Below are 69976 nucleotides of genomic sequence, written 5' to 3' on the forward strand. Positions count from 1 at the left end.
GTGCTTCCTAGCAGTAGCTTCTAAAAATCAGCACAGAATGAACATCAACAAAGAGCAATAAGAAGAATGAAGCTGGATTCATACAAACAGTCCTTCAGATATGTGGGTCTCCAGTTCAACAAGGACACACATATTTCTACGAAGTACAAATGTTTTGTACCAAGTCTAGGAAAGGTGATAAGCAACTTGCAAAAACTATTTTTCATTTTAGGGATAATACAGACTACTGGGTTGGATCCTACAACTCCCTTCCACTAAGTAAAAAATCTTGATCTGATAAAGAAAATGTCAAAGTAAGACTCTTTCCTCTAGAGTAAGATTCCTCATTTGGCAGAAAGGAGTCATTGAATCCAACCCAATCTTACTATTCTGAGGAAGATTTTGCAAACTTGGTATCATCCCCCGCGCCCCCCCCCAAAAACCTCTGATGAGATTACTCACTAATACCATTTTCCATATATATATTATTTTAATTCACAGAACCTCCATCAATACCAGGGTTTTCTGTTTAATGCTGTCCTACACCCAATTAAAAACATGCTTTTAAAAGCACAGGATTGGAGGTAGGCACGAGCTGGGAAAATACTGAACCATGTGGTTCGTTGTATTTCACAAACCATGAACTTTTACGAACTTGCCCTGGTTCACGAACTGATTTGTTTGGTTTGTGAAAACATCACTTCCGGGGCTGCAGAAAGCCCATCCCCCCCTTGTCTAGGAAACTGATTGATCAGCGCCAGGCTGTCTGCAGTGACGAACCAAAAAACAAACCAAATGAACTAGCCTAAAATTCAAGGCAGTTTGTCAGAAATGGGCTCTGACGAACCATTGGTTCACGAATCATGAATTGGCCTGGTTCGTGACAAATTTGGGTTCATGTTTTGGTTCGTGCCCACCTCTACACAGGATAATTCATAATGATTGCAGAATATATTCAACCTTTATAATAGTGCCATACTATCTATTACAATGTCTTCAGTGTACCCAGGGTAAAAATATCTGCAATGAAATTATTATTTCAACCAATCCATTTATTTCATGTTACAGTTCAAAGGGGAAGCAAAATAGTATATTGCCTGGGTTAACACAGTGCAATGGAGGATGGAGCTTCTGCACCTTTTATAACTGCAAGCAAGGGAAATTTCAGCAGGTGTAGCTTGTCATATTATAGTGTTGTGAATGAGAAAAACTACACCTGCCAAATATCACTACAATATATTATTTGTTTACTACTGACTGTGTTTTGTCAAGGAATGGGACTGGGAAAGGCTCCGTAGCTGCGTAGCTTAGAGTCTATGTTACAGCTTTACTTTCACTCTGATAAACCACTCACACTTGTGTTTTCTAGGGAAAATATTTTATTTTTTGCTTTTTAATCCCATGAGTCTCAGCTGCAATTTCAAACGTGAAAAGCACCTTTATCACATAATCCAATGATGACTGGAACACCTTCTGGTGTCCATCTAAAGAAAGTTACCATACAAACTGCAGAGATGGGCATTGATCGTCACTTTTTAAACACCTTTTCTCCATCCATCCCTCCTCCTTCCAATTTAGTCCTTGTGTTTAGTAATCCAGTTTGACTAAGTGTTCTAGTGACCGCAAAACATTCTGTGATATTTTGGTTTGTGCCAACAAAAAGTAGAGGTTGGGGGGGGGCATGAACCAAGACAGCTACCTCTCCATCTCACAGTGACACTGCATGTGCACCGCTTTAAAACTGTATCAACTCTAAATATTCTGGGGGAAAGGAAGCATGAGGTCATGGAGCAAGGGGCATAAATGGGCACCAAAAAATTAGAGGGAGGAACAAGAAACTGTATAAAGCTACTAAGATGCACACAGGTTGGTTTTTGAGGCTTCATCAAGCATTAAGCAACCTTCTCAAACAGAACACATACAATCCTGAAGACATTATTTTCACAACTTGTTTAATTATACCTGTTTACAGATGCCAAAAACAAGGTATCTAACTTGCCTATCGGATGACACTTGTTCAATTTAAAATGTTAACTCAGAGAGAGATTTAAAGCAGTGAGACTAGGGCTGGGGGTGGGGTCTTGTCTGATAGGTTATGGAGTAATCTAATAATCAAATGTTTGCCTTGGCTTAATGTAAAGGTGAAAGACAGCCATTAAAACCCATAGGTAGCCAACACATACAATCCTATAAACTAGTTAAGGCCTCATAACAAGGGTGAAATAAAGATGTTCGACCAAGAAAATGACACATAGCCACACTAGCTATAACAGAAAAGAACAGCCTGTCAGACTTGTGTGAGTGCTGTAGTGACATATAGACAATAAAATGGGATGGCACAGGCCCTTCTTCGTGGGAGGGTTTTCTCCCATTGTCTCCTGAGAGCTCCTAGATGCTCCTTTCATAGGAAACCTTTCTGCTAAACATGGCAGGAAGCCCCTTTGAGGTCTTATTAAAATTCTTCTTTCATGCTGCAATATATGTTGTACAAGGCAGATGACAGCACCCCAACAGTTAATTCTTTACAATGTAGAAATGCAAGCAACAGAGGCAAAGCAACTCTGCAGCTGACATCTCTTGGTAAAACTGCACAGTTGGCATCTTGGAGCAAGAAATTAATCAGGAGGGAAAATCAGCTCATAATCCCACGGCTAGCAGGCTAGCAAGCCTGAGGAGCTACTATGTATTATTTACAGTACACAGCTGTGAATGACCATCACAGACAATGGCTGCAATTCAGTGTCTGGTTATGAGAGGTCAAGACCCACTGACTTTATGAGACCTGTTAGCGTTGCCAGCCTCCAGGTGGGGCCTGTTGTTCTCCTGGAATTAGAACTGATCTCCAGGCTACAGAAGTGAATTCTCTTAGGAAAATGGCTGCTTTGTAATGTGGACTCTATGGCATCACATTCCTGCTGAGCTCCTTTCCTTCCTCCAGCATCCCCAGGCCTCTGCCCCCAAATCTCCAGGCATTTCCCACCCGGGAGCTGGCAATCCTACTGACTACACATACATCAGTAGTCCTAACAAGGACTATGGCAAAATCTTTACAGAGCTGAACAAAAGCAATTTTGCACTTGACTGTATCAAGTTAGGTTCACCCTCTAACCCTTGCAGATTTTTCAAGTTATAATCAGATCCTGCAAGGTGTTAGGGCTTCCAGTACAAGTCTGAACCATCAGTTCATTGCTTATCAAGACGTGTGGGATCTCCTTATATGAATATATTCGACAGGCGATTCTACAGGCAATCGTGTGATATAATAAATAAATAAATAAACAAACATCCATTTTTGTTTCAGTTGGTTGAGTTTGTTTACAAGCTCACAGAAAATAGTTCTTAGATTACTATTTTGAGATCTGAGCTAAAAGTCGGCTATGGGGAAGTGTAAGCTCCTTCTTCTCTCCCCTGAAGGAGCTTCAATTCTGGGAGTAATACTATTGATTTAGTGGAAATACTTGTGTCAGTAAGGAGGAATTTTTGAGTGAGCAGGACTTCAGAACTGAACTATAAGTCAACATCTTTACAATGGGCCCCCCTAACCAACACCAGTTGTGCTCTTTCAGACACCAAGTCTAATGATATTTATTGATATTAACATCAATGCAATGTTGTTAACAAGTTTTGCTAAAAGAAAATCATTCTGATGCTGAACATACAACACCGTGTGCAAGCTACTGTTACTACCTCTTCCTTTCAACCCTCCACAAATACAACTGGAATGCTAACACACACAGCAACATCAATTAGCTTTCATTCTGTAAACAAAGGCTAGAAAAGGCTATAGGAAGTAATGTAGGGTCCCCAGCAGCAACTACAGCAGACTGCAATTGGGATACACCTAATCACTTTATGTATTTTATGAATTATCTTCTGCCTGGAGCCCTTTTCAGAATTCAGTTTTGGCACTTCAGCCATGCATAATAGGAGCATATGCTAAATGAGATCTTCCCAATATGCACAGTTGCCATTTTATGTGCATAGAATGTGTGTATTTTCCAAGTGCTTAAAGCTTTGGAACACACAAATGAAACTCCAGATTTCTGAGGGAATGTGTTCACACATGCTAAAGCTGTACATGCATGTAAAATATTTGCATTACCCATTCACACAAAATGGAGACTATATGTATTAGGAAGATTATGCATAGCATCAGCTCTCATTACATGTGGATGAAGAACCACCCAAACTGAACATCTGACAAATGCTTAGGGAGACTGGAGTTGGAGAGGATGGAGGGCCAGTGGCAGAAATTGTACCACTTTTCTAATCTAATTATGGAAGTGTTCATACTATGCCCAAGACAGGCAATGATATAATATTTTATTTCCTTTGGATAAGAGAACACTGGACATTTATGGTGCCTTTGTCATACCTATTTTACTGCAAAATGTGCAAGCAGAACATAAAGAAGGTAAAAAGGCACCTAGAGCAGGCAACAAAAGTGCTGAGCCTAGACCAGACTTCCAAATCAGTAGCGTATCCATTTGCAGCTCCTTTAATCTGCTCCGAATCAAGCTAAATTCATGGCTAAGCACTTCGCTCTCAATACTGTTTATCAGCAAAACTTTCTACACATTTTCTGTCTGTCCCATGAATTGATGAGTCACATTCCAAAGGCAGGGGAACCCACTGGCATGCACAGATTGCTATGCTTATTAATCTGTAACAGATATTTTAAGAGTGCAAAAATGCAAAAATAAAAAATATGGCAGCCATTAAAGTTGGGGAAGCAGTTGCCACTGTAGCAGAGAATAGTGTAAGTAATGCGGAGAGTCAAAAAGAAGGATCTAGCACACCTGACCTTGACTGTGGCCCTGCCAGTGCACAACAAGGTTTTGTGCCATCCACAAAGTTAGCCTCAAAGTTAATCAAGGAGTAACTCTATGTAGTATTGCGCTGTCAGTGTTTTAGCATGATGTGCTCCACAAAAAAGTCATGACTACATTATCCTGAATGAACATATGTATTACTGAAAAATTACACTAATCAACTTTCTTTGGTCCTTGCAAGACTTGAGCGTCTTCACTTTGCCTTAGTGATGCCCATGAGAAAAGGATACCCTCATTATTTAGAAGAGGGGGGGGGGGACTAAAACCAACAATACTAGACTCAAAGTTGCCTTTTCTCCTTTCCTTTTGTCTCAAGCCAGTTTCCCTCACTTTATGATTGCAATTAATGTTTTCATTCAACTGCAAAAGCTGGTGCTCAATATAAATATTAGCAGAGCGAGCAAAACTGCCATCCTTTCTTCCACCGGCAGGGTGATATCCCTTCCCCCAATTGCTCTATTTTCCGATTATCCCCTTAATGCAGAGCAGGACTGCTGATTACAAAAGAGGCAGTTTGACTCCAGCAATAGGTCTTCTTCACTAATCCTCACTGTCATGGAAATTCCAGCTGCTACATGAATAAGAAGCTCAATCCATATTTGCCAGCTCTAATATGAAATCTGTCAGAGCCCAAATTAATGAGTTCCAAATTCCTTACATCACGATAACAGGTTAAGACTGGTCAATTAATTACATAAATCCTTCCCGATTCATTGTGCATTTTCAGGCGAGATTGTGTCTTACATTACTCCATGACACAAGGCCTTTTGGCTCTTGTTGTTCCGCAGAAAAGCCCCTATTTAAGCACAGCCCGGCTGCCATAGCCAAGTGTTAAATGTCAGGCACTGGATTTGCACTTTTCTGTAATTGCTTTTGTTAAAAAAAAATTAAATTAAAGGCTGTAGCACTGCAGTGCATTCAGGGAGGGAGAGGTTAGTAGAATGAGACCCTAGAAATCTACTCTATTCGCTAATCTGAAAACAAGTTTAACTCTGTTATTGCAAATGGGGGGGACAATGTTGTATATATAAGGTTTTTATATCAATAAACAGCTTTTTATGGCTAAAGCCTCTCTGGAAACATAGGACCCTTAAAGGGGGAAAGATATCATGCCATAAGATCTGTACAGCCTGTGAATACCTGGAGTTTTCTAGAATTCTTGACCAATGAACAAAAACCGTGGTTGTGTCACAGTTCTTGGCAAAGACACTATTATTTCGCCCCAGTGGTTTTTGTAAAGTGAAACTTTCGTCTAAATACACCCCCTTGTGGCAAGATCAAGATTTACCACAACCAAAAACATTTTCTGAAACATGGTAAAGGGATCTTACAACACAACTCATGTAATTAATATCTTTTATCACAACCAACCGAATGATACATTAGAGTGGGGGAACTTTTGAATTCACCAGAGTTCTTCTTCAAGTGGGATGTTATACCTCACCAGCTGGAGAAGCATTCAGAAATAATTTTCTGTGACCTCAAAAGAAAACAAATATGAACATGGTGCATACACTTATCAGGCAGAAAAATAGTTACCCACAGCAGAAACAGAAATAGTGAGCCCACATTAGGTTTTTTTTTTTGTCTCAGGTACTTATTTTCAGCTAATCTTATTCTAAGACTTAAACTATTTTTTCCACTAAGGTGGTGTTAATTCTACCTGCCCCCTCCTGCCATGAACTGCAGGCCATCCCACCATCCATAAGTATGCAAATGACAGAAAATAGAAGACAGAAAAAGTGGGGAAATGTCAAAGACAGTTTTCAACTTCATTTTCTGCTCATCACCTTTTTCCTTATCTGTTTTAGGAAACAACCTAGAACACCCACACAGCACAAAATTTTAACAAAATACACCTTAGCACAATCTCTATATTAAGAGACCATGGCTCAGTGGTAGAGCATCTGCTTCGCATGCAGTAAGTCCCAGATTCAATCTCTGCCATCTCCAGTTTTAAAAAGGAGGAACAGGAAGTAGGTGATGTGAAAGAACACCCACTGAGACCCTGGAGAGCTGCTGCCAGTCTGAGTAGACAATAGAGACCTTGATGGACCAAGGCCCAATTCAGTATAAGGTGGCTTCATGTGTGTTCAAAGGCCTAACATGGCATTTATGAGCTAGGTGGTGGAATAACTGAAAGGAAAAGCAACAGGAAATCTCTAATGCCTGCACACAGCCCTGGATCATGGCCTTAACATCTTTTTAGAAAAAGATTATTTCCAAGGAAAGCAACACAGAACTCTTACAGCAGATGATGTCCACAGTTAGGGTTGCAGGCTCCGGTTTGGGAAATTCTTGGAGGTCTGGTGGGTGAAGCCTGAGGAGGTGTTTGGGGAGGTGAGGGACCTCAGCAGTGTATAATGCCATAGAGTCCACCTTCCAAAGCAGCCTTTTGCTCTAGGGGAACCAGACTGCAGTTTAGATATCAGTTGTAATTCTGGCAGATCTCCAACCACCTGGAGGTTGACAACCTCCTGTCCGCTCCAACCCAGATTTATGTTAGTTTTTATGGTGCCGCAGGACTCTTGCAACTGACAGATAGCCCCAAGGAAAAGCCATGTTTGCTGAACAAAACAGCAATTTAACTTGCAATTCTGCTCCAGAGAATGCCAAGAACTGGCAATGTGGCTTGGAGTTCAGAGGTTACTCCACATTTGTTATTGTTTAGGGTCAGTTCACACAGCCCAAAGTGCCTCCACATAATGCATCTCAAGCTGTTTTGTCAGCCATACATAACTATGATGTCATGGATGACAAAATGCATGACCAAGCAGCTATCCCAGCAACTGTAGAACAATGGATATAACAGATCACATGTCACATTCTTAATGCAATTGCTTTCCTGAGGACACTAGGTGCCACTGCTTTGGAGGTGCTTTGAGACAAGAGAAGTATGAATTATTCTTTTTGGTTGCACTTTTGGCTAAACATCAGCTTCCTATGTCTGAAATCTGCTTTACATGATCATGGGAAGTATTCAGGAATAACCACAGTGACTTCAGGTGTTCCTCATCTGCCATTCTACATTTCCCTCCAAGGCTTTGTTTATGGCAACATACAATAGCGTGCAACCCCTTCCCCTTGACCTGTTTTCATGGCACCCGGAATGGTTCCAGAGCATGTAAAAAAGAGGGTAACTCTAAGTGTGTGTAGGGTGCCTATTGCTAGCAAGTAACTACTATTCTTCCCTCCATACCAAAAATCTCAGTGGGGGCAGTTAATTGGAAGTTTATTGTACTTTGTATTTAAATTTAGAATTATCCCTAATTTTTTATCACAAAATGGAAAGGTGAAATGTAAATATTTTTATAAATGAATGAAAAATTAGATAGTGGGGAAGGCCAGCTTCCATTAAGGATGGCTGTACCCTGATGTGTTTTTAGAAGTGGACTAGCATGTAACACATATTTCAGAATACAACAGCTGTGTAAGCTTTGAATCTATAACCAGAATCCATGATTTCCCCTTTGAAGTCAATTTCCCCCCTCTACTGTCAGTGCAGCTTCAGTAAGGAATACTGGAGGTTACAAACAGGAGCATGGTATGGGCAGTTACACCAATTCTGCTTGGTGAGCAGAGAAAAGTGACTCAAACTGAAACAATGGGACTTCATGAATTAACAAATCCTATTCAGCTGCCATTTAATGGGCTTAGCCTCACATTTTTGGCAGAGTGCAAGGTGAACTCTATGCCCCAACCACACTCTTTCTTGAGGTTTCTCCATTTCCTGTCTACTTACAAAGATGCATTTTTTTCTGTCAGATTCCTGTGCCTTAACTTGCTTGACAATACAAGCTTTTCTCAGCATTAAATACAGGGGTGAGGGGAGGGGGGTTGCGCCTGCTAAACTGTTGCCTCTAATGCAGCCCTTAAAGCTGTAGAAACCCTGACCAGATATGCTGGCAACCTACAGCAGGCCATTACCTCTCAAGTGGCCTTCATTGTGAGGGGCACTCTGTGTTTGGCACAAGCCCACGTGCATTCCAAAGCCATCTGTTGAGAAACGGAGCCAGCTGAGAGACTGAGGGCCAAACTACAAGTGATGCCTGACACTAGTTGGACACTTGTCAGCTTCCCTCAAGTTTTGATGGGGTAGGCATCCTGGTCTTGCAGTTTGGCTTTCCAACTGCTGTCCAATGGACTTTTCAACTGTCACTTGTCCAACATTCCGCCAAGCTGCCTTCATTTCCCATCAAAACTTGAGGGAAGCTGACAAGTGTCCAACTAGTGTCAGGCGTCATTTGTAGTTTGGCTCTGAGTGAGAAAGACTATACTGAAGATGGGTGTTAGGAGAAAATAAAAACATGAAAAGAACTGGCATCATACTATGGATAAAGGTCTGGGGCCTACCTGGGTCACAGGTAGGTTATGCCAAACTGTCATCCTTCAACCCTGAAACATACAATGTCTCTGAGTGAGTGCAGAGTGCATTTTCATTGCCACTGAATAGGCTTAACCAGAGGTCATAGTTTTAAAATATGATTGTCAAGCCTTCTAAATCAGTTGTTTAACCTAGAAAATGGGTCTATCATCTCTTCAGAGATCTGCTCTGGTTTCTGAGCAAATTTGAACCAAATAGTGCCCTCAGCCTCAATTCTCTATCTGTAAAATGGGCAACACACAGTGATCGGATAACACTGTCATGAATCCAGAGGAGTTAGCCGTGTTAGTCTGTAGTAGCAAAATCAAAAAGAGTCTAGTAGCACCTTTAAGACTAACCAATTTTATTGTAGCATAAGCTTTCGAGAATCTGACGAAGAGAACGTGATTCTCGAAAGTTTATGCTACTGTCATAAAGGCATGCAATAAAGTCTACAAGGCATCTTGCAAGTTTAAGGCCATTATGGATCATTTTAAGAACACTGCGTATGCTGTGGGCCATCAGCTGTAGCATTTGGCAAACTGGATACTTGCTCTCATTTTTAAAAGAGCAAGATCCAAGTATAAGTTTTTGAGAGTCCAATTTCCCTTCTGTCTGTCTATTTATCTTATCTGATGAAGAGAGTGTTGACTCTAGAAAGCTCATACTCTGGACATTGGTCTTTAAGGTGCTATTGGGCCCAGATCTTGCTCTTTGACTGCAAACCAACACAGCTACCCACCTGAAACCATTTTTAAAAGACTGTTTGAAAACACACAAAGTCCATTCTGAACCCCGCTTCAGAATAATTCAGTTCCACTAAAGGCTCGAGATATTGTGTATGAGCCAAAACATATGTATTTGTAACTCTTGGCTGTTTTTGCAAACACAGACTAATAGGGCTACCTAACCCTGCCACTGTGTGGCCCTGTCACGGCCCTTGTTCCTCAAATTTCAGTGTGTGTGGAGGTGGGTGGGGGGGTGTCCTTCCTTTTAAAGGCACTCCTCTTAATCCAGAATGGCACAGCTCCATATTCAGCAGTTCCCTTCTTTCAGCTCTCCATCCCCGTACAGCCTATGGAAAACAATAAACCCCACAGCTCCGCTGACCCTTATTTCAGGAGTCATCTGACAAACCTCGGTCTGCACAGATCCGCGACAGCCGGCAGCCTGGCTTTTTGCATAACAAAAGCTCACCATCAAGTCTGCGCCTGGGAATGCCTCTCCCCTCCCCCACCGCGGCCGCTTTGCAACCGCATCTTTGCCTAACATTTTGCAGCCCCTTCTGCGTCTATCATTTCATGCATTCATTTCCAGTGTGCCGCGGGAATGGCACGCGGAGGGAGGGGGGGACGCGAGCTTCTCAGACAAACCAACGCTGCCAATTTTGCCGACTCAACCCAAGCGCTCCTGCTTTTAGAGGAAAGACTGCGGCATCGCCCTCTACCCCGTGATTGAGGGGGGGGGCACATTGGTTTGGTTATTGTTCTCCTTGTTGTCAGCTACTGGGCTGCTAGCTCCGGTGATCTCTTGCTTCTTCCCTCCAGGCTCTGCCCACCTACCCCCCCCCCCATGCCTAGCTGGGCCGTTGCTATGGGTTACGGGATCAAGGGCGGCTGGCTTCTCTACCTGACAAACAGCCCCGGCGGAGTTCGGGCGCATGGAGGGCGCCGGGAACACACCGACTCCCAGGGAGCGGGGGGAGGAGGCGGGAGTGAGCTGCTGAGCAAGCGCCTTGCACACGCCCGCCGTCAGTGTGGACTTGCAGCTGCAGGAAAAAGTCCAGCCTGTGGGGTGGAGTGGGGTGGGGTGGGAAAGGAGTGGATCAAGGCCCTGAGGTAAGAAAGCAGCAAACTGCAACTCCAGGTGGTGCACAGGCTGCCTAGAGGGGCAAAGGGGGAGGAGGGAGGGTTGCTCCTAGTGAGAAGCCAGATGGTGAGTGAGTGGGGTTTGAAGGAAAGTTTAGCTGCAGGGGAGGGGATGTGGACTGAAAACCTTGCAGCGTGCAAGTCTCCAGAATCAGGGTTGTATTGTTGCTGTCAGAGAGAGAGAGAGAGAGAGAGAGAGAGAGAGAGAGAGAGAGAAACGACCTGCAAAAGTTAACCAATGAGGAAGTTTGGGGGGAGTTGGGGTTAAGCCGAGCAATGGGACGTTCTGGGGAGTTTGCCGGTGTGTTTCTAAAGCAGAGAAGGGGGGAAAGGGTTAAAAGCCTTTTGGAAGATAAGAGAGTGCAACCTCGGAAAACTGATCTCCCCCCCTCCCCTAACACTTGGTGTTTCTGATAGTTGCTATTTGAAGTTGAGTTGAAGGTAGAAAGTTTCTGACCAGTGAGCTGTTTTGGCAGATGATTTCTGCTTGGTGTAAATGATACAGAAAAAGGAACTAAATAATGAGGGGTGAAGCAACAAATCCAAGATTTTTCAGAACAAAAATATGTAGATTTCCTCCACTCCTTTTCTAAGGGAGATCAGGCAAGCTGATCTGTTCTCACGGCAATTTTTAACTTGAAATTGATTTTTTAAAAGCCGATTTTATCTTCAGTCTGGACTGTTGAGGCCTTTTGCTAAGTAGAAGTACGAATTGCCACTGGAATTCTTACGATTAAGCAAAATGAGACATAGCACAGCCAAAATAATTTTATAGGCAAAAAGTGTTAGGGACCAAAACTTGAGAATTGGGGTTTTCTGTGTGTCCTGCTTTGGAGGGGGGTGCGAAATTAAGTAAACACAGTAGATACTTATTATAGAAAGTGAGAATTGCTGGTGAAGAAAAGTGCCAAGTTTTGTAAATGTCAGAAAAATTGAGTTGTGTGGTTTTAAAAATTAATAATGCAATAAGGATATTTAATGTTTCTTGCAAAAGGTATATTGTTTAAAGTAACAGGTTATTGCATACCAAGAGAATGTGTACATCTTGCTTTAAAACTGTGTATTTTTGTTTTTCTTTCTGTTCCAACAACCACATGATAATGACTGAAAACAATTATTTGAATGCTGGCGGCAAGTCACTAAAAAATAAATATCTTTTTCTCCTCCAGCAAAATATTTTATATAAAGGCAAAAACGGAACTCATTTTTAAATGCAGAGAAACAGGAAGAGAATAGGAAAACTGATGTTGACATAAAATGAATCCAGAAGTGGGGGACATGATATGAAGGAGCCACTGTATGTCATTAGAAAACTAAATCCTGGAATCAAAATACCAGAAATTAAAATATGAATTAAATCAGCATGTGGTATTTAAAATACAAATTAAAATACATAGCATTTTATTTTGAAATGTGACAAAATACAAACACGTTCCAGACATATTATAACAGTAGAGCGTACAGCATTCTGATATTTCACATATTTGACATTTAAAACATCACTTTTTTTTTAAAAAGCAGCATAAAAGGCTGCCCAAAATTACAAGAAGCAAATACAGTGTACCAATACAAAATGTGATTTGTGCAAAGAGTAATAAACCCAAGAATTTGTAACTGAGTTGCTCTGAGATAAATGCTGATTTCAAAAGTTAGCCCTGGGCCTTCTGTTTGATGTCCTTAGGCTGAAATAACTGGATGTAGTCCTAAATAGTCTTAAGTGGAAGTAAGCTCTATTGGTGTAATTGGGATTTACTTCTGAGTAAACATTCAGGATCACACTATAAATCATTTCTTCCCAGCTTTGCTCTGAGGTAAATGGGTTTTAGATTTTGTGTACTGATTATCAGTAGACTATGAAACTTAAAAGTGCACAACTTCCTTTAAATTAATAGCAGTGAGCACAGATACATACATTTAAAACAAACAATTATATTTTAAATTATTCCAGTTAATTTTTTCTGGCATAGTTTTAGGCAGCTTTCCTGTTGGATGTCTTTTGTTCACCTTATCTTAACAATTACAAACCATTTTATTTGCCCCTTTAATTAAATTTTCTAACAGTTGCCTAAGCATATCTTGCTGCTAGCTGTCTGTTAGAGATCAGATTGTTTTGCCTGCAGACACATTGATGTTTATCTTATGAAATGCTGATCAACAAAAACAATTGGCTCAAAGTAGCTACCTGCTCTCCTCCCCCTCCTGCTCCAAGTCCTTAAAATACATATATTTTATTTGAATGGAATGTTTCCAAGTACATGCATTTTGGATGGAGTACAAGAGGAGTTATACTGCGGCTGTCAAAACATACATGAATGAATTTATGGAGTTACCCAGCTGGAATCTTTAAACATGCCCCTACAAAAACACCATAAACTTCCTATTAAGTCTCTTACAGGTTTATTTCTAATATTCACCAGCTAAAATGTTCCTTCCTATTGCTGATTGCTACATCTTTATAAGAAACTTTCATTTTTAAATTAATTTTAAAATATAACTACAATCATTTTCTAACAATAGGCTGTATTAAAAGACTTTTCTTGGCAACAACAAAGAGACTTTACAATTAGTGACCCCAGTTTAATACAGGTTTAGGTGTGCATAGACTTACTAATTTTAAATGGCCTAAAGCATATCTCAGTCTGCACTGGATTGTGGCCACTAACTATGACTGTAACACTGAATTCTATATCAGGAGTAAAAGTTAAGATATTTTAGCTAGCAAACGAAGAAAAACTCAATCCATCACTTGCTTCTTTGTTAAGGTATTGACTTAAAAGTTACTTTGTTTCTACAGTATATTAATGTAGATCACACCAGACTGGAAGACAGCTGAACTGTCATTTTAAAATTCTGGAAATTCACAAAATCATGCAAAAGTAGATAATCCAGTATAGTTTTCAGGATTTAATTAGAGTTTTATTCCTGCAGTAAGAGTTCAAAAGAAATCATGTCAAAGAATCCCATTTAGTTAGGTATGGGCAGTATTTGTATGATTCAGTATTGGCTGTAAATGCATACAAATGTAAAATGAATGAAAGAATAAAAAAAAGACAAGGCTTGACAACTGGACGGAAGTATAACATGTAACTTTCAACCACAATGGAAGGTATTATCTGTCATTTCAGTGATAGCAGTATACAATAATATTTCAGGATTCTTCAGAAACTGTGCTTGCTTTACATCCGTGTGAAATGCTATCATCACTGTTGTGTCCAAGCCCTGAGGATGAACTGCAGAGAAGGGGGCGGGGGAAGAGAGAGAAAAAGAGAGAGGAAATTGGTTTTCACAACACACTCAAAGCCTGAGTAACAGAGGAGAACTTTAATTATCCCCAGTCACAAAAGAGAGACAGGAAATTTGGACTTTTAATTAGCCATTTGGAATGCAGTTGGATATTTTTTTAGTGAGATAATTTAAACGCGAATAATTCAAGTCTGACTAAATGAAATTCACATAATCAGAATGCAGATAATTGAATTTCTACTGCATTCATTAATTCAGTGTGGAGGTGTATGTGAAGACTTCTATGATGAGCTGTCACAGCTCAATAAAATCTCAGTCAATTAATTTTTTCATTATCTTAGTATTGCATCAACAACAACAAAAAAGTGAAGTGTGTTTATTATGTGTGCATGTTTAGCAGAATGTAAGGAAGTAACCTCTCAGAATCTGAATCCGCATAATTTTCATTTTTCTTTTCTTCGTGTTCTACAGGGAAACGACGTTTCAAAGAGGCAAACTGTTGGATTGCATCGGCCACAGAGTATTTAGTATGTCCAGATACACACGCCTCAATCTCTTCTGGATTCAGCTGGGTTTGTACAAAGAGGTGAAGTCTACTGTCTGAAAGCAGCAGTGGATTCTGGAGTATCCTAAAAATAAAAACTAATCAGAAATCTGAACTGGCTTTTCAAGATCATTTTCTCAATATTGTATTGCTTTTCAATTATCTGTAATTTATGCCCAAATGCAATTTTCGATGCAGTAATATGATTGAATATGTGTTATCTTTATTAATTTTTTGGAATTTTAGGTGAGTAAAAACATGAAGCTAATAGTTAAGAACATCTGTTATAAGAATAATTCCAAGGGCATTTCCCCCCTTTTAACCATCTGTTACTAGCATGTGGATCAATTACTTTTTTTGGCTGGGGTGGGGTAGGGGTGGAAAGGTAACATACTGTTACAGAAACTGGTTCACAATCAGTAACCTTGTAGACTTTTAAACTACTGTGTAAATGAAGAAGGCAATACAAAAAAGTCTAGAACACATTTCAAATACCTGTTTAAAACAGAGCTTATTACATAGGCTAATGCAAATTATGTATTTTTACAATTGGATAGAAGTTGCATGTCATGTACAATTATTATTAATCTTCATTTTCAATAGGTTTGTTAAATCATTTTAGAGAAACAGAAGATCATTCATGTCATTGTTTTGCTCTTTATTTTTAACTGGTTTAAAATACAAAAAATGTTCAATTTAACAAAAATGTTTTCAATACAAAATGTACAATTAGCATAAAGTATTCTCAAGAAATAACTACATTTTCTGTGTAGCTTTAAAAACACAACAGATTTATCAAGTTCACACAATGCTGTGATCGTTCAATCTATTTTTTCCATTATGTTGTTCTATAACAAATTCCAATAGAAAGGAAAAAATTCTCCTCATGGAGTACGGCAACTGCAGAACTGAGACCCTAAGAATTTATATATAAAGACCTCAAAATCAGTTGAAGGCATTTAAGTGATACGTAAATTGCATCCTCTCTCAATTATAATTCTGAAGCTGTACAGGACTTTCCCAAAGCAAGAAGTTTATATTGCCAAAGTTTATACTGCTTACTGGCAAGAAATTACTGATAATGTTCTGCAAAAGATGTCATTAGTGTAATATGAACAGCTAAAGCTATCTCTCCCCAATCAGAGGTAATGTAAAACCCAATCACAGGTAATGTAAAGCACAGTAACCATATTTGGATTAAATATTAAAATCTCTGTTAGAATCCAGTTGATGTGTAATGATATTAGTTACTGAAAGTCTGTAAGATCATAGAGACTTAACATTGGAAATAGCTCATACAGTATTTGTAGGGGAAAAACAAAGCTTTGTGTGATCTGAATTTCAAACTTTGCGCTTGGACTAAGTCGAAAAGTTAATAAGGAAACATAATATAACAGCAATGTTATAAAAACCAAAACGATCAGACCTCTTAAAACTAAGCAAAACACACATACTTGCCTAGGCATTATTGAAGCACTCTCTCTCTAACCAAGAGGACCAGCAGCTTGCATTTTCACAGTTCTCAAAATGCTGGTGTGTAACTAAAGAATGCACACACACAGTTGCAATGACAGCTGTATATCTGATTGCATGTATAGAGTCGTCCTCAGCATTTCAACAAATAGGAAATCCCTGATTTAACACAGCTCTGGATGTCTTGACAGTCCTATGCAACCTAAGAGTAGGCTGATTGCTCTTGTCCTTTAACCTGCCACACACATCGATGTAAGTCTCTCAAACAGCAATGTTATCTCTCAAAAACCCAGGTTGGTTTAACACAGATCTTTTAGACTCCCCAACTGCTCCCCCAGCCCCCATTACTAATACTATTCTACCAAATACAGATGTGCATTTCTACACTGCCACAACATTCAAACCAACAGCAGGATTCAGACTATGTTTAGCATTTTAAATAGGAGTAATTTACAATGCAATCCTAAGAACACTTAGGAGTAAGCCTCACTGGACAGATTTAAGTAGGATTCTCAGGAAACCTGTTTAAGATTGTTCGTTTAAGCACTTGCTCTCCTATCAAAAATCAGTGAAACTTAAAATTGCTTAACTTTGACTGGATTCTGCCCCAACTGTGATTGCAAAAAAACTATTCAGTTTCTTGTCACCAGCAATGTCAACTTCCATGGCATCAGCTTAAGAAACCATAATTCATACCAAGTCTTAGCATATAGAAAATCCCAAACTACTAATAAGACATAGAGCACAATCAGAATAATTTAACAGAAAAATAGAGGCTTGGTTTACAATGCAAACATACAGCCCACTATTTTTAATTGAGAATCCTGTAACAAGTATATCTATTGAGTTTAGCATGCACACAGTTCAGTTCTCAGCACCCTGTATCTTTTTTGAAAAAAATTTGCTGGTGTATGTAGCTAGCTTTTATTTGTGTAGCAAAAATCTAAGTAACTGTTCATGAGATTACACTACAGCTACTGCTTTGTTGCTGTTTGAAACGTATTTTATTTTCTTTATAAAATAATGGATAATCTTTAAAATTGATTTTTGATGGTTTGAGGCATTGCACCGCAAAAGTAATGAGCACTAATGTCAATGATATTGGACAGAAATTCATTTTAGCTTTATTTCATGTCCAGCACAATTTTGCTAAGCCTTGAACTACTGAAGCACTGTTATTAACTTGCTGGTAACCCAACATATGGGAACAGCAAACAAAACTGATAAGAGTACAGGTTGATCAACACCTCAAGGCTACCGTCCTTTTCCACCCCCAGCCCCTGCAGCTATAATTCAGTTTCCAATTTTATTTATACTCATTATTTTAGTTGTTCTCTTTTCTACTTAATAGTGCCATCTGGAGGTTTAAAAAGTGAAGAAAGCACAAATTAGATCGTGCACCTTAAACAACAGGTACAGTAGCCTGGAGACACAAACACCGTAAAGCATAAGTTGACCTGTGAACTGAAACAAAGTTCTTTGCACAAGCCCCAAAAGCACCTTTTCCTACACTTTACTATGAAATGAAACCATCTGTGTTTTGTACCAGTTATTTTTATTAATTTGAAGATAAAATTAAACACGAGCATGACTCAAAAAAGGATGTTGTTAGTGTAGCCTATCCTTTGTGTCACCTTTGAGGGCAAAACCAATTTGGTCTCAACTGTCAGGAGATTTTCATTAGGTGGTAGTGGACTGCTGAAAGAACATTACAGTTGTCCTTCAACTACAATGCAGCCTTCAGAACACAATCTGCAGCCCCATCCTATGCAAAGTTGGGCTATTTTAAGCCCACTGAATTCCTACACAGAATTAAACCTCTACCAACACATTGCTGTAAGGTTATAGAATGCTCACAAACATTTTAACTTCTAGAGAAGTTAAAATGGGGGGTCTTCAAACTAGATGAAGTGATACAACTGCATGGAATGAGTTCCTAGGAGACCAGGAAACAAAGAAGCCCAAAGGCAATGTGGTTAAAGAAACAGAGACAAGGCAGAACATACTGACCTGAAAAAGAACTTGTGAATCTTTATAGTCAGTTATAAGGGGTGGGGTCAGAGAATACTGTTGAGGAAAAAGCTAGAGCTGGTCTCTATGGGACACAAGACCAGTGGGACACGGGCTTGCCCTGAGAGTAGCCTTTGCCTCCACTTCTTTTTGTAGCAGCGGCTGAAATCGAAAGAGAGCTGGCTCTTACCAAAACTGAGGGAGGCAGATTAGGCACAAAATAAGCCAGGTCCAAGCCAAACCTCACCTCATTCCTTAGGGCTATGCAACCGGCATCATTTGCACCCAAAGTTCAAATACCAAGAGAGTACATACTCTCATAGAACACATACTCTCATAGAACACACAATCTTACAGCCATGATGAAAAAAGTTGTTCGCAACTGAAACATGTTTTTGTCTCCTGAGGGAGTTTGCAGAAAGCCTCCAAAAATATGGAGGGGGGAGTAAAACTTTTTAACATTCTCCCTACTTGCTTCTAAGGTTACAGGAAGACACAACCATCCATCTCTCCTATACCCAATTACTACCACTATACCAGGATGAAAAGTATTTTTCTAGTTAAAATGAGAAAAAAGACAAGTACTTTCAGTAAAAATACTAAATTTATTATAACAACCCAAACACAGGTATGAAAAGCTAGAGGTCAAGGAAAAGCCAAGTAGACGAAAAGATAATTTTCAACTTTTGAATATGCACCTCAATTTACAAAATTAACAGCTAGCCCTCGGGATTTTGATTTAAGATAGTATTCATTCACCATTTTAACAGGCAGATTTAGATACTGAATGGAGATACAATCTATTCATGTAAGCATTCACAGTACATTTCTAAAAAGTGTTTGCACAAACAGAGGCCCAGGCCTGCCTAGTTGTTCCAGTACAGAAAACTGTCCCAATGGTGAAGAGTAACGCAAGTCTGTATGTGCTCAGGGGCACTGTGTCGCTTCATGTTTTTGCTAGCCAAGCGCCTGGCACAAGCTAAGCCTGGAATTCTGCATGAAAGAGCCTTTTCAAGATCTTAATCTCCATTTGAATAGAAAATTATGAAGCCACGTTTTAATTCTTTTCTTTGTAAGGCTATCTCCCAAAATGTTTACTTTTAGACCATTTGTGGAGGCACAGGATATGAGCTTTAGAACATGTTTATCCTCCCCTAACCTAAAGCAAGTATTTTTAATAAAAGGCAAACCATGTGGTTTGTCTCCTTGGGACAGAGGCCAGCCTCTGGTTCTTCTCAACATGATTTTATTAGGTATATTACACACTGTTCTGTTGCAGGAGAACATATGGGTGAGCAGCACAACTTAATCCTAACTAAAGATTTCCTGTATCTTCTGTAATCCAATACAGTGACAGATGCACGCTTGCATGTGTGCAGGAGGTTAACACTCTGATTTTGTTTTCAACAAATTTACTCAGCCCATTTACATCATATCATGACAGAAAAAGGCAGGAGGGGGGAATCAAAACCTACAGAAACAAGCAAACACAGCCTGTGTTCTGGTGCCCTCTATCGAAAGCAGCCATACTCATCATGATTCTACAGGAATTCTCAGGAAATGCAGGCTATGCTAATACAGATCAGTTTCTTCTTTTTAAAATGATACTTTAAAAAATATTGACTGATGTATTAATCACTACTGGAATATATCATTAAAATGAATGTATTAATACTAATAAATATTAATATCTTTAAATAATATCAAGGAGCTTCCTAAATATAAGCAATTTTATCGTGCAAAAAAAAAAACCCCTCAACCAGAAACCAACATTGACTACAGGCAAGGAAATCTTTAGTGACTATTTAAAAAAAAAATTATGTCCCTCCAGTGTAACCTTAAACTCTTAGCATTCCCCCTCTTTCTTCTCCCCTTACTATTTGGTAGGAAACAATGGTACTGGTGGGGGCAATTGGTGGACCTATCTGGCATTTCTACTCACTTCTGGCATAGGAATTAGCAGACACCTTCTCTCTTTAAATTGGCCATTTTCCCTCCCAAGTTCACAGTCATGGACTGCGTAAAGGCAAACAACTGAAGAATAATGGCAGAAGGTACCAATGATTGGCTTAGCAGTGCAAATCATTTCTCTACATCTGGCAATGCTTGATCATGTGAAGAACCCTTATGCATAGTCAGACCATTTTCTCCATCTAGCTCAATGTGGTCTACTCTGACTGGAAGCAGCACTTCAGAGTCTCAGGTACAAAAGCGTTTTCCCCATCATCTGCTACCACAGATGACACAGTTTGGTGTAGCAGTTAAGAGCGCGGGACTCTATGCTGGAGAGCCAGGTTTGATTCCCCACTCCTCCACTTGAAGCCAGCTGGGTGACCTTGGGCTAGTCACAGTTCTCTGGAGCTCTCTCAGCCCCACCCACCTTGCAAGGTGTTTGTTGTGGGGATAGTAATAACTTACTTTGTAAACCGCTCTGAGTGGGCATTAAGTTGTCCTGAAGGGCGGTATATAAATAGAATGTTATTATATTATTATATATGGACCGCTTTTACTGGAGATGAAAGGGATTGAACATGGGACCTTCTCCCTATAATGCATGCTTTCGGCCACTGAGCCACAATTGTCCCTTTGATTTGGCATGTGCTGGCAGGCCAGGCCTCCTTTATATTCAATTGGATGAGAGGGGAAACCCAAAACACACACACACACATACACACACGAGCCTTGTGCTTTTTAGCACCTGAGCAGAAGCAGACAATAAGGCTTCTGGCACTGCATCAACCACTGCTATGTTCAAAACCTTAGACATTAATAGTGGCGCTGGATTGGCTCTCTAGACAGCCAACAAACCTGAGCTTAAAGTAATTAAATGGAAGTATCAACAAAGCCTGCCCATAATTCACTTTAATAAAGCAAGCCAGCCGCTAGACTCTAGATCCAATTTTCAGGCTCAAGGACAATGGAAATAGTTTTAGTTCGTTCAGTATAATGGGCCTGTTCAGTCCCCTTCTTGGGATTTTGAGCATGACAGATTGAGATTCCACTGGCAAAAGAAAATTACAGGTTACTGGAAATTTTTAGTTTCTCTCATCATAAGCCAGATGGACACCATGTAACTACAACTGTGGGAACTTTTGTTGCTTGTAGTACTGTGTAGGCAAGGATGCCAGAATCTGTAGCACTGGTTCACATTAGTTGGCAAAGTCCATGCAACATCTTAGGACATGCACAGGGCTGCTACTGAATTTGCAGTTGGGAAGTTCTCATGTGAATCTGTCCAGAAACGGTTTGTATAACAGCTGTAGCAATTGTAGCAAATCATGGCAGCCTCGTCTGCAGTCATGTGGAGGAATCAGTTCACTATTGGCACTCCCAGCCACGGCCACATGTTCCTGAGGTGTTTACATAGGGGCCACAAGCTAGTATGGCATCACTCAATCCCAAACCATAATTTAAAGGTATAACCATTGTGGAAAAATACCTGTAGGGTTGTCTCTCATACAGCTGCATCACCAATCTCATTAAATAATGTAAATACTTCAGGAGCTAGCAACTAGCCCCTAGAGAGGTTCATTCCATAGAAGGAGGTGCTGCCTGCCCCATCTCCAAGCTATGTAGAGTAACTACATAGCTCTGTTGTGGACAGAGCAATGGCTAAGGGGGGTTGGGATTTCCATGAGACACTTTCTCAAAATGGTTCTCTGGCAAAATTAACTAGTAAGAGAAGAAGAGCTGTGTTCTCAGGGATTTCTGATTCAAATCTCAACTCTGTCAAGAATTTGTTAGGTAGCCTTGTATATTCCCTCCTCTTTCTCCATTAACTCCCCATCTGTAATATGGGGATAATAATTACGGCCTACTTTATAGGCCTGTGGTAAGCACACACCCAGGGTAATGTCAATCACCACTTTGGGAAGCAATTTCCCCCAGGCCAGTTTGGCTAGAGATCCTGGAGGTGTTTTGCCATCTTCTGGGCATGGAGCAGGGGTCACTGGGGGTGGGAGGTGGGGTAGTTGTGAATTTCCTGCACTGTGCAGGCAGTTGGACTAAGTGAGCCTGGAGGTCGCTTCCAACCCTATGGCTCTATGACTAAGGTTATGTGAAAGGCTTTGGACACTGAATGCACTATGTACATTCTATGTATTACTACGATCATGAGGGCTACATAATTATTTTAATTATATGCAAACTTCCAAATTGTAGAGTAATATCATCAGTGCAATTTTCTGTTGACTGCCAGTCCCTACATCCTATACTATAGGCAGTTTTTTTTCCTTATCCAGGGAGTTGTACCTTGAAAAGGCAAGGGCTTTTTATTTAATGTAAGTTCAGAGCAGTAATGCACCTTCTTTCCCAATCTTCCTATTCACCCCATGAGCAAGACAACATCCTTATACCTATAATATTGAATAGAACACGTAGATGTGAATTCCCTGTCCTTCCAGTTTGCAGCATCCCTAAGTAGCAGAGGAATCAGCACCTCTGTGCAACCATCAGTATGGTGTTCTTTATGTGACTGTGGGATGGAATGCACGGTTGTATAAATACTGTAACAAGAGCTCCGACCCAACAGTTTCGCCAAGATGTTATAAATCCTGCTCATGAATACAAGTCCTCTAAAAATTGGCACATGCAGACGATGTGGATACATCAGCACTCCTCTCATCTTCAAAGTAATCTGGCTGTACTGATTACAATTATGGGAAGCTTTAAGCAACTAAAGATTTTATGGGTGGATTAATATAAGACAGCATTTTTTAGAAATGCAAGTTTGCAATGCTGAAAATTTTTTAAAAATTAAAAATAAAGTTATAAAAGTGGTGGATGATAGCATAAAATAAATGTTCTAAGAGTTCCAAAAGCAACACTGGGTGTAGCCAAGTAGTATCATTACATGGCCATTACCAATAGCAGCACCTAATACCTACAAAGCAATATTGATATATTTGGTTTTCCTGTCCAAGGACACCAGTTCACATGTCTGAACATGCTTGTCTGAAATGCTCAATAGCGCTTATTGGATTGGATTGGATTATTAGATTGGAATTGTGCTGGCCTAATATGTAATAGATAGACTAGCACAGATAGATTTTCAAAAGGAGTTCAAAAGGAGTGATATTAATTGCAAAAGCAGATTTGATGAACTCAGCTCCAGCAATCATAGCAACCCCCACTGTAGTCTGGAAAATGCCTTTAACTTGCAAATAGCTAAAAATGGGCATAGTTATGGACATTCAGTTTACATTACTGTCTGCAATCCTAACAGCACTTTCCTAGGAATAAACCTCATTAAATCAAATGGGACTTACTTCTGTATAATCCCTTTTAGGATTGCTCCCCACATAAACTAACACCAATACAGTACATTGCCTCCTATGTTTATGCAACGCACGAAAATTCTTCATATTGCAAAAAAGGGCATCTTACGTCTATTGCTTTTTAAAAGCCTGTCTAGCTTATAAGCAAGAGCTACAAATTAGTTTTTCAACAATATAAACTTTTAAAAACAAGATCACAGCTGTGCTTCAAAAGGGGAAAAAGCAAACATTTACAACCTCAGGGCTAAGAAAAGTGCAGCCATTGAAAGACAGAGTCTTGTTAAACATCTGAGCAACAGCTATGAAGGTCCTTTAACAGAGTGTGCAAATCAGGCTCAGCAGTGGCCACTAGGTGGCTGCCGTGTACAGGAGATGAACATGCCGGAGGAATAGGCTATTAATGACCTCACTAAAGCTACAGCGCTATCACATTCCAAAAAAGCCATATACTCACTGTTGGAGGAATTCTTGCAAGCCTTGCCGACGATGGTCAACATGCTGGGGATTATTTATGTTAAAAAATGGAGTTTTGGATGGAAGTTCTGGCAATTGTCTTTAAAAGAAACAGAAACAGTTCATGCCTCAAACTAAATTACTATTACAACGATACCTCTTTCACACAAACCTTTCAGATTTGGAAAACAGGCTCACAGAGGTTGCTGTGTGTAGTTCCTGGGCTTGGATTTCTGCAACTAAATACTTGTCTCTGCATTCAGAGTTCCTAGAACTGGGTAGGCTTTGGAGCAATGGATTTGGTTCTCCATGCTCTCCAAAGAGGTGTCACTTCCAACTCCATCCCCCACTCCTTTTTTGTTTTGTGTGCAGATAATAAGACATTCCATCGAGTGCTTAGCAGCACTGTTAAGTACTTCATAAAATAATATATTACATTTTTAATAGTTCAAGAGGCTTAGGATAGGTGGAGACTTTCTACAGTAGTAGTCTGAATAAGTCTTTGCCTCCTCCCTTCCCAAATCCTGTAATCTCCTACACTGACAGTAGCAGATATAGTTTTTCAGCCCCAGGCAAACTCAATGCCGATACAGTAAAGCCCCAGGGACCTATAGGGGCTGATTTTATGACAGTTGATTTTTTTGTTGTCATTAATACTTGTTTACATCATATTTTGTGAGCTGCCTTCAGCATGTTTTCATTGAAAGATGGATTTTAAAAAAATCAACCCAAACAAATAAAGGCCTGGTATTTATCAGAGAGGGATTTTACTTACTCCAAACCTTTGTGATAAAGAAAGAGTGAAAACAAGGTATTAGCTTTAATAAGCTGCTGCAGCATAGTGGTTAAGCACTCTGCTGATTCAAATCGCACAACTGCCATAAGCTCAGCCGGTGGCCGTAGTTAAGCTACTCCTCTCAGCCCCATGTCCCCAGTTGCATTGTGGGGATAATACTGACACCAACTTTGTTCACTACTCTTGAGCAGGGCACTATTCTGTCTAGAAGAGCAGTCTATAAGCACAGTTATTATATTATATTAATAAGGTGTTAATAAGGGTTTTGATTAGAATGCCAGGCTAGGATATGGGTTTTTAATCCCCATTCTTCCATGAAGCTTCCTAGATGGCCTTGAACCAGTCACCTGCTTTCATTTTCTTCTACCTTGCAGAGTTGTTGTAAGGATAAAAAGAGGAAGGAGGGAGTCCTTTTTATACCATCCTTATCTTTTTGGAGGTAGGGTGGGATTACACTTGTACTAGATACAAAATTTAAAATAAACAGTGTACATAAAACCTTATGAAAATGTTTAGAAGTTACTCACATCAGCACAGCATTACTCTGAAGTCTTTGACGAAGCCACACAAACTCCCGAAAACGCCGCCGGACACAAGATGTTTTTCTTGTAAAACACATGCTATTCGTCTGTAAAGAAAAGCCACTGTGCTTTATTTGTATGTTAATTTATCTAGGAAATACACCACATAACCAGTATCTTGATTCATATGCTATGCAGATCTTTGAATGAAGATGGCCAGAAGCAGCCTCAGGCTCACTGAGAGCCAAGCTACAAGTGACGCCTGACACAGGTTGGACACTTGTCAGCTTCCCTCAAGTTTTGATGGGAAATGTAGGCATCCTGGTCTTGCAGCTGTAATGGAGAGCCAAGCTGTAAAACTAGGATGCCTACATTTCCCATTAAAACTTGAGGTAAGCTGACAAGTGTCCAACCTGTGTAAGGTGTTACTTGTAGCTTGGCTCTCATTCGATCCTCCTTGTGTGGCACCACAAGCTAATCGATTAACTCCTGGCTCAGCAAACCATAGTTGGTTGTTACATCCAAACCAGCAGCCTATGTTTTAGGCTTGCTCTAAAAAGCAGAAAAAATTGTAGTTTTCTATCCTGGTTTGCAAAGGATGTACAACCATACTTTGCAAGACTGAATATAATGGCAGATCTATGATTTATTGAAAACCAGGAAGTAATTAATTAGCTTAGAAGGGGAGGAGGAATTGTTTAAGCAAGCCTGAACCTTCTTCCAGGCTAATTTTTATAGTCTGTCACTGCATTTAAATTAAACCAGACAATGCATGCACTGAGCTTCCTCTAGATCCTCAACATATTTTTTGCTTCCTGAATTAAAATAATATCCCAAACAAGCAGTTGGGAGTTGCAGGATTTGATTTTTAGAGAACATTCAGAGGCACTAGGATCAAACTAGGTGTCATTATTATATAGGTGATACTGAAAGCCATGGGATTTAACGAGATCACTAAGGGACAATTTGTAGAGAGGACAGAAGAAGTCTGTGGGCAAATTCATTGGCCTCAAGAGATAGAGGGAAACCGGACGACAAGCTTCCCCTTATGGGAACAATGAATGTGTGATTAGATAGGAAGAAAATCAGCTGAGAAATGAATCAAGGACTTAAAGAGTATGAAGGGAGTCAACTGCTTAAGATTTGTGGAAAACAGTAGAAAATATATTAAATAATACATCAAAAAAGGAGGAGAAAGTATTAAAGGCAGCAGAGAGTTCAAAGAGATGAGAACAGAGTAGAGACTCTTAGATATGGCAATAAGGAGAAGGTAGTCTCAGTGGAATAAAGAGGGTGGAATCCAGAAGTCCAACTGCAAACACAGCATTTATTTCCTAATTCTTTAATGTTTCTTCAGAAGTTTTTGTTCCTCCTAACATCCTGATCAAGTCCTATTAAATTCTATGCAGTAAGCACAGATGTTGCCAAGAGCTGTACAAGGGATAAAGTTTGGTAGGACTGGACCTCACAGTCAGCAGACTGTTGTATTCAGGAAAAACAACAATCCTGGAGAGAAAATAAAGCTCGAAGATTATGTCCTGAATCATCTCTCACATGACTGCTTCTTAGATCAAGACGGGTAGCCCTGTTTGTCTGTCTGTAGCAGTAGATTAGAGAGACTGCTGAATTGCAACTGATAACAAAGCTCAAGACAATGCATCCACCTGGAGACCTATGCTTCCTGTCTCATTACCAGTGCTGATTTCTCCACACCCACCACCCCTCTGCATACCCCACCCTGTCCAATCATGCCTGCTACTGCCATTCACCAGCTTTTGTCATTTGCCTGCTATTGTCATTCGGCATCTGAAATCACTCCACTCACCAAGATATAAGGACAGATAAGACTCACAGTCTAGCTGTATCTGAAGAAGTGAGCTGTGACTCATGAAAGTTCGTAACTTATTGGACTCTTGTTCTATGACTGCTTCTTGCCAAGTCTCATAATTTGATTAAGCAATGGTGATACTCTCACAACCAAAAACTTCAGATACAAAAAAGGCTGCAACAGATTTAATATCTACCTGATACTGAGCTACTTTAGCAAAAATATAAATATTCAAGAACTTTTTCCTAGCTTAAAAATTCAAAATATTTTAAGCATAAGGTTGTAGGTGTCCGTTTAAATGATTTGCAAACAACATAGCCAAGAAAAAGTTTTTTTTGAGGGGAGGGACATAAGACAGGCCCTGTTGGATCAGATCAATGGTCCATCTATCTCACACAGTGGCCAAGCAGTTGCCCTAGAAGATCAACAAAAAGGGCATAGAAGCTGAGGCAGTCCCTGATATTGCCTTCTGGCACTCATATTCATAGGTTTACTACTTCTAAATATGGAGATTCCCTTTAGTCACCTTGGCTAGTGGCTGCTAATAGACCTATTTTCCATGAATCTGTCTAATCTCTTTTTAAACCTGTCTATGGCTTTTGGAGGAAGTTCTCAGTCCACTCTGTCTACCCTGTGCATAATTTTATAGGTTCCCCCTCACTTGTCTCTTTTCTAAACTGAAAAGGCTCAGACTCTTCAGCTTTCCCTCATAGGAAAAGTGCTCCAACCTCTAATCATCTGTGTTGCTTTCTCCTGTGCTTTTTCTAGTTCTGCAATGTCCTTTTTGAGATTCAGTGATCAAAACCGCACACAGTATTCCAAATGAGGCTGCACCATAAAGACATAATCTTGGCTGTTTTATTTTTGATCCCTTTCCTAATTATCCCCAGCATATAGCTTGCCTTTTTCATGACTGCGGTACATTGGGTTGACATTTTAAGTGAGCTATCCAGTGTTACCCCAAGTTTTCTTTCCCTCTCAGTCTCAGCAAGTTCAGACCTCATGAGCATGTACACAAAGTTGAGATTTTTTGTTCTAACAACAACAGCATTCGATTTATATACCACCCTTCAGGACAACTTAATGCCCACTCAGAGCAGTTTACAAAGTGTGTTATTATTATCCTCATGGCAATCACCCTATGAGGTGAGTGGGGCTGAGAGAGCTGCAAGAAGCTGAGACTGACCCAAGGTCACCCAGCTGGCTGCAAGCGGAGGAGTGGGTAATCAAACCTGGCTCTCCAGATTAGAGTACTGCTGCTCTTAATCACTACACCAAACTGGCTGCATCACCTTACTCTTACCTACATTGAATTTCATTTGCCACATTTTTGCCAAGTCATCCAATTTACGGAGATCCTCCTGCAGCTCTTCATAGTCAGCCTTGGTTTTCACTATCTTGAATAATTTTGTGTCATCTGCAAACTTGGATACTACTCTGCTCTCTCCCCCAATTCCAGATCATTCATTAACAAATTAAAAAGCATCAGCCTCAACACTGATCTTTGTGGGACCCCACTGCTTACTTCCCTTCACTGCAATAATTGTCCATTTATTCCTACTTTCTGCTTCCTGTTATTTAACCAATTTTTAATCCATAGGAGGACCAGGCCTCTTATTCTGTGACTGCTAAGCTTATTCACGAGCCTTTGGTGAGGTACCTTGTCAAAAGTCCTTCGCTCGGCCAAGTTTCTCAGAGAATTCCAGAACATTGGAGAAGCAGGACTTCCCCTTGAAGAAGCCATGCTGATTTTTCCTCAGCAGACTTCGTTCCTAGAGCTTTGATTACAGTATCTACTAATTTGTTAAACTAACAAATTAAAAGAAGTTAAGCTAACTGGCCTGTAATTTCCAGATTCCCCTTACGATTGTTTTTTTAAAAATTGGTGTAACATCGTTACTCTCCAGTATTCTGGTACAGTAGCTGATTTTAGTAACAAGTTACATATGAGTAGAACAACTATCTCATATTTGATTTCCCCAAGAATCCTCATATGTATGTCATCAGGATGTAGAGACTTACTGGTTTTTAATTTCCTCAATAAGTCTAGAATTTTTTCTCTCCTTACCTCATTTTGACTCAGTTCTTCAGTCTCCCTTCCTGAAAATAGTGGCTCTGGCCTGGGTATGTCTCACACTTTCTACAGCAAACACAGATGCAAAGGAAAGAATGCCTGAAGAAGCATGGACAGCTGGGATGGCAACCGTGTCTTGACCCCTTATGTTGATCTAAGAGACAGAAGGCCACCTATGCCAAATTCAATCTCTGCAAAACATGGTATTATTTCTCTGTTACAGTAGATTAACCTGTGTATATATGGTGCAAATACATGTTCCTCAGCCTGGTAGCCTCACCTAAAGATGGCTCATTTGGCAGCAGTTTGGTCACAGGCGTTCTCTGTTTCCAGAGGGCACCTTCACACTTGCAAGAGTGTTCCATTCTAGAGGGCATTTGGTGGAGGGCAAACTGTTTTAGCTCTATCAACTCTGTGTATTGGATTTTAATTCTGTGTTTTAATTCTGTATTGTCTTAACTTGTTGGACTCTTGTGATGGGTGTTTCCTGCAGCTTCTGCAGTTTTGTTAGCAGCCTTGAGTGTGTGACGTTAAGGCGTGGTAAAAATATTTTAAAGAAATAAAACATTATTCTGTAGTGTAGTTCAGGTACTGTGAACATCTATGCAGCAGTCTGCAGGAGTGCGCTGAGCCACTGGTGGTCTCATAACCAGGTTGAGATTACACAAAAACACAGATGTATGATGCTTTGGCATGGGGGTGGACATGCAACTGCTGCAATTGTGGCATTTATGGGGAAAAAAGATTGTCTTCAGTTCATCTGGTGAGAAGGGGAACTCACTACAAGTACACCAGAGCTCAGCTGACTTGATAGTTATATCTAGGGGTGTGAGCTCTGGGTTTCCAATTCGGGTTTTTAACCCGAATCGGGCCTGATTTAGAAAGATTCAGGATTTCCGAATCTGGCCCCGATTCAGAAATCCCAAAGCAAAGCTTTCTGAAGCGATTTGGATCACTTCGGAAAGCTTCGGGGGCCCGGGATTAAGTTTAAAGGGCCCTTTCACAAGTGGCAGGGCCCTTTAAACTTCAGCTGGCAGGCAGGGGAATTCCCTGCTTGCAAGCAGCAGGAAAGAGCCCTTTAAACTGTCCCATTCCCTACCTAACCCCCCCACCCTGCACTTACCTGGCACCATGGAGAAGGCAGCCCTCCCGCCTCCCTGCTGGTCTCTGGTGGTGGCGGCAGGCCTCTCTGCTGGCCAGCCAGCAGTGGTGGTGGCACCACTCTCTGCCAGCCAGCCGGCCATGGCTGCACGGCGGCAGTGGCAGCCCTCTCTTCCGGCCAGCCAGCCGCATGGCAGCAACTCTCTCTGCCGGCCTGTTGGCCCCATTGCTGTGCCGGTAGCAGCTGCATGGCAGCAGCGGCAGTGGGGAAGGCCTTTCACCCACATGGCCACTGGCTGTGCCAGCAGGCCACAGGGGTGGGGAAGGACTTCTCTGCAGGCCAGCTGGCCAGCGCGGCAACAGCTCCAGCATTCCACCCATCAGGTAAGTGCGGTGGGGGAATGGAGTTTAACGGTGGGGGTGGGAATTTAACGGTGGGGGTGGGCCTCCCCCCTCCCCTCCCCTGTCACTTCAAAATGCTCTGAATCTTTCCGGAGCATTCCGAAGCAACTTAGAAACCTAAATCCGAAGCAGCATGCCGCTTCAGATTTCAGGGTTTTCTAGATCTTTTCCCCACTTCTGGTAAATCTGATGCAGGAAACCCAAATCTTTTTCGCGTGCACACCCCTAGTTAAATCTCAACTGAGTTCTTTTTAAGACATTTTCCTAAGGAACTCTTCCCATGTACTTCCAATTTAGCTGTACGAGGCACATCTTTACCATGCTCAAATGGTCATAAACATATGAGTGTTCCAAAGACCCCCTTCCAGGCCCAAACATGCCTGGATTTCCTCCCTTTACCCTTCAGCAGCTACTGCCCACTGTATGTGAAAGGCCACTATTCCAAGTTGAAGAGGAAGTTGTTTTTCTAAGGAGAGGACTCGCAGCAGAGTTCTTTTGATTTAAGTTACCCTTTGGTAACACAGGCTGCACAACCCGCACAAGCTAATTTGGGAGTAAGCTTCTGAGTAAAGAGGAATTGGATTAGGCCTTTATTTGATGTATCCCATTGTTCACTCACCACAAGCGAGTTTTCAGACAGCTCACAGCGGAGCCATGAGGAGGCTACATTTAGTTTCTTTAAAAATACAGGTCTTATTCAATGTACAGCCTGTTATTAGACCAGGCTCACAGTAGTTTCCCTTTGAAAGGACTAACCAAATCCATAGCTGCTTAGCTTCAGCTGAAGCAGCAGGTGTTCCCAGACTACGTGTTTCATCCCGAAGTTGATTTCTAAAAAGAGAAGTGTCAGGATTCAGCCTCAAGGGAAATGATCAACTGAGACTATTTCAAGCTCTGAAGAGCTAGTCAACAGTAAAGAAAAGCTGCTCTGCAGGTACTCAGGAGGGTGGTTTTACAAAGAGACTAGGGCTGCAATTTATGGCACTGTTTATTGTATGCATTACCTTGTTCTTACTGCATTGTTTTCTAATTTATGTGATCCAGTTTTTGCATTTCTTGTATGTCATGTGTAATATTGTTTTTATGACATTGTTTTCTAACATTTTGATCCAATTATATTACACTATTAATGGTATGTCTTATACCATCCTTTGTATCATCATCATCATCATCATCATCATCCACCTTTCTCACTGGAACTCAAGGCAGAGTACAAGTAGTATTGTAAAGCAGAGGATAAGAAAACAAGAACACCACATGCAAACATACTTAAGGCAACAAGACAATCAATGCTGGAAAAAATGTATCCCTACAAAAGGCTCCTTCCTTGTAGAGGGATCTACTCCCTCTACAAGAATGCCCTCCTAAATAATTCCTTTTTGTACATTTTGCAAAATGATAGAAGCATGGGGGCCTGCCTTATAGATTGGCAGACTATTTCATAAGATGGGAGACACCACAGAGAATACACACGAACAGGCAGTTGCTGATTTTACCTGCATTTAGGGTGGCTTTTAAATTTTGTAATTCACTTTAAGTCTTAGCAGGAAAGACAGATTATAAATAAATAAATGTTCAGAGGCACATCCTATCTTCCAGGCAAGACATGGCTCAGATTAATCCTTCAGGGATCTTATTCTTGTGAATGCTCAGGACGTTCCCTTCTGACCCACCACTATGCAGGAGATGAGGGATAAAAGCCAAGACTTGTCAGACTGTACAACTGCAACCCTAGAATCTATGCAGCATTCCTCTTGCTAAAATCCTGTAATAATTTCAAATAATGTACCTTTTTTCAGAACTTTTGATTATGTTACTCTCACAAAAGGTTGCATACTTTGCAAGCATAGTATAACTGTTATATTTATGCAGTAAAAAGCATTTTCACTGCAGGAAAAGCACTTTCACTGCAAAGTTTATACTTACATGAATGAAGATCTCATAGTCTATATATGAATGCCAAGTGTCTTCCTTTTGAACCTTAGGATCTCGCACCAAGACTGTTACAAATTCCTGTGAACGCATAATAAAGTGATTAAAGTGAAAATAAGAAGCTTAAAAGAGAGCCCTGACTCTTCCAGACTACTTATGTCAAGAATGAAAGCTGAATTGTTATTGTCAGGCAAAGTCGCAAGCTTTAAAAATAACTTTAAAAAAATAATGAGTCATTGTGCTTACAGAAGATATCTGGGAAACTTCTTGTCAGCTAGCCAAAGGGGAATTTTGAAATTAGACAATACTGTACACTTCCTATGGGTAACAGCATGCTCAGAAGAGAAGGTCTCAGTCATTTTCAACCAGTCTGTTAAATATAATTTAAATGAAGCTGCTGCTTAACAGATGGATACCTCCTTCAAAACCTTTTATTTGGGAACCTTTTTGGTAGACATGAAGATCTACTTCAAAGGCCTTCCTCTGTGTGCCCTTGACAAGGAAAATATGGGTAAGAACCAGAGACAGGGTCATTTTCTGTTGTGGTACCTTGCTTGTGGAATTTTCCACCCAACCCCGTAGTGAATTTGCCCAGTGCTGGGCCTGCTGGAAAATATTCTGTTTTCCTGGGCTTTTAGTTAATTTGTTTTATGTATTATTTTTGTTGTTGCTGCTGCTGCCTGCCTGCCTGCCTGCCTGCCTGCCTGCCTGCCTGCCTGCCTGCCTGCCTGCCTGCCTGCCTGCCAATTTTTTGCCAATATGATATGGTCTTAGACTAGGACTGGGAACACCCAAGTTCAAATCCCAATTCAGCCATTAAGTTCACCAGGTAACCTTGGGCCAGTCTCAGACTTCATAAAGGTGCAGATCATAAAAGGGAGGACTGGAAAACTATGTATCCCTTCAAAGAACAAACACATGTAAACATTTGTGGATTGCTGCCCCTTCAGCAGTTTTATATGGGAGATACCTTAATATACCTTACTCGGATAGACTTTGTCAATGCGACTTGGAAAAGGTCGACTCTTTGTCCCATATGATATTGCAATGCCCTCATTGCCATTCTTACCGTGAACTGTGGATTTCTCCTGTTATAACTAAGCTACTTCCTACTGTATCAAAAGACAATATAGTTCCTTATTTGCTGGTGGATAGAGACTCAAGGATCACTTTGGCTTTGGCCAAGTCTCTCTATTTCTTAAAGAAATAAATACTCCTTATTCACTGCTCAAAATCATTGGATTAAAGGAGCTTGAAAGAAAGGAAAGGTTTTTGGATTGGATAACAATTTCACACCAGCCTTAGAAGACAGACAGAATAGGATCTCTCTGACATCCTCCCCTTCTCTCTTAAAATTGTATACAGGAAAGCATCATAAGTATAATGCAGCAGCTTTTTCTGAACTCCTTTCCAAACCATATTGGGATAAGAGCGTGAGTATGATTTTGGCTGGAGCAGAACAAAGGGACCACCTACCACAGGATCCTGTCCCTCCATGGAGCTTCAAGTCTCCCCCTTATTACTCACATTATAATACTTTCAAAAACTGCTCAACAACATTTTTCCCCAACCTTCTCATTTGTAAAAGGAAAGTTTTAAAATAGGGTCCATTTTCTCTTAACAAAACATTAATTCCACTTTTAATGAAAAGCAAGCTAGAAAACTACCTCTGAATTCTGGCTATGCCAGTTGATAGAACCCCCACCCACCAAAAGCAACAGAAGAACTACCAAAATCGCAAAGCAGGGAGCAAAAAATCACTATGAATAAAGAGACTGTTCCCAGATCAGTCTCTTGGTAATATAACATTTCTGTTGCATGCACCCCCTAGTACGACCAGGAGATAGGGAGGCAGAGTGCACAACATGTTTTGCCTCCACCCAATGCAAGGGCAATCAGTCATCACCAACATAGCTGTCCTGAACAGATACACCAAAACAGGGAAAAGAAGGTGCTCCTTTCCTGAGCCAACCATTCTGTGCCAATTTGGGCCAGAACTTGTACCCTCTTTGGGAAGGGGAGTGAATACACAAAACACCACACTATAGACCAGCAAAGTTGACGAGTGCTTCAAAGACTTCTTACATATTAACGTTCGTCTGAGTTACGAAATATAGGAAATCACAGCTGGAAACACTTGAGCTTACAGTGATAAAGGTCCCCCAGGACTTTTTCTTTCTCTTTGTAATTTCCCATTCCATTTGAAAGAACTACTGCTTTGCATTTTCCTTCTCTGAACCAGGATTGTTAGGCATTTCTAGTAGGCTGGCTATTTTAATGTTTCCTTATTTATTTTCTCTAGTTCATCTTCCTTTGTCCTTGGACTGCACTCACACCCCTATATTGAGAATTCATATGCACCCCACACTCACCCGCTTTTCTATGACAAATGAAAGTTTCTTGCAGGCATGTTTGTTTACACCCTTAACTAACTAGCATTCAAAATTCAATTTCTCCTTTTCCACAAAAGAAAGATTGCAGTTCCTCCACTCCCTTGTTTTGCATTAGAGATAACCACAGCTGGAGGCTGGACTGGTATAAAGAGCTAGGAAACTCAGTTTGGAGCAGCACCAAAAAAAAATGCAGCAGCATCTTAGAGATTAGGTGATTTATTGTGGGATCACCTTTAATAACCAACAACCTACTTCACCAGATGAACAGAAGTATTATTTATAAAAGCCTAGGCCAAAATAAGGCTGTGCTGTGTATGCTAAGATTTCACACAAGTACAAAAATACAGTACTGGAAACATATTTAAGCCACTAATCTCTAAATATAAAAAAAGCAAATTTCTAGACCATGTGAGTGTGAATATAATCTTCACGTTTCAGTTGGGTAGCCATGTTGGTCTGCTGTAGAAGAGCTGGATTCAAGTCCAGTGGCACCTCAAAGACCAACAAGATTTCCAGGGTATAAGCTTTTGAGATTCAAGATGACAAAGGGAGCTTGACTCTCAAAAACTTATATTCCAAAAATCTCATTGGTCTTACGGTGCTACTGGGATCAAATCATGATCTTCAAGGGTATGATTACATCTGAAGAAGTCTCAGCAACTGAAGACTTCCCTCGACAGTCTACCCAGTGGACACTCCAGGTTGCTGTTTGCCCCTCTGAACAGCAGACATAGAATAAATCATGCCAAACAAATACAAGCCTTGTTTTGAATTGTCAACATAGGGTACAAAGTTTGAGACTGGTCCAGAGTTCTTATTTTCTTCACTGCCAAAATATTCAGATGGCTAATAAAAATCAAGGCTTTGGAGATAAATAGCTATTCTCCAAATATCATTTGGGGCAGATTCCTTCTTGCCAGTTACTTAAAGGATATTTCCCCCCTATTTCCTCATGAACGTAGCACCTCTGAAGTTTCAGATTAGCACACTGTGCCTTCCCACTATTGCTGCAACCATCTCAGCCATACTGGGAAACCTGAGAAGGGATGGAAGCAGTTGGTTGCCAGCTAGGCACCAAAGAGCTATGGGCATCAGCAGCTTCTCTGTCTCCAAACTATGCTTTGCAACAGGAGCTCAAACAAATGCAAGAGGTGTTCATTGCTTTGCTTTCTCCGAGCATCTCTCTTGTCAACAGAACAGCCTTGGCAACAAATGGCAATTACAGTTAAATGATAAATACATGTGGAACTGCTTTTTTTAAAAAATGGAACGAATTACACAAGGGAAAAAAGGCTGTTCTTGCAGTGATTAAGCATTGTTCAAGTCTGAAGAGTAAAAGAAACTACAGATAAAGGACTCATGTTGTACAGATTCAACAGCCACAAATAGCTCCTGAGCAGTTCAAGAAAATGGACAGCTATAGATAAGAGAAGAAGCCTTGCCCTTTCTCTTTCCACAACCCAAAGCGTAGCAAACAAAATGCTGGATATGGACTGAATAGACTTGGTTTCAAATCTCTGATCAGCGATGAGGTTTATCAGATGACCTGGAGAAAAATTACTATCTGGCCACTGAGGATGGGGAAAAGAGGGGCTTGCCCAGGCCTTCTTGTGATCTTGTGGCAGAGGAAGAAGGTGATTCCTAGCTCACAGCACATGTTTTTAGCTACAATGCTACAGCTGCTCTTAAATTAAGGGGTCCTTAAGGGTTGTATGGATGCTTGCTGGTTCAAACTCACCTTCCCCTTTCTTAGTTAGATACTGGGATAACAGTACACATGGGCCGTTTCCAGACGGCCCCCCGCCTCGCGAAACGTCACGCGTCGTCGCGCAGAAAACGCGAAATATCGCGTTTTCTCGCGCGAGTTTTGCGCGACGTCGCGCAAAACTCGCGCGAGAAAACGCGATATTTCGCGTTTTCTGCGCAACGACGTGCGACGTTTCGCGAGGCGGGGGGCCGTCTGGAAACGGCCATGGTATCATTCTCTTGGAGTCTATGCGATGCCAAATGGGGCTTTGAAAATTGTGAAGCAGGTGGGGGGGGGCAGGGAGTCTGGCCAGTAGCCAGGAAAGAGGCAGGTAGTTAAAGATGGATTGGTAGTGGAATCAAAGAGCACTGCTTCTTAGCCATATGACATTCTGAAGGTGTGACTTATGAATCCAGCAACAATCTTCTCTAAATCACAGCTGCCGTACAAGAAGATACTTCCTTCACAGATTCCACATCATTCATTTTCTACAAACACACCAGCAATAAGCAGTTCTTCAAAGAAAATTATTTGTCACTGGCTAAATGAAACAAATGCTAAAGGCATGATTGAGGCAGCTGTTTTCATTCCTGTGTGCTTCTAAACCAATGGATCAAAGTAAATATATTTCCAGGGCCAAATTAAGACATGCTGAAGCCCTAAACTATGCCAAGTTATAATGCTCCATAACATTATCATATATAATTATTATATATATAATTACTATTATTGTTGTTGTTATGCTAAGCTTCTTTGGAACTGTAATTTGAAGAAGTTGGCCCATTAAATTTGATGCCATAGCACACATTAGTCTTTAAGAACCAAGACTCTTGTGGTATCTTAGAGACCAACAAAATGTGTCTGGTAGCACCTTAAGGACCAGCAGAATTTTCCAAGGTATAAGCTTTTATTTTCCAGGGTATAAGATGAGGCTATCGTACTTTAGTCACAATAATGCTAGGAAAAGTGGAAGGCAGAAAGAAAAGAGGAAGATGGCTTGACTCAATAAAAGAAGCCACGTCCTCCAGTTTGCAGGATCTGAGCAAGTCTATTAAATGACAGGACGATTTGGAGGTCTTTCATCATAAGGTCGCCATAGGTTGGAGGTGACTTGATGGCTCATAACAGACACACACAAGCTTTTGTGAGTCAAATCTTACTTTGTCAGACAAAGTGAGCTTTAACTCATGAAAGCTTATACCCTGTAAAAAATGTTAGTCTAAGGTGCTACTCGACACGAATTTTGTTCTACTAATACAGACTCAAGGTTACCTACCTGAAAAAATATCTTAAAGACTATGAATACCATGAATACCGTGGTATCAGATTTCGTGGGCCAGAGCCCACTTCTTCAGATGTACTAGTGAGCAGGTATACACATCATTATTACACAGAAAAGAAATGGGGAGCAGGGGTAGGTTATTACAAACTGTGGTCAGAAAACTACAGCAGCCCAAAATACTGATGTGTTATATTAGCATGCAAAGCATAAAATCCAGTCAAAACAGTAAATGGGCAGAGCAATCAATAAAAATCTTTTCTAGTTTACCTCAAGTTTTTGTTAACATGATGCACAAAGACCAAAATAAGGCACAAGATTCCAGCTCTTTGCTAAAATGCTAAAAAAACATATCCACGTTTGCATTAGTTCTTGGACGCAAGCCAGTAGCCTAGAATTAATAATTCTGCATAATGAAGCAGCACATTATACTTTCACTTGCTGTTTAAAAATATATTAAATAATAAATAATATAGCTGTGGAATTTGGTATTGTTTTAAAATGTCTTTGTTTGGTGCAGCAGTTCTGTTTGAGTGAAGCATCTGTTTTACAGTAGTTTCATTTTCTGTTACTATACCTCACTCTGAGCACAGGTTTAAACTCTGCATTAGTATTTAGCATAGATGCAAAGTTTGTGTACACAGTTAAAATTGTTTGATAAATTGATTTATTTGGTTTCTTTTTGTAGCCTGTCTATCATGGCCCAGCTAGCCAAAAAGAGCTCCTTTTTTCCCAGTCTCTAGCATGAACTGCATTCATCTGGGTGGGTCACACAAGCTATGCATGCCTGTTATATATAGAAGCCTTTGTGACAAGTCCATTCTCTCTAAATTAAACTATGCAAGTATTATTGAGTATAGAATATTAAATATCTACAATTCAAGCAAACATTCAAAATATTAGGGGTGCTGGGAACCTGCAATACAGTTTTGTGGTTCTTGACCTTCTCTCTTCTCTTTCCTTCTGTCAGCATGTACGGAGAACAGCTGTAATTTTTTGTTTTTTAAAAAAGAATCTTCCTATGGAAAGAGATAAATAATTCTCTTGAACTAAAAGCTATGTTTAAGGATGCTTCCGTTTCTCCCTAATCTGACAAAAGCAATCCCCATGTCAAACAGACACACAGACTGCCTTGCTGGATGACCTGCATACCCAAACAAGTGCCTTTGATGGCCTGCTCAGAAAGCCAAATTCACCCCCACCTTTGCTGGCAAAGCTAGCATCAGCAACCATCAGGAGCTGGATATACAGACAGAGCCCTTTGCCCAAGCTGTGTATGCATAGCTCCCTCCTATACTTAACAACCTATGGCACTGGGGCCTCAGTTCAGGTAAACAAAAAGGCCACTCTCTAACAGTGCAATCTTAACCATTGCTATATATACCGAGAACATTGAAGTCAATGGGCTTTGAAGGGTGGAACTCCGCTTATGATTGCAGTGTAAATTTCAAAGGAAAGAGGCATACCCAGCTATGTCAAAGATTCCACTTCAAGAAGCATTCACTTTAAGGTATTTTAGTATTTCATGAAGCCTAACTCTTTCAAGCACTGAGAAACATCAGATGACAGTGGAATTCCCTTCTTCTGTGACCCCTTTTGCAATAACTGCCTGTTGCCGCACTGCATGCATTGCATTACAACATACAAGTCAGAAGATCTATTTTTATCATCTCTGCATTGCAGAGATTACACAATCTTTTTTGCAGTTTATGAGGCTGCTGAATATACATGCATATGGGATTTTAGCTGCACAGTTCCTTCATAGCAAGTGATGGTAAATTCATAAGCAAGATGACAGCAAGAACTGTTCTTTGGTAGCCTGCCAATTCAGACATGTTCTCACAGACCACTTCTACTCTTATTGATGCCTCCTAAATTATAAACATTTAAAATCTGTTTTCAAATTAAAAAAAGAATACCTGTTTTTCATGTTTGGGTGTCATCTTCAAAACTGCATGTGAAATCAATCTGAAATGTAAAAACAGTAATGCCAAGTAAATATAACTGAGGGGATAAAAATCTTTTGAATCGCAGAAATAAAAGGGACTATTTTCATCTGTCCCAAGTTAAAGCTCAGGATTCCATTGAAGATACAGAGAAAACCATCTTGAGCCCTTGTCGGGGCATGTAGCAGTTTCCAATGGCAAAACCATGCTTATGAATCACTCGTAACACTTAGTTCTCTTGTCCCTTTTGCACCCTTCAGAGTAGACAAGAAAAAAATGTGTAAGCCTGCTTGGAGCAGAACCACAAGTGACAAAAGGCACAGATTGGACACTTGTCTGCTTCCCTCAAGTTTTGATGGGAAATGTAGGCAGCTTGGCGGAATGTTGGACAAGTGACAGTTGAAAAGTCCATTGGACAGCAGTCAGAGAGCGAAGCTGCGAGACCAGGATGCCTACATTTCCCATCAAAACTTGAGGGAAGCTGACAAGTGTCCAATCTGTGCCTTTTGTCACTTGTGGTTCTGCTCTTATAGATGCATTTCTCCATCCAAAATAAAAATCCTTTATGGATACAGAGCTGAAGCAAAATCCTACACATTTTCAGGTAGCAACTGAAGAACAACATTTGAAAGGGACAAGGCCCCCCCACCCCACTTCTCTGTTACATCCAGCAAATTGTTTTAAATTTCACAGCTAGTTTTTGAGGAAAGATCTGTTTTATTGAAGAAGGCATTTCACTAAACATGAGCCCCATGGCGCAGAGTGGTAAGCTGCAGCACTGCAGTCCAAGCTCTGCTCACAACCTAAGTTTGATCCTGGCGGAAGCTGGATTCTGGTAACCAGCTCAAGGTTGACTTAGCCTTCCATCCTTCTGAGGTTGGTACCCAGTAGATGACTAGGAAAGACAATGGCAAACCACCCCATAAAAAAACCTGCCAAGAAAATGTCGTGATGCTATGTCCCCCCATGGGTCAGTAATGACTTGGTGTTTGCACCTTTACCTTTTTATTTCATTAAACAAATATAAATTAATATTTATTTATTTAGATTATTTCCTTAGCCCCTCTCTGGACATCTACATGAGGTAGCTATGAACCAAATAAAGCCAGTAAATTGATTTTTAAAAATAAAGACAACTTTAAAACAAAATTATTGCATTTTAATAAATAGATTAAAATGTAATAAAATCAGCATAGATAGCATAGAAGATTACTAACAGCATGAGATTCCATAAAAACAGGGCCAGTCAAAGGAAAAAAAGCTACAGATAAAGACAAACAATGCAGGTAAAATTAATTCAAATAAAGCAAGTCAGGAAGAAAAATCAGCCAAAGACTTGAATAAATAAAATTGCCTATTTAGTATTTGAAGAAAAGACTAGATGCCAGCCAGACCTGAAGGTCAGTGTTCTACAAAAAGAGGTACCACCACTGAAAAACCCAATCTCTAATTGCACCCTGTTTCTCCACAGATAGCCACACAGATAGATGTGTGAGACTGAGAGCCAAGCTACAAACGACACCTGACACAGGTTGGACACTTGTCAGCTTCCCTCAAGTTTTGATGGGAAATGTAGCCGTCCTGGTTTTACAGCTTGGCTCTCCATTACAGCTGCAAGGCCAGGATGCCTACATTTCCCATCAAAACTTGAGGGAAGCTGACAAGTGTCCAACCTGTGTCAGGCATCACTTGTAGCTTGGCTCTGAGAGCCAGTTTGGTGTAGTGGTAAAGAGTAGCAGGACTCTAATCTAGAGAACTGGGTTTGATTCCTCACTTCTCTGCTTGAAGCCAGCTGGGTGACCTTGGATAAGTCACAGCTCTTTCAGAGCACTCAGCTTCACCCTTCTCACAGGGTGATTGTCATGAGGATAATAATAACACACTTTGTAAACCACTCTGAGTGAGTATTATGTTGTCCTGAAGGGAGGTATATAAATCAAATGTTATTATTGTTATTATGTTATTATAGAAGCACACAGAGAATGGCTTTAGATGAAGTTGCCGTTAGGCAAGTAGACTAATTTAGGAGAAAGAAGTATAGGTAATATGCTAAGTAATGCTTCACATTCAAAAATACCTTCTGGGTCACTGCATTAATTATTTCATTACATCTACTGCACTTTCTCAAAGGATAGGGTCATGGAATAAGTTCATTTTATTAGCAAAAATGCATTGTGTGAACGAGTGCAGTGAGTGAGTCAATTAAGGAGCCTTTCTGACTGATTCATGGAGGTATCAAAATTGTTAAAATGCTTTCCCTATAAACAGAAAGCTGAAACATTATACACATGTGGTCCACAACAACCTTACTATTACAGATGTTTAAAAATTAGGCTTTATGCAGTCAAAACACAGAACACAAAATAATCAAGAGGTCTGGAAATTCCGCCTTTACACACTGCATCTATTCCATGGTTTGGGAGAGATTCACATGGTGGAAGTGAACATTTCTTAGTTTGCAGAAGATATTTTATACTAATACTTATGAATTCAGACTAATACTGGCTTCCAAGAGTTTACTGTATTTCTTCAATACATGACCCTGCCTAAAACTGGGTGTTTGATGTTACTATTATATCATTAAATGTTTGGATAAACTGATACATTTGTTAACTTGTTATATATTGTAAATCTTGTAGAATGGTTACATATTATAACCAGTGTTTTTGCACTGCAGCAGACATGACATGCACAAGGCTCGGGACCTCGCCTGTGCCACATTCTTTGCTTATACAATCTTTTGTAGTAGTGCTGCACATTGCAATCTATATAACTTTTCCTCAAAAGGACCAGAAGCTTTGCATATGGCTGCCCATCATGAGCAGATACGCACTCATCTAGCTTGGGGATCAGTGCTTAGAGCTCAGCAGTGGGTTCTACAGGGTAATAAGCCTGTGCAGCAATGACATTTGGAGTAGAATTAAGGAAATCCCTTCTAGTGGCCTTCTAGTGGCTTCTATCATAGGAGAATGCCTTCCTAGATTCTCTAAGTGACACAGAGCTCTCCTGGCTATGGTGGAAGGCCAGTAGTTTAGAGCCCTGAACCCAGATGCGAGTCCCCACTCTGCCAAGAGGCTCACTCTCTTTCAGGCAAACTTACTTCTCAGGGAAGAGAACCATGTATCCAGGTGGGAAGGCTGGAAGAAAACATGTATCCAGGGTGTAACCATGTAAGCTGCTCTAAGCTTCTTGGAGGAAGGGTAGGATAAAAGTGTGATAAATAAATAAAACATCTTATCTTTAGCTGAGGATATTAGACAACAAACATAATGTTCATAAGTCATAACAAGCTCTTCATCTGACATGCAGTTTAGGCAAGAATCCAGAGGAACATATCTGTCAGATTGAAAAGGAAAAGTGGCTTGGTCCTGAATAAGATAATCTGAAGCATGAACAGAGCCCAAAACTGCATGAATAAATGAGAATTTGGGGGCAGGGGCTAAATTTGATTTGTCCATATTGATGTATTTCAGAAATTATTGCAGGACTGGCCAATCAAGTTGCTTTTATCAGGTATCCATAACTAGAAGCCACTAGGACTGTAATGTCTAGATTTCAGAGGTCACAGTAGCCATACATTTTAGGAATAATACTCTTGAGGTCACAGCCTAAATGCTGGAAGCAACAAGTTCTTACCATGAAATGAAGCTACTTCTAATGTTGGGGCTGGATGAGAAACAGAACCTTTGACAATGGCCGAAGTCAACAAGTCATTGAGAAGAGGGAGGTTATCATCTACAAAGGCCATTTGGAATTCTAAACTTACTGATGCTTTGGAGATTTTGACAGAAAGGAGTCTCCTGACTCTTTTTTCAGAGTACAGAATATGAAGAGATGATGTAATGGAGGAATCTCTTCATTTGCTCCCTTCTGTATAAGGGCACACATCAGTGCAGAGATTAGAATTAGTTCAACCAAGAGCCTTTCATCTCATGAAGCATAAAGAGTTTATTAAAATTTGTGAGCCAACAGATTTAGCACCCTAATGTTAATTAATAGCTGCTGTGAGTCAAATCATGACTCCCAGTGCTGAAAACAAACAAACAATTGCTCCAACCAGCCCCTGCTTTTAAGGCAGGATATGCTGCACACCAAAACCAAAGTTACACTCCAAATTAGCTACCTTGGTAGGTCAACCCACATTAAGAGAGAGCCAGGAGCAAAGCAAACAGAAGCAAAACAGGAGACAATACTCCACTAGGTGTTGAGGCAAAGTATGATTTGAGTGGCAATCCATTCATTATGTCTCTAACATCTATGACTAAAGAGATTTCTAACATGCATTGGATCTCCCATACTATTAAGAAAACATGAAGATGTACATTTCCTTCCTTGGTGACCTTTTCTGTTCAACTGGAAAAAAAGAAGTCTCGGGAAGTTCAGAGTACACCCAGACAAAGCCTGAAGGCATTGTAAAAGGAGGAAACTTTCCAAAGTTTTGCAATATCTTGTTGCTGAGAGCATAAACCTTGGGAAATTCCTTTCAATTTTAAATGCATCCAACTGAGAATATGCAATTTTTAAACATGGATCAGCTAGCTCTTTTTCTTTAGGTACACAGGAACTTTGAGAAGACAGCTGTTTGCTTCAAGAGTCTTCCTACTGGCAAACACTGGCTTAATTTATTTTTCTTAGTAACAAGCCCAGTAGGGATTAAACATATTTCAGCCTGTTTTCAGCAGGGTGCAGGAGCCAGTGAAGCAGCTGAAATAATAGCATAAACAAACAACCTTTTCCAATAAAACACAGGTGTCAGACCAAAATACAGCTTACAGCAGTGGGTCAGAAGGCTGCTAATTTTGTAGTTCATAGTGGCCCAGCACGACTATGGAAAAATACACAGAGGAACATAGCCACTGCCAAGAGAAAGCAAACAGATATACACTCTTGTCAAAAATATTCTGTCTTTAGACCTCTGTAGACATCCCACTCTTGGGTATGCCCTTATTCCTTACATTTTGATATTCTACTCTTTGCTCTTTAAATTTCCAGGATTATTCTTTATTCACTTCATCTGCCCAGGAATAAGGACTGCTCTTTAGGTCAGTAAACGAGCAGACATGATACAAGCGTAGATGGTTCATGCAAATCATAAAAGCAGCATGCAAGGTAGGAAGGGTTCTACAACTGGGGGCTGCCCAAGAATACAGAAAATTATAACTTTGTAAATGAACCAGAACAACCCTCTTCCAAGGCCTGATGAGGTCTGAGCATGCTTGAAGAGCCACAGGATGCTAGAGCACTTCCCAGAGCTCTGACGAAGGGAGATTTGACTCTCAAAAGCTCATACCTTGGACATTTAGTTGGTCTTTAAGGTGTTATTAGACCTGGATCTTGCTCTCAGAGCTCTGTAGTGTCACATTATCCCCCTTACCCCAGATTGTTTCCCGGTAGCCCCCCAACCTGTGATTTCAAAAATCAAACAACCCACAATCAGAATACATGTTCAAAGAATCTTGTGTCTTCTTAACACTTCCTGCTTGTCAAATATTTAGAGAGGGAATGTGTTCACATTTAAGAAGTCTCTGGAGAAAAAAATCTTACATTTTTATATGTTGTTTTGGAACCCTGTTTCAGCAAAATATTTTTGGATGAATACTACTTCAGTTTCTCAATATATTGCATTTATCTCATCCCAGAGGTACCAAAAGTGTGACTAACTGGCTACTGTGCATTCATGTGGCACATGCAATTAACACCTGTACATTCCTTTTGTGGTTTACCTAAATAGCATTTAATTATTGTTATTGTATATAAGCAAAATAATTGTCTAGGACAGACTTAGATGCTGCAGGCGAAAGCAGCTGTAAGAGAACCAGGATGTTTTTCTCACACAGAAAAGATTCATAATGTTTTTCTGAAAGTTAGTCAGCCTTCCAGTAAATGGAATTTTGCATTTTTTTAAATAAAAGACAAGTGGTATTATTTATCCCTTTCCTAAATGTCCATACAATAATAAATATGGAATAATACTTCCTTCTATCAAAATAAACTGAAGGGAGTAATTCCCTTAATTTTCATGGCACAAAAGAGCAACAAGAAAAAAACCAGGCAGCATTTAACATGGAGTGATTTCATTTTACAACTGCTTTCTGCTCGCATAATCTGTAATAGCGGGTTACTAACCATGCCTCTCTTTAACTTTGTTGCTCTCAAAAGTGTCAGATTCAAGCAAGCAAACAAAAGCAACATAATTGTATTTGTAAGCAACAAGATAAAATTATACTGCAGTGACTGAATAATTTCTCAGCAGGAGAAAAGTATGTGAGAAGACTCTCACCTAGAGAACAATTCTACACAGTTGTCTATTAAATGGGACTTACTCCCAGAAAAGTGTTCGTAGGAATCACACTGCCAGTGGTGCATGTGAAGGGGAATCCTGCTCACTTGAGCAATCCGGGTGTTTTTTTGTACTTCATGGAAGGAGAGCTGCCATCTTGTGACCGGTACGGCTTAGTGATTCTGGGGCCCTGGGCAAAAAGTCCAGGGTGGGCCCCCAGAATCACTGCCACCTCACCACCGTCCCTGCATGCCACGCAAGAGGTGCCCTAACCCAAACAAGATGGCCAGGGGCCACCATTGCTGCTGGAAGCCAGCTGCCCAAGCCCTAGACTGGGCTGGTGCAAGTGGTGGAAGGAGCACGCTCTTCCTCTTTCCTCCTGCCCTCCACTCCTTTGCTGCGGTTTGTGTAGGTGGTTGGCTCCCCCAAGTGCTGGGCCTGAGGCAGCTGCCCCTGTTGTCCATTGGCTAAGACCATCCCCTGCTTATGAGAGAGCGTGGCTCCTTTGCTATACTGCTCACATGAATGGACTACTCTCATGAGCCCCTTTACAGCTTAAGTTAACCCAGGCATACAGTCAGAACCAATTCACAGGACTCCCGATAAAGCAATGAGCAGAAGAACTCCATGGCTGCAGCTAGAGCTTAGCATTTCTTCCTACTGTACTTTTAACTAGGAAAATATGTTCCAGTCTATATGTTAACCCTTTTATTAATAAAAATCAATCTGTTGCAGAAATATTGCAACCACCAGAGAAGGACATTTTGTCCTTTGTAAAAATTCAGTTCTTCAGTCCATCTATCTCTATTGCAGTTTCTATGGTGAATTAGATGTAGGGTTGCCAGCTCCAAGTTGGGAAATTCTTGGAGATCTGGGGGTGAAACCTGGAGAAACCTGGAGAAAGTGGGGTTTGGGGAAGGAAAAGAACTTGGCATGGCATAATTCCATAGAGTCCACCCCCCAAAGCAGCCATTTTCTCCAGGTGAACTGATCTCTGTGGCCTGGAGACCAGTTGTAATTCCGGGAGATCTCCAGCCACTACCTGGAGGCTGGCAACTCTAATTGGATGGTATGTGAGAATTGTAGAGATCCTACTGGACATTGTCAGTGTTGGTTCAGACAATTGCTTTTGAATCAACTGTTTTATTTCATATAAGATAAAAGGTTGCATTAATGTGACAGATACAGACGTTTGCAAATAATGGTATGGTAGAACAACAAGTTAAGGCAGCTGCAAAAAAATGCTTTTTACAATCTCACCGTAGCCTGGAAGATGGCTTTTTACCTCGACATGGCCAACATGGCCACATCAAGACTTGGCTATTGTGATGCACTATACATAGGTCTCCCATCCAAATTAACTAGGAGACTCCAACTGGTGCAAAACGCTCCGGTGTGACTGCGATCAGGAGCACAAACAGCACCCCTATTCTGCAGTCACTCCATTGGCTACCTATCAGCTACTGTGCCTGGTTTAAGGTATTGGTATCACATACAAAACTCTTCACGGCCTTGGCCTGGCATGCCTACGGGACCGCCTCCCTCCCTATGTTCCTCCACGGCAGCTTCATTCATCTGAATAAGATCTCCTGCAGGAGCCACCCTGCACATGGGCAAAATCAACAGCAGCCCGTACACGGGCTTTCTCTGTGGTGGCCCCTACTCTGTGGAACAGCTTGCCTGAGGAGGTCAGAAGAGCCCCCACTCTCCTAGCTTTCTGCAAATGATGCAAAACTGAATTATTCAAAAAGGCTTTTGTATTATAGGGAGGGGCTCTCAGATGCTTCGTTAATGAGTTAAGGACCATGAGCTTCACCAGTATGTTGCCTTACATACTACCTGTTGTCTTAAATATGGGCTCCTATGAGCTACTTGTGCTTCTAATGTCAGCCCTAGAATTGTTTATGTTCTGTTTCAGCATTTCTTCAAATCTGCATTAGATTCTTACTAATGCTATGACATACATACATACATACATACATACTTGTCAGGGTTAATATTAAGTGCATTCCCTGATTTATGGCAACTCTGGGTTTGCAGCCTTGTAACATGTGAAAACAGCCCCCAAGTGAGGTAATTCAACATGTATCACTTTGTGATTTGTTTTTCCTTTATTATGTGTCCATGGTGGTTGTGTACTCCTTTAATATGCTACTTCAATAACACAGCATCTACCCAGTGCAAGTCATTAAAAGAAATTCCAACACGTGTAAAGCAGTCGGGTGACCCTAATCTTCTGCATTACCATGGCATTTTAAAAACCTTGATCTTTTTATGATTATAATTTTCTTGTTGACTGTGCATTCCCTTGCTGTACCAAATCAGCACTAGAATGTCATACCACCACCCAGTATTTTAAATATAACAGCAAGAATGTCATACCACCATCCAATATTTTAAAAATAACAGCAAGAAATGGGTATCTCACACTCTAAATCAGGCAATCTTTCACCTATTATGTGGAAACAGGAGGTTACACTATTGGTTCTGGATCAGACCTTACCAAGATACTAAAGTGGAGAATTAAATACAAGCTTTATAATAGCACAGAAAGGCTCTCAGCCAATCAACATTTAAGATGGGCTTTGAATTCAGATCCACATCCTGATTGAACTGGCTCGATTTATGCTTAGTAACAATGAAGAAAGTGATATGGGGTGCATGTTTCCTCATAAAAGAAAAGGTCATACAGTAGAACAGAATGTTGCAATCCTATGAAGCTGGGCTTCTTAAGCAGCATAATTGCATGTAAGACTGCAGCCCAGAGATCTAATATGAGACCCAATTCTTCCTGGTCTCACTGCATTTGCTGTTATATAACTATGCTGCTATTGTAAAAATGTACACAGCATATGCAATACATGCTGCTGTGCTGTAACATGCAAAATATTTCCTGTGAATGACCTTGAAGGGAAAGAGGAAGTAATTGCTACTTAATACATTACATAGACATGAGAAATCTCTCTTCACATGAGAAGCTGTCATCTGTCAGCTGCCAACTATTCCACCGTGCTCAAGGCCATTTCATATCTTCCAAACATCTGAGTAACTCAAAACAATAATTCTTATAGGTATCAGCCTAGCACATGTTGCATGTGATAAAGGCAGAAGAATTTGTAGTGCCACACTTAAAAAGGTTGGAGAAGCAAGGGCTTGCTAAAGCAGGTACATTAAAGATACACAGATTCTCAAAACAACAAAAGAAAAAGAATTATTAAGAACTAGGGGCTGCAATCCACAGGTTGCTTTTAATCCAAGCACATGTACTGAAACATATATTTTATGCATGTTTATTCAAAAGTAAGTCCAACCAAGTTAATTGCGCAGACTTACTTGGAAGTAAATCCCTTTTAAATCAGTAAGATGTGGTTTTTAATAACAATGGTTACAGTTACATGAAAGTTTAACAGGCCATTTCAGCTCTTAAGTATGCAAGACACATGACTGGACATAGATCTAGAAAAGACACATCATGATTTCAGTCAAGTATGAATTAGCAGCATGTTGTTATAGGAACATGTAGGATTACTTCTTTAACCACAGTAAATGAAGTAGCTAACAAAGAACACCTGGAGCTACCTTATACTGAGACAGATCACTGGTCCATAAAAGTTAGAGCTGCCTACTGACACCAGTAGCAGCTCTTCATGGTCTCAGGCAGAAGTATTTCACATTTCTTACCTAGGCCTTTCAACTGGAGATGCTCTGAACTGAACCTGGGACCTCCTACAAGCAAAGCAGATAAGTCTTCTTCTAAGTCACAGACCCTCCCCATTACTCAAAATAGTTATGGGGGCCACAATTCCTGGAGCTAAGTGAGCCACTCATTGATGACACTTGCCTCCATTATGGCCCACTCAGCCCAGGAATTTCCCAACCTGGAGCTGACAATCTTAACCCCAGGGGCTTGTGTTCCAATCAGAGACCCCAGCAGTGGGATTAGAATACCTTCTCTCAGCCCAGAAAACAACTGTGAGTTGGTTTTTTGACCCATCCCCAGGGGAGTAGAAATTTCTCCCTGCATCAAAGAACAGGAAGGCAGCAAGAGGTTTGGGAGGGGGGGTCAGAACAATGCCAGCACTAACCCCTCCTCTTGGGAAATGCTGAGGGCTGCACAACATGCCTCCACCAGGAAGCATGGTGACTGTACACTATGCACTAATAACATTAATCAAGCACAGGACTTTTTTGGTGGCAACTAACTCAATTCTTCATAACCCCAGAGATACTGACGAGATCGGAGACGGAACTTGGAAAGTGGCTATACACAAATGACTAAATACTGGCCAGAAGAAAAACTACTTTGAAACGAGCGGAGCAATAAAAGGCCGGCGAAGCTCATAGCCAGCTTTCAGGGAACGCCAGCTGCCCAGAATCCAAGCCAGAGCTCTCCCCGCACATAGGGGAACAAGCGGCGTTTGTTTACCCATTTGGGTCTTGACTGTAATTGCTCCAATTTTGGGGCACTTTGATGTTTGTATATTTATGTGAAATACTGGTTCCACCTGATGTATGTGTAGGGGACTATGTATTAGTATGTATATTAAGAATACTGAAATTTGCCCATTGGAGGTTCTATAAATACAGACTATACCGTCCTATACGGGAATTCTATTTCTTGGTTGTACTTCCTTGAGCAGGTGCTCTCATGTCGTGGGGGCAACTAACTCAATGCAAGGAAGTTTTCAAAATGTGAAAGTACAACTCTTGCACCACTCATACCTCAACATATGCAGTTTTCCTGCCCTCTACTGCTTTAATAAAATATACTTTACGACTCTCAAATAAGTGGTATAAAAACACTGTATGTTCAGGTTATTGTAATGAACCAGACATGTTGGACAACACATGTACCATACTCCACTTTTCTATCTATTCCATCTTATTGACAACGATATCCAATTTTGATATCGTTGTCAAGTAGCAAGCTACCTTATTTTCATTCTTCTGCTTTAAAATTTAGATTAATTCTATTGAATATGACTGGTAGAGAAATTAGGATTTACTGGGGGTGGGAAGCAACAGGTAACTTTGATCTGTCATTAAAAGTTTCAAGAGTAAATTGTTTCCAGACCGTACTTAACATATTACCCTCTGATCCTGAGCACGTCAGCTAGTCCTACAAATTACTCAGATATTTTCTTCCAAAAATGTGTTAACTAACATCCTTGTATGTAGTTAGTGAGGATTGGAGGTAGTTAGAACCTTGGAGGAAGAGTGGGATACAAATATGAAAGACAGGTTATCTGCCCAAGTAATCAGTCCACAATCAGAGAGTGAATAAGGCCCTCTCGAAGATAGGCTGTTCCCAATCTGGCATTTGATTACATAACTAACCTGGCTACAGACATGACTGACCTGATGTAGCTCCTTTGACCAGTGTCAGTGTCTACAAACAGAAAAGAGGTAACGAGATATTTCTTTACTTTTTTTTTGTGCCAATCATGATAGACCATAGGCCTTGACGCAAAAGCCTAAACATGTACCATTATCTTTATTACAGGGTATCTGTTTTACAAAAAGGTTAGCACCTGAATTTTCTCCTTTATGCTTCTGGAAGGTTTGCTAGAACCTTCAGCAGCTTCGAGAAAATTTTGTAAAAGCAACATTTCTAGCCTTCTTCTGATGGTGTTATTGCCTGTCTTCATCTGTTTCCAATCGTGATCTAGAGCAACTAAGTAACTGTAGCCACCTCCTTACTATCAGTACCTACAATAGCATCACACCTTGCAACAGCCACACATGCACAGTTACCTCACCCTGTAACACAATGAGAACTTTACCCCAATCATACAATTTTTACTTACTTTGGAGACAGTGAATTCTTTTTCATATACACAGTCTTGATTGATTGGATTTTGCTAATTGGAGATAATCTGGCTATCAAAGATCTGTTTGTTCACCACTAGAAGAGAAGCCATATAAACTTGTTAGTACACAGCACTGTCTACATTGTAATTCACAGTATACTGCTTTTGTACTATTACAAAAGATCTAATCACTAGGTTGCTTTCACCACCAATAATACCCATTTATAAACTGGTTTTGGAAGAAGCACATTCATGGGTTCCTTCTAATTTGTTCAGTGGTACAAGAACCTAATCTTTTACTTTTTGACCGATAAACTCTTTAGTGTATTATTTCCTATCAGTATCTTTGACCAATAACTGGAATTGACCTACTCACCCTACTTTGGAACAATAAATTGATCAAGTATTGACCATACAAATTTCACAGCCATGTTAATCTGATGAAGCTAAAGTAACAAAGAGTCTTGGGACACCTTAAATACCGATATGTTGCAGCAGAAGCTTTTGTGAGGCAGAGCTCACTTCATCAAAAACTGATGGAGAGGCTTATACCTAGAAGTACAATAAGCAGAAGGGCGGTATTACAAAGAGAGAAAAACTGGATCTTTTGACCAGGACAAGGTGTGTGAAATTCCACTGAATGCCAGAGCAGCAGAAAGAGTAAACTATCTACTCAAAGTGATGTAGACTAGTGATGTAGGGCGAAAAATTACTTTTTGTAATAGGCTAGTCAATTCTACAGAGTCCAAGCTTGATAGCATCAAATCTGTTTATGAATTCCAACCCAACAGCTTCTTGCTGGAGTCTCACTTTGAAATGGAGCTGATGCAATATTTGCAACCTTTAAGTACCCAGGGAAGTCAAAATACTCTCGTTGGTTTATGTGTATTTCCATTTGTGATGTCCAATTTGTACTTATTATCTCCACAGATGGAGTAATTTACAAAACCAAGTTCAATATGCTTGCAATTCAGATATCCACATCTCTTTTCTCATGATCTTTCTATTTCTCAACTATTTAGACTCTTGAAAAAGATGTTTCCATTTTCTCTAGATTTAACTATATATTTCTTTTTATTAAATGTTTACTTGCATTGCATTGTTATTTATTTGCTCAGAAGCCTGGATGTCTATTTTCCATTAGAAGGCATAGACTTTGCATGAAGAAGGCCCCTCCAGTTAAAGAAAGGCTATTTCAGTGCTGGGCAAGATTTTTCTCTACCAAAGACTCAGGAGAACCATTACGTTACAATACTCTGCTAGATGAACCAATGACTTGGTATAAGGCAGCTTGGTATGTTACTCACTCTAGATATTCCTTTTTCACTGTATTTTTCTTTTACCTTATATTAAAGTTTACCTGATTGATCCTTCATATATTTTTTGTAAAAATTAGAAACAAAATTGGTTTATATGAATCTCTTTAAATTTTTCAATTTTATCATATTCATTATCTGTTTCGTTTCAGGTGGGTAGCCACATTGGTCTGCAGTAGAAGAGCAAGATTTGGGCCCAGTAGCTCCTTTGCTGAAGCGTTTGGGGTGAAGAGTGAATGACATTGCAAATTCGACAGCTACATCTGTCACATAATAATACTTTTGTACACTGGGATTTGTAAGCACTCAACTGTTCAAAGCACAGGGGAATGCAGGGGAGCATTCCCTTGTAATCCTTACAACAATCTGCAAAGTAGATTAGCATTATTATCCATTTATTGCAAGGAGGGCCTGAAATTAAGACAGCATGACCTCCCAATGGTCATCTAGTGAGTTCAGAGCACAAGTGAAACAGTCAAACCACACACACAAACATAGTGCTATGAGAAGGATGTACATGGGTGTGTCAACTGACCAACAGACTGCCTTAAATTTGCCTTCATAACCCACAGCCATAAACCAGACAGCTGAATCACAGTGACATTTCAGCGAGAAATTCCACAGAAAAGGAAGTATAACTAATATTATCTGCTATTAAAGTGCTCCACTTGGGCACAGACAACATATTCAGACCAACACCCGGAAAAGAAAGCATTTAGTATTAGGCACGTATCTTATGGTTTCAGGTGAATAGTCGTGTTTTCCAGTGTATGAGCTTTTGAGAGCCCAACCTCTGAAGCATCTGAAGAGGGAAGCTTGAACTCTCAAAAGCTCAAACCCTGGAAATCTAGCGGGTCTTTAAGGTGCTACTGGACACGAATCTTGCACTTGTATCTTACGAATGCCGTTCGGAGTAGAAACGAGGCACATACAATTAAACACACAGTTCACTATTTCAGTTCCCTTTTTCAACCCACGTTCTTTTAGGGCGGGTGAAAAACTGGGTCCTTCCCATGATCTGAACCACTTGAGAGATGGGGCGCCAAATCCAACTCCAGAACAGGGTTCTTCTCCCGGGTTCGCAACTCAGCCAACGAAGGTATGATAGCCGGTGGCTGTGTGCCTAAGACTGCGGCGACAAGCCCCACGCAAGGCCAGGGGAGGCAGCACAGCAAGCCGGCGATTCACCATCCCCACAGAGACTAAAGGCTCCGGAGGAGGAGGGCGGGGAACCCCTCTTGGCTCTTTCTCGCTCTCCGCCAGTCCCAGAGGATGGATGCCCGTCGCTCTTACCTGGCTGCGCTTCGCCCAGAGCCTTCGGGCCGGCTTTCCTCAGAAGCAGCCCCGAGTCCGCTGTAGAGTTCTTAAATTACAGCAATAAAAAGCGGCTCTTCAACGCCGGGCCTGGGCAGGGACTTCACAGCCATGTGACCATCGCAGGGAGGCGGAGGAGGAGGTGCCATTAGGCGGGCCTCAAAAAAGAGAAGCTGAGGCGACCGCCAATGGCGGGCTTATCGGGGGGGGGGGGGGCGTGCTAAGCAATCACGGGGACGCTCCGTGCTCTCGTGGGCTTCTGAAGGGTGGGCGGCCGTGCTGGTTCGGGCCAAGGGTCTGTTGAGCGTGCATCCTGTTTTTCCACAGAGGTCAGCCGTATGTTTCTGGGAAGCCAACAAGCGGTGTGGGAGGGCCGCAGGTCTTTCCTGCCTCTGTTGTCCAGCAATTGGCATTCAGAGGTATACTGTTTCTGAATCTGGGGGTTCCCTTGAGCCATCCGGGCCCACAGCCATTGATAAAGCCACTCCTCGTTAATTTTAAAGCGCTGTGAGTTAAAGGTGTTGTGGCGGTGAATTTATTTTTTTCATTAAATGTTTGTTTTGGTGTAAATGCTGGATTGAGATCATAATCTGAGAGATGTGGTTTACAGTTGTCAACCACTAGGTAGGGCCTGGAGTTCTAGGATTACTACTGATTACAAGACTACAGAAATAACTTCCTCTGCAGAAAATGGCAACTTTGGAGGATGGACTCTTTGGCATCACATCCCTGCTGAACTCCCTCCCCAAACTATATAGGATCTGCCCCACAGGAAATTCCCAACCCAGAGCTGGCGGTCCTGATCTGGGTTCAAACCATTCAGCTAGGAAGTTCACTGGGTGACATGGGCCAGTCAATCTTGGCATAAACTGACTTGCAGTGTTGTGAGGATAAAATGGAGGCGGTAAGAAGCATGGGGTGAAAATGTGAAATACCTGAGCTTTACAAAAAAAAAATGCTTTTTATGTTTCCTTTGTCTTTTGAAGGGATGTACTGAAACAAGAATGCCTGATAAAGAGAGCTTTGACTCTCAAAAGTGAATATCTTGGAAATCTAATGGGTCTTTAAGGTGCTACTGGACCTACTCTTCTACTATAGACCAACACTGGCTACCCACGTGAAATAATGGCCATCCACAATAATAGGAGATGCTAATTGACTGGTATGGGCTCTATTTACATACACTGAAATAGCAAACGTTGCAGTGAAAATCTGGAATGGGTTTAGCGAAAACTGCTCTAAGCCTGGAATGACAGCCCCCAGAGTGGACTGACAATCTTTGTGTGTGTTAAGTTCCATCTGATTTATGGTAATCCCCTCATGGGAGACAGTCAAATATTGTTTGCAATTGCCTGCCTCTGCATAGTGACTGGACTTCTTTGATGGTCTTGCATGGCCAACGCTGCTGAGCTTCCAATCTCTGATGAGATTGGGCTAGCCTGGGATACCCAGGACAAGGTGACAATTCCTGAAAGTAGCATAAGTGTTCTGGGACAGCCCCCAGTCCCTGTGAGTAGAATAGCAGTTGTAGAGTTGGACTGACAGCCCCCAGGATGAAAGTATGGTCCCTGAGAGTAGGAGACCTGCTCTGATAAAAATAAAAGGTAGGGTATTTCATTCCACTCTAGTGGTTTTCAGCCAGCATTCTACAGTGAGGGTTGTCCTTCCAGGCCCAGAGCAGTTCATATGGTCTCAAGGACCATCATTGGGGTTATACTGAGCACAATGCATTAAATCTATGTTTCCATTACAACCTATTTCAAGGGAACCCATACCCATTATATCCAATCAGCCTTCAGGCATCTCCCAGTTTCCAGTGTACATTCTTGTCATTCATTTTAGTACATCCCCTTTTGAGCCCACTGCTGGAATTTTTATTCCTTCTGTGCTCATGCATGATTGTACATATACACCAACAGTAGACACAATTAATGGATTTGATGAAGTGAACTTTGTCTGAAAAGTTTATGTCATCATAAATCTGTTGTTAGTCTTTTCAGTGCTGTAAAGCTCCTTTAAGACTGCTGCAGCACTTAAGACACCTGGCTGGAATAAATTAATTATGTGCTGCAGGAAAATGTTTATTTCTTTTACCTGTTCCTGAACCCACTACTTACTGGTTTCTTTGTGTTCTAGTGTTTGGGAAGTGGGACAAAAATATCCATTTTCTCCATATTGTACATAAAAATAGTAGTGGGTCCCTCTCCCTAGTCCCTTTAATCTAAAAAGTCCTGGTTAGACTTAATAAAAAATGTTACATAGCTTTTGTCTTTGTTATTTCCTCTACATTGAAATGAGGAGGAGAAAAAATTACTTGCAGTTATAGGAAAGCAGGAATAAACAACGGAAAGGAGGCTAACAGCTGTACAGCTCCCTTTCTCTGCCTTGTCTCCATAGAACTTCAGAAGTCTTAATATTCAGAGCCTGGTGAACTCAAGGCTACTTTTTGTGCCATCAGTGTGCCCTGTAGCTGGTCTGTTAAATTGTTAAGACTGCATTTTGAAAGCTGCAGTTTGCTGCAGAATGCCACGGGAACAAGAATCAACCCTAAAGGAAACTCTTCTATTTGTTCTGTATGAAAACAAGATAAGAACTGAAACAAAATAGTCTGTTAGAGAAGGAACTAGTTTGCAGCTTGCCAATGCAAGCTGTAATACCTTTCATGAGCACTGATAGCAGGTGTGCTGTGCTTTCTTTTCATTCCACCAAACACCTATTAAAGTAAGTCTCTTTCACTGTAGATTTTTATCCCACCCATTCTTCAGGGAGCTCAGGGCAGTATGTGTGGTCTCCTCCCTTCTATTTCATCATCACAACAATCCTGTAAATGATAAAAAGCAAGAGAAGGAGAATATGCCTCAAGGCATCCATGACAGAATGGGGATTTGAACCCTCGTCACCTTGGAGGTAGTCTGGCACTTTTTGCATCTTTTCCAGCTATATTCCTTTTGAGGGAGGGGGTGATGAAAGCTGTACATAGCATCAAAATCCAATGAAACTGCATATATGAATATATATAAAGGTGTTCCAACTTTCAGACCACTTCTTACACAAACTTAAGCCCTTTTTGCCATTCCTACATACTGCATTGATATTTTCATTCAGCTATGCACCAGGGTCTAAGATCTTTGTGCTATTGTGTCACTGCCAATTTAGACACCATAATCGTGTATGTGGTTAGAATTATTTACTCCACTGTATACTGCTTTATACTTACTTACACTGAACTGTACATTATTCCTTTAAAAAACATCAATCGCATACCGGCCTTGGTCCATCAGGTCTATGGGACTGCCTGTCCCTGTGTTCTTCCACAGCAGCTTCACTCATCTGAACCGGGCCTTCTGCAGGTACCACCCTGCACATGGGCAAAATCAACAGCTGCTTCTACACATGCATTCTCCGTAGTGCCCCCCCCCCACTTTATGGAATGGTCTGAAGAAGTCAGGAAAGCTCCCACTCTACTGGCTTTCACAAACTATGCAAAACTGAATTATTCAGGAGGGCTTTTTCCTCAGATAGGAGGGCTGTATAAGGAAGTGGTTACAAAGAGATGCAAAAGGATAGGAGCTATAGACTACTATGTACTGTAAGTATGATCCTACTGGATAGTTTCTATATTGTCTAATAAATATGTTAGCATTTAGAGTTGCTTATGCTCTTTCAGCATTTCTTCAACTCTGTATTGGATTTATACTGGTTTTAAATCTTTGCAAATTGGCATTTATATACCTTATTACATTGTTTATTTAAATGTTTTTGAAATTGACTGCACTGATTCACACTGTGTAATCTGCCTTGAGCCTCAGTGAGAAAGGCGGACTCTAAATAATGTAAATAAAAATAAATCAGTAATAAATCAAGTGGCGCCTTAAAGTAATAATGTGTATTCCACCATAAACTTTAATGACTCAGAGAACTCTTTTCTTCAGATGCATATGATGATTATTTTACAGTGACTTTTATATCCAAAACCACAGATGGGGGAGGGGGAGTTGTAGCAGAGGAAGACCTGTTGTAAATCATTCAGTTGTGAGTCGCTGTGTAAGAGACTGGAAAGGTAGCTGTTACACTGGATGTATTATGAGAGGTCAGAAATTCCAGTCTCCCATTGGCTGCAGCTATAGAGAGAGAAACTCGTTTCCACACAGTTTTTCCCACAGGTAGAAAACAGAATGCCTGTTTGTAGAACAATTCACTTGCTCAGTTTGTTCCTTTTTAAGTTAAAATAGCTTGGGTTAGGCTTTTGAGATTTTTTCTTCCTTTTAGATTGGAGCTGGTCACTACTGTCTCTTCTGGCCAGATAAGAGGCCTTGAGCCACAGGTGTAAACCTGAAACAGCTTTGACAAAGGACAAAGCTTGAGAGAGGCTGCCACCAGCCTCCTGACTTGTTAGCATGTAGCCTTACAGAGGTGGGGTGATGAGTTCTTTCCCCACTCCCTTACCTGTGAGGACAGGCCAAGGCGAACCTGTCATCAGAGATGTGGGCCCTTCTGATTGGGCTAAGGGTTTAGGCCAGCTTCAAGTGGCTGGTCTTGAAAAGAGTTGTTTCTCCTGTCTTTTAGCATCAGGGAAAAGAAGGGGATCTGTTCTTGCACTAACACCTGCTCCTGGTCTTGAATGCTATGCCACTGGTGGATTCCTGTGCTAGCAACTTCTGTGCTTTTGTCTTTAAACCTCTGGACTTAAGAGCTAAAGCTCCCATTTGGACTCTGAAACTTGCTCAAGGTAACATCTGGAACAAGTTCAGGGACTTAGAGTGAATATAGCCTAGCTTAAATAATCTGTTGTTTTGTGCTTCACCTACTTCTATTTTTATTTTGTTTGCTGTTGCAATTGTCTTTAATAAATTCCTTTTCTTAATTTGGTGTGGAGTTACTGAGCGCTGTAACTTCAATCCAAATCCAGTTCTTTGGCCATTTTGCCAGATGCTGTCTTGTTAATTTGTTTCTGGACTCAACCTACAGAGTGCCTACCTCACAGGGCTGACTTCCTGTTTAAAAGCTGGTACAGCTTGGAACTTGCCTCTCAGTTCCATAGCTGAAGATTTAGGTAAGAGAGGCTGGTGTTGGCTTTCTACCCTGGAAGTAAAGCTTCACTTGCCAGTCCTTTTGGAATTTTGCCTTTTGACATCAGCAGGTGACCAGCAGCCCCCCGCCCCTGCCCGGGGACCCAGGCAGGCTTGCCAGAAACCACTCCATTGCTCTTCTGGGGAGCTTCCATATGATGTTTGTTCTTTCTGAGCATGACATGGGGCTCTCAGAGCTTTCTGCTTTAAGCAAGAACAAAGAAAAACCTCCTTTGCTTCAGCTTGAATGGGAAACGGTGCGGTAGCTACAGGCAGAGCCTCTGGATGAAAGCCGTGCCTATAGCCAATCCTTGTGGGGGCGGGGTTGGAATGGAACTTAGCATCATTTTAAAAATGGCATATACTCAAGTATCTCTTCCCTTTTAACTATTTAACATGGGCTGTGAGTTGCCCCTGGAGGTATGTTGGGGGAGGATTGCCAGGCTACAAAGTGGCCCAGCAAGATGCTCGTCTGGCATTTCTGCACCAGCGTGAGCGGGGAAAGTTCTAGCTGTGAGTGGTGTGGGGATGAGGCCTGTGGATTTCCGTCTTGCTTGCTGCTCTTTCCACAGCAGGATGGCTTTTCCCACCACTATGTGGATGCTAACAAAGTTTAATCCAGGGAAGTGCAGTATGGAGCATAAAAAAGGATTTCACTATGATAAACCTGTAAACATGATAAGAAAAATCATCTCTAAAGTGTGGGTCTTTCTGGACTATTAACAACTATTACAAGTTAGAAAATCCAAATTGCTCTTTAAACCTTTAAACTGGGAGGTGAGATATAATACAGCACTTTTGCTTTGAACTCTCCCCGTGAAGGTTTGTTTGTTATTGTAGTTTGGAGGGAAACAGAGGCTGTTAGACCTGCATCAGTAAGTCTAGAAATTTTAAAATGTCACCCCACCAGTTTCTAAATGTGATTTTGGGTGTCCACCCATTGCATATTGTAGATAACAGAAGGGCATTGTTGGCACATAGCAATGTACGTCAAAATGGATGAAGAGCAAGTGGATGTCCCCACAATAGGATAGCTGATGTTATTAGTCCTCATGGTAGTATTGCTTGAATGTATACGGGACAAAGTTGTCATCTACGTCTGTTGTAGGATTTGGTTCCTGGGTCTGAGCCTCTGCTGGCTGGTCTGTTGATGGCGATGCAAAGCTGTTTTCAGTTGGGATGTTGTCTGTAAGTGAGGAAAGACCTTCCCACTCACCCAATGCCTGTGAAAGAGAAATATCCTTATCCAGAAGAGGCTGCAGGTGAGTGACAGGTAACAACCAGTAGTGTTCAGTTGTTACCTCCTTTGGGCCTGCCTTGTAACAGGCTGTTTCTGGGTACCTTTCTGGCTGTGTCAGTCTGTTTCTTTACTTCCCTGACGGAGGAATCAGAGCAAAATCAGTTCTAATGTAGTCCTGCAGCCAAGCATTATGTTACAATTACATTTGCTCAGATCCCTCAGACAGGGATTTGCACTGAAGGATTTACAACATGTATTCTTAATTACAATGCCATCTTTTACCTGGAATGCTAGGTGTATTTGTGATTACTCTTTCACAAGTGCACCCCCAGATTCCCAAGACAAGGAACCTTTGGTCGATGCTTAAAACAGGCACAAACATGGTCAGTACGCCCAGGAAGGGATTTGGAGTAGCAGAGAACAAGGGAGACAGTACTTTAATCTTTATTGAATATACAAAAAATAACAGAAAGAAAAGCAAGTAAAACATAGATACGCTGAAGGAGCAATGTAAAATACTAAATTTGGGGAATTACTGAGCATTAAGTAACTGAATGACCTATGGAATCACACAAGCATTTGGGAAATGAACAACAACAAGCAATTCAAATGATCTTTAGAGGAAGTTGTTCCAGTTATGCTAGATGTGTCCTTCCCTGCAGGGGCAGTTTTAGTGAATCTGGGGCCCTGGGGAAAAATAAAGGATTCCCACCCCCATGCCACCATTTCCACCCAACTCACAGGAAGTTCCCAACTTATGAATGGGTTGCATTCCAGAAGTTTATTAATAAGTTTTTCCAAGCCCCTCTAGCTTTCATCCCGCACTGCCACAGTGTTGCATACATTGGCCCTCAAGTCAAGCAGTAGTAATCAGCCTGGCAATAAATCTGTTCTGCAAGGAGGGAGAGGAGTCAAGGCAGAAGCTACTTGAGCCCTTGCTGTGATTCCACTGGTGACAAGGTCAAGGGAAACTACCTCCCCATTACCTGATTGCCAAGCCACTGCTGCCACAACCCACCAGTGACAAGGAATGGAGGCTAGAGCAGGGGCTCCTGGGTAACAGGTAGCAGTTGAAAGAACCCCCAAGCCCCTATCCCTTGCCGATTCCCCTTTCGCCCATAGCAGGGGCACCTAGGGCAGAAGCCACCCTCACCACCAAGTCTCCAGAGACTGGATGTGGAGAGGCCGGGGCTTTGCCCCCCTCCACCACCCTACAGATTCCTGCAGGGCTTCTATTGCCACAACTCAAAGGGCAGCACACACAGTAGTGGTGAGGGACAAAAGTCCAGATACCCCGTCCATCCTTCACTCTCCATGCCTGCACAGCTGTCTGCCGCAGAACAGCTAGCAGGGTGGCATGGCAGTGAGCAATGATGGATCCTGCACATGGCAGCCGAGCTCTGTACAGAGTCCCCCCAGTATGGGGCCTAGGACAGCTGCTCTGGTTACCCTCTGGCTAAGACCACACCTGCTTCCTCAGGCTAGCCCCACGTTGGAACCTGATGTCTGTTGTTACCAGCCATAGTGTCCCCAGAGGAAAAAAGAGGGATCAGTGGGGGAGGACTGAGTTGTTTCTCTGTGAGCAGCACTTGGAGCAGTGGAAGGAGGAACAGGTCAAAGAAAAGAGAAACATTTCATACATTGCCTGATACTGTACTCCAGATGTCCAAAATGGTGAGAGGCTTCAAATGGGAGAGGGGAGCCTCTGTCCTGAACCATCTACAATGGAGAAATAATCTTGGGGCTTATATCAAACCAAACCTTTCCCTTGCCAGGGAGCCACCTTTGTACTATCTTCTGTGGCCATTTATTATTGGGACCAAATTGGAAGGAAGGTGGAGGAAGTCATAATCCCAGATCCTATTGGCAGAGCTGAAGTGTTAGAAAAAGGTAATGGGGAAAGGGAGGAGGAGGATGGTGCTAGGTGAGGTAATGGAGAAGGCGAGATGGGTCTGAGCGGGATGATCGGATCTCCTGAGTGGCGGAACTGATTCCCCCCCCCCATAAAATTACAGCCAACTTACGGCAACACCAAAAGTTTTCCAGATGAGAAGTTCTGAGATGTTATTGCCTACTTATGCATAGCAGCCCTGGACTTCCTTGGTGGTTTCCCATTCAAATCAGAGCTGACCTTGCTTAACACCCAAGATCTGAGGAACACAGGCTCCCCTAGGCTATCTAGGTCAGTGCAGATCTATTAGTGTCTGATAACAAAGGTCAGGAGATTGTTGATGATGGTCTTGGCTTCATTTACGATTAAGTTTCCAAAGAAGCCTGCATTGTAAGGCAGATTCCTGGAACGCCTTGAAGGCTGATTATTGTCCTGCAGACCTTGATAGTTAATCACGATGAGGAATCCTCAGGAAGCCAAAGAACAGAACCCGGTGCCTGGGTGTGTCTGAGCTTCCAGGGGAACCTGGCTACTCCCTGTGAGTCAGCTTTTTGATTGCCTGGAGCCTGATCTTAATTTATCAGCTACAATATTAAACATAAAGCCTCTCCTACAATCTCAGACATTGCAGGGCCTGATATGTTGGGGGTGGAATGGGGGGCAGTCTCAAAGCGAATTTCCTGACCCAGGGCTAATGAAGCAAAGAAACGGGAAACATTTTAATGAAGTCTTCCTAGACATACTGCTGTAGATCTAAAAGTTCCTGTTCTACAAAAAAAAAATCAGAGAATCCAATGCAAAAGTGCTGGATTAGAATTAATCAAGAAATTAAATACCATCTCACCTCCTGATTTAAACACAGATTACATTTTCCACATCAATAGAGTTGCTAATAGAACAAGACCCACCCTTTAGAGATGTCAATTGGTTCTTCTTATGTTGTCATCATAGTCCCAAGATTGTATCACACTATCATCCTTTTCTTATGCTTCAATACTGCACCTTTCTGGATTCGATTTTTTTTCATCTCTCTGTAACTACACCCTGGCCCAATCTCAACTTTCATTGTGTAACAACTGCTCCATTCCAGCCCCTTATACAAGGTCTCATACCTGAATACACATTTGCCTTTGCTTCAGCCCCTTTCTGCGCCTTTAGTTACACAAGTCTCTGGAAAAAGTAATTATCCACTTCATACACATCTAAAGAAGTGAAGCCTGACTCACAAACGCTGATGTTGGAATCAACTTTTTTCATCTTTTAAGATGCCACTTGATTTCTGTCCCACTTTGCTAGCTCAGACTGACATGGCTATCCCTTTGGAATCATTGGCCATTTTGGATTCGGTTTCGTTTTCTCAGCCATGCCGGACGCTCCTCTCGGCTGGTCCGGGAGGAAACGACCGGGCACCCTGACCGGGCGGCTGACCCGCAAGGATTAGCCCCCAGGACTCCCAGGGAGGGAGCCAGGGTCCGGGACGCGGCGGGAAGAACTCCCCGAAATCAATGCGGGGGGGGGAATTGCCCGTTTGTCCCTATGGAGGCCGGCAGATGTGCGCGGCGCCTCGAGTGCCGCCGGGCAACGAGAAACGGCAAGTAAAAGAAACAGGCGGAAGCCTGTAAACAAGCGAATCCCTTCTGTTCTACAAGCGTTTGTGAAGGAGAGGTTGATCTGAAGAAGACTCGCTCTTCCCCTTCGTTGAGTTCCAGAATTTTGTTGGCCCCCCCCCCAAATGGCAGCAAAGAGGCAAAGTCCCGCTCTCGGTAAGTCAATCTCGGCTACCTTGCAGAAGGGGGAGTCGCTCGAAGAGTTGGTACGCAGGGCGGTGGTGGAAGCTATAAAACCCTTTGTTCATCTTCGTTCTTCTGTGCCTCCACACATGGGGACTGCGCAGGCGCAGGCCAGCCGCCGGAGAATTTTCTAGAGCTTCCATGGCTCCGAAGGGGCCGTTTGTCGCGCGCCTCAGCGACCGTTTTCCCGCCCAAACGGTCACGTGATCCTCCAGCGACCAACGGCCCCTTCCCTCAGTTCTCTTCTTGCCGCCGCTTGGAGAGAACGTGAGCTTCGTTGCTCTGTGCTTTTGTGCTTCGTGCTTTATTCTGACTGATTGCTTGGCTTTTGACTTCGGACTTCGTGACCTCGACTATTCTTCGGATCTCGTTTGGACTTTGTTGTGGACTCGGTAATTTGACTCGGACTGTTTTTTGACCTTCCTTTTGCGTGCCCCTGAAGATGGCCTCAAAGGCTCTCTTCAAGCATTGCCTCCAATGCCACACTAAAATGGCCAAGACCGATGGCCATGAACTGTGCCTGTTCTGTTTGGGGGAGACCCATAATGTAACGGCCTGTAAGATTTGCCAGGGCTTCACCAGCAAGGCCCGACAGGAGCGCAAGGCCCGTCTTAACTCCTCCCTGTGGCAGAAGGTCATGTCCGGAGGCGCCCCGTTGCCCTCCTCCAAGGCCGGCCCTAGCCCCTCTGCCGAACGGCATTCCAGAGCTGGCTCAGTGGCCTCCGCGAGGTCGGGGTCGAAACCGCGTCCCCCGAGTGCCTCGGCGTCGAGAGCGGCCTCTCCAGCGCAGGGACCGGTGCGGCCGCCCCGTAGCGCATCTTCCACCAGGTCGGATCCGAGACCGACATCGGAACCGAGGATCCGTCTACCGAGTCCCCGATCGGAACCGACGACCGGGTCGATTCCGGTAAAACCTAAGAGATCGAGGCCGAGGTCCCCTTCGAAGGCGAGGAGCGCGTCGGTTCCGAGGTCTTCTTCGGAACCGGCGAAGAAGAGGAAGAAGACCAAACATCACCGGTCGCCGCATCCCGCTCCCCAGGAAGAGGTCATCGTGCTTCCTCACACGCCTTCCCCTCATCTGGATTCCCCGGAGCCAGAGGACATCTCCGTGCCGGTGCCGGATCCGATGGCCTTCGAGACGGTGCCCGCAGAATTCTCTTCGGGACCGGAGCCGAGCCCGCGCCGTCGGATCCGAACATCGCCTGCTCTTCGGTCGCCGAGGCTGGAACCGAGCCCGTCTCCTCGTCGGAGCCGTCCGTCGCCTGCCCGTCCGTCTCCACCAGCTGCCGGTCGTGAGCGACGTCGGTCTGGGGACAGTGTCCGATCGGTCCGGTCCACTGCGTCCCGACATCGACAGGCCTCCTACCTCCTCCCCTCGCCATACCATTGCCAGTGGGAAGGGGCACCTGCAGGTTTCTCCGTGTCGGAACCGAGGCCTTCGACATCGAGGTCGACGTGGGCTCCCCCTCCGCACCAGGTTCCGGAATCCCAGCTCGGTTCCGATGAGGAGGATGTGGAGAGCTTTGGCGGCTACCAGTCGGAGTCCTGGTCCGAACCATCGCCAGCTGAAGAGCTTGTACCATCTGCGGACTCGCCATTCGAGGACCTCCGCATCTACGCCGACCAGATGGCAAGGATGGCCAAGGCTCTCGAGATGGACATCTCCTCGGCAGTTCCCCAGACCAAGGACAAGCTCCTCAAACGCATTTACGGAGACAACCCGGCATATGTTGGCTTCCCCATGCTCGAGGGTCTTGAGGAAATCGTGGAGAAGGTGTGGCAGGTGCCCTGCGATCAACCTCCAACATCCAAGAGGATTGAGCAGCTCTACAAGATCAAGCAGGGTACCTGGCCGGCGCTGGTGAAACACCCTCCACCTTCCTCCTTGGTCACAGAGGAGTTCAACCCCAGGCGATCGGGTCACTCCTCGGTACCTGCCGATAAGGAGGGCAAGAAACTGGATGCCATGGGCAGGCGCCAATACATTGTTTCTTCCCTAGGTCTGAGGATTGCCAACTATCAGACCATCATGGCAGGGTACCAGCTGTACCTTTGGGAGAAGTTGGCATCCTATACACGAGACCTCCCTCCTGAGCAGAAGGCTGTGGTGTCCCTGCTGCAGACAGAGGCTGTGAGGCTGTCTAAGCAGCAGATGAACGCTGGAAGCCACGCTGCTGACACTGCTGCTAGAGGGATGGCTTCGGCGGTGGTCCTCAGGCGCCACTCCTGGTTGCGGTCTACGGCCCTGTCCCAAGAGGTGCGTTCCAGAGTGGAGAGCATGCCATTTGAGGGGGATTCGCTTTTTTCCAAAGCGACCGACGAGACCCTGAAGAAAAAGAAAGAGGACCGGCAGACGGCGCGGTCTTTGGGTCTGGCTCCAGCGGACAAGCCCTCCTCCAGGTCACGGTACGCTCCCCGATCTGGCCCTTACCATTACCAGGGCAGATACCATCAACAGCGGCCAGGCTACCAGCAGTATCCTGCCTACCAACAGCGGCCTTACCCTCCCGCACAACAGCAGAGGAGGCGTCGGCCCTTCAAGCCTCGTCCGGCACAACAACCGGCCCAGCAGAAGGATCAGCAGGGCACCGGGAGGCAGTACTGACGGGTCACGCCAGCCGTATCCCCGAACTTTTCGGACAGACTTAGTCCACTCCTCTCTGAGTGGGAGTCAATAACATCTGACTCATGGGTCTTAACTATTGTTGAACTGGGATACGGGCTGGAGTTCGTTGAGCTGCCTAGATGCAGTTCACCCCTGACAGCTGTCAATAACACTATGGCCGAGCTGGATGCGGAGATCGTGTCGCTCTTGGCCAAGGGTGCTGTGGAAGAATTGCCCTATGAGGACTCTGTGAAGGGATTCTTCTCTAGGTTCTTCCTGGTCCCTAAGAAGGATGGGGGCTTACGTCCCATCTTAGATCTGAGGGGCCTTAATGCCTTCCTCAAGGTGACCAAATTCAAAATGGTAACGTTGGCGGCTGTGATCGCCTTGCTGAAACAGGGGGATTGGTTTGCGGTTCTTGACTTGAAAGACGCATACTTTCACGTGGGCATACGGAAGGAGCACAGGAAGTACCTGAGCTTTGTTTACCGGCAACGGGTTTTCCGGTATAGGGTGCTCCCCTTTGGCCTGTCCACTGCCCCACGAGTGTTCACTAAATGTGTGGCCCCTGTGGTTTCCTTCCTACGGGAAGAAGGCTGTACCATCTTTCCGTACCTCGATGACTGGCTCATCGTGGCTGAATCAGAGTCTAGGCTGGTGCAGGACATTGGCTTGGTACTTAGCACTTGCCAACGCCTGGGGCTCCTGGTGAACTTGGAGAAATCCAAACTGGTGCCCAACTGCAAGGTGTCCTACATTGGTGCACTGTTAGACTCTGTGGAGGGTAAGGCCCTGCTCCCCTTGGAGAGGGCTCGGTCCCTAAGGGGTCTAGTGTCCATGTTTAAAAGGAACCGGTTCCAGTCTGTGCGCACTATCCAGTGCTTACTAGGGCATATGGCAGCGGCCACCTCTGTGGTGCCTTTCGCTAGGCTGCGTATGCGCCCTCTACAGAACTGGTTTGTGCGGAGGTATGATGCTCTACTGCACCCTCCGTCCCTCAAATTCTCTATCCCGAGGGTCATCCTCTCCTCCTTGGACTGGTGGCTGTCTGATGACAACTTGTTTAGAGGGACCCCTTTCGGGTATCAACACCATGACATCACGGTTACCACTGATGCCTCTCTGTTGGGATGGGGGGCTTACTGTGGTGATGTGTCGCTGCAAGATGTCTGGTCTGACAGGGAAAAGACCCTCCATATCAATGTGCTTGAACTAAGGGCCATTCGTTTCGCACTTGTGTCTCTTACAGCACTGCTGAGAAATCGTCAGGTCTTGGTACAGACGGACAACACGACTGCCATGTACTACGTGAATCAGCAGGGGGGCACAGTGTCCATGGCCCTGTGCCGGGAAGCCACACTCACTTGGCAGTGGGCTATCAAGAACGGCGTGTCGCTCCGTGCTATACACGTGGCTGGGTCGGACAATGCCCGGGCAGATGCCCTCAGCAGGGTCCCTTTACTGGAACACGAGTGGGAACTGAACGTAGAGTGCGTTGGGCCGATCTTCCAGATGTGGGGTCACCCGGTGATAGACGTATTCGCCACTGCGGCGACCACCAAGGCCCACACGTTCTGTTCCAGGGCAGGGAGCGACCCCCTCTCTATTGGGGATGCCTTCCAGTTTACGTGGACGCAGGGCTTGCACTACATGTTTCCTCCATTCCCCTTGATTCCCAGGGTCTTGTGCAAGATAGAGGAGGACGGGACGGACTGCATTCTAGTGGCCCCCTTCTGGCCACGGCAGGTTTGGTTCCCGAAGCTCCTGCGGATGTCTCAACGGACGTATGTGAGTCTGCCCCCTCGGCAAGACCTTCTCCTAAACGGGAGCCTGGTCCACCACGATCCAAGGAAGCTGCATCTAACGGCTTGGCGGATCGTTCCTCCCCGATAGGCTTTACTGACGAGGTACAGAGGGTCCTCCTGAATGCTCGTTGGCCATCCACTAGGCGCGCTTATGCGGCCAAGTGGCGCAGGTTTGAGCTCTGGGCACTTGCCAGAGGAGTGGTGCCTGACAACAGTCCCTTGGGGGTGGTGTTCGAGTATTTGTGCCACTTGCGTGGCCTGGGCTTGAAGGCTTCCTCCCTCAAGGTCCACCTGGCAGCGATATCGGCTGCTCACACCCGAGTTGAGGGTGCTACGGTGTTTTCTCACCCACAATCCCGCCAGTTCCTTAAGGGCATGTACAATCTTTACCCACCTGTGTCAGCGCCAGTGCCTCAGTGGTCGCTGTCCTTGGTGCTCTCACGTCTCATGTTGCCTCCATTTGAACCGATGGCTACATGCCCCTTGGATATGCTATCCTACAAGGTGGCATTCTTGGTGGCCGTCACATCGGCCAGAAGGGTCAGTGAGCTGTCTGCACTGCGGTCTGACCCTCCCTTTCTTGTGTTTCATCCCAACAAGGTGGTCCTGCGTCCCTGCCTTGGGTTCCTGCCCAAGGTGGTGTCCGCCTTCCACCTCTCGCAGGATATCTCACTGCCTGCTTTCTTTCCTCAACCTTCCTCTAAGGGGGAAAAGGCCCTTCATTCCCTAGACTTGAAGAGGGCCCTAGCCTATTACCTGGATAGGACAAAGGGATTCCGCTCCAGTCCTCACCTGT

The 69976-nt window shown here is 42.5% G+C and overlaps 1 protein-coding gene and 1 long non-coding RNA gene across 3 annotated transcripts; one reads left to right on the top strand and one right to left on the bottom strand.

Moving 5' to 3' along the window:
* Positions 1-10935: 10935 nt before the first annotated feature.
* Positions 10936-14944, top strand: LOC129338039 (uncharacterized). Its single transcript, XR_008597871.1, has 2 exons — positions 10936-11012; positions 14757-14944. It is a non-coding gene; the product is annotated as an uncharacterized LOC129338039 (long non-coding RNA).
* Positions 13932-54860, bottom strand: SNX10 (sorting nexin 10). 2 transcript variants are annotated; one of them, XM_054992111.1, is made up of 8 exons: positions 54760-54860; positions 52148-52245; positions 40034-40082; positions 32690-32776; positions 25365-25465; positions 24043-24141; positions 14702-14914; positions 13932-14272 (listed from the first exon to the last, which is right to left on the bottom strand). In XM_054992111.1, the coding sequence occupies exons 2-8, from the start codon at positions 52171-52173 to the stop codon at positions 14191-14193; spliced, it is 657 nt and encodes a 218-aa protein (XP_054848086.1). In that variant the 5' UTR covers positions 52174-52245; positions 54760-54860; the 3' UTR covers positions 13932-14190. The 2 variants fall into 2 exon arrangements, with proteins under 2 accessions (XP_054848086.1, XP_054848087.1); XM_054992112.1 differs by lacking the exon at positions 54760-54860 and adding an exon at positions 39031-39133 and having other exon boundaries at positions 52148-52184.
* Positions 54861-69976: the final 15116 nt, after the last annotated feature.

The sequence above is a fragment of the Eublepharis macularius genome, chromosome 11 (genome assembly GCF_028583425.1).
Source record: "Eublepharis macularius isolate TG4126 chromosome 11, MPM_Emac_v1.0, whole genome shotgun sequence".
NCBI lineage: Eukaryota > Metazoa > Chordata > Lepidosauria > Squamata > Eublepharidae > Eublepharis > Eublepharis macularius.

Coding starts and splice junctions, on each gene's coding strand:
- SNX10 (XM_054992111.1), bottom strand. CDS start 52,173: ATGAAAAAGAATTCACTGTCTCCAAA. Junction 40,083..52,147: donor AAGAATTCACTGTCTCCAAA/GTAAGTAAAAAT, acceptor TTTACATTTCAG/ATTGATTTCACATGCAGTTT. Junction 32,777..40,033: donor CACCCAAACATGAAAAACAG/GTATTCTTTTTT, acceptor ATGCGTTCACAG/GAATTTGTAACAGTCTTGGT.